At 42.4% G+C, this 62,807-nt stretch overlaps 1 protein-coding gene, 1 long non-coding RNA gene and 1 other non-coding gene across 3 annotated transcripts; 1 reads left to right on the top strand and 2 right to left on the bottom strand.

Annotated features, from left to right (window-relative positions):
* Window positions 1-7,089: 7,089 nt before the first annotated feature.
* Window positions 7,090-26,592, bottom strand: LOC112253403 (opsin-3). The gene is made up of 4 exons (XM_024425383.2): window positions 25,966-26,592; window positions 21,277-21,596; window positions 13,931-14,182; window positions 7,090-8,550 (listed from the first exon to the last, which is right to left on the bottom strand). The coding sequence occupies exons 1-4, from the start codon at window positions 26,282-26,284 to the stop codon at window positions 8,281-8,283; spliced, it is 1,161 nt and encodes a 386-aa protein (XP_024281151.1). The 5' UTR covers window positions 26,285-26,592; the 3' UTR covers window positions 7,090-8,280.
* LOC112253587 lies at window positions 19,244-19,296 on the top strand. Its single transcript, XR_002954028.1, has one exon. It is a non-coding gene; the product is annotated as a U7 small nuclear RNA (small nuclear RNA).
* An 11,455-nt stretch (window positions 26,593-38,047) lies between the features above and the next one.
* Window positions 38,048-39,979, bottom strand: LOC112253402. Its single transcript, XR_002954003.1, has 3 exons — window positions 39,682-39,979; window positions 39,493-39,587; window positions 38,048-39,412 (listed from the first exon to the last, which is right to left on the bottom strand). It is a non-coding gene; the product is annotated as an uncharacterized LOC112253402 (long non-coding RNA).
* Between the last annotated feature and the right edge of the window lie 22,828 nt (window positions 39,980-62,807).

The raw sequence follows: 62,807 nt of genomic DNA, 5'->3' as shown, positions 1-62,807 counted from the left end.
GAATTGAATGTTCATTTCTCTACCATAAGCTGCATCCAATGTCATTTTAGAGAATTTGGCAGTACATCCAACCGGCCTCACCTCAGACCACGTGTAACCAGGCAAGCCCAGGACCTCCACATCTGGCTTCTTCATTTTGGGGATAGTCTGAGACCAGCCACCTGGACAGCTGATGAAAATGTGGGTTTGCATAACCAAAGGATTTATGCACAAACTGTCAGAAACCGTCTCAGGGAAGCTCATCTGTGTGCTTATTGTCCTGACCGGGGTCGTAATCAACTTCAGTGGGCAAATGCTCACCTTCAATGGCCACTGGCACGCTGGAGAAATGTGCTCTTCACGGATTAATCCAGAATCCCAGTCGTGTGGGCGAGCGGTTCGCTGATGTCAACGTTGTGAACGCCCCACGATGGTGGTATGGTTATCGTATAGGTAGGCATAAGCTACGGAAAATGAGCACAATTGCATTATATCAATGGCAACTTGAATGCCATGACGAGATCCCGAGGCCATTTATCCGCTGCCGTCATCTCTTGTTTAAGCATGATAATGCAAGGCCCATGTCGCAAGGATCTGTACACAATTCATGGAAGCTGAAAATGTTCCAGTTATTCAATCACCTGCATACTCACCAGACATGTCAGCCATTGAGCATGTTTGGGATGCTCTGAGTCGACATGTACAACAGCATGTTCCAGTTCCCATCAATATGCAGCAACTTCGCACAGCCATTGAAGAGGAGTGGGACAACATTCCACAAGACACAATGAACAACTCTATGTCAAGGAGATGCATAGCGCTGCATGAGGCAAATGGTGGTTACACCAGATACTGACTGGTTTTCTGATCCATATCCCTACCTTTTTTTAAGGTATCTGTGACCAAAAGATGCATACAGTATCTGTATTCCTAGTCATGTGAAATCCATAAATTAGGGCCTAATGAATTCACATCAATAGACCGATTTCCTTATATGAACTGTAACTCGGTAAAATTGTTGAAATTGTTGCATGTTGCATTTATATTTTTGTTCAGTGTATATTATTGACTAACATCCAACTCATGTCAGTCATGGTACAGTAACTAATCTAGATAATCCAGATAATTTAGGGCATATTGTACCAGTTCTATGTCAGGTCAATGTGACATGCTTGCCAGAAAATAATATATGTTGGATTTGTGTAGACGTGTTATTAAATGAATCATATATAAATAAAGTTATTATCCTCATGATCAGTACGTTAAAACCACAGTAATGTTTTTTGATTGAAGTTGCAAATGCAAGGAAATGCATATAAGCAGACGGCAAAAAGAAGTCACTATGAGAAAGCGTCAATACAGGACTAAGATCGAGTCGTACTATACCGGCTCTGATGTGGCAGGGCTTGCAAACTATTACAGACTAGAAAGGGAAGCACAGCCACGAGCTGCCCAGTGACACAAACCTTCCAGACAAGCTAAATTACTTCAATGCTCGCTTCGAGGCAAGTAACACTGAGGCATGCATGAAAGCACCAGCTGTACCGGACGACTGTGATCACGCTCTCCGTAGCCGACGTGAAAACAGGTCAACATTCACAAGGCCAAAGGGCCAGACGGATTACCAGGACATGTACTCCGAGCATGCGCTGACCAACTGGCAAATGTCTTCACTGACATTTTTAACCAGTCCCTGACTGAGTCTGTAATACCAACATGTTTCAAGTAGACCACCATAGCCCCTGTGCCCAAGAACACTAAGGTAACCTGCCTAACTCAAATCAAATTTTATTTGTCACATACACATGGTTAGCAGATGTTAATGCGAGTGTAGCGAAATGCTTGTGCTTCTAGTTCCGACAATGCAGTAATAACCAACGAGTAATCTAACCTAACAATTCCACTACTACCTTATACACACAAGCGTAAAGGGATAAAGAATATGTACATAAAGATATGAATGAGTGATGGAACAGAACGGCATAGGCAAGATGCAGTAGATGGTATCGAGTACAGTATATACATATGAGATGAGTAATGTAGGGTATGTAACATAAAAGTGGCATAGTTTAAAGTGGCTAGTGATACATGTATTACATAAAGATGGCAAGATGCAGTAGATGATAAAGAGTACACTATATACATATGAGATGAGTAATGTAGGGTGTGTAAACATTGTATTAGGTGGCATTGTTTAAAGTGGCTAGTGATACATTTTTTACATCAATTTCCATTATTGAAGTGAGCTGGAGTTGAGTCAGTATGTTGACAGCAGCCACTCAATGTTAGTGGTGGCTGTTTAAAACCTCTTGAAGCTAGGGGGCACTATTTTTATGTTTGGAAAAATACCGTTCCCAAAGTAAACGGCCTATTTCTCAGGACCAGATGCTAGAATATGCATATAATTGACAGATTAGAATAGAAAACACTCTAAACTTTCCAAAACTGTCAAAATATTGTCTGTGAGTATAACAGAACTGATATTGCAGGCGAAACCCTGAGGAAAATTTAATCAGGAAGTGCCTCTTATTTTGAAACCCTTCTGTTCCTATGCATGCCTATCCTCCATTTAAAGGGATATCAACCAGATTCCTTTTTCTATGGCTTCCCTAAGATGTCAACAGTCCTTAGACATAGTTTCAGGCTTTTATTTTGAAAAATTAGCGTGAAAGATCACATTGTGTAAGTGGATAGGTGGGGGATCTCAGAGTGAGTTTTTGCTCAACTGAGTAAAGCCGCCATTGTTCCTCCCGCTGTTATTGAAAAACCTACACACTCGGTTGATATATTATCAAATAAATATTTTAAAAGCTGTGCCACCATAGACTCTGGGTTCGCGCCCAGGCTCTGTCGTAACCGGCCGCGACCGGGGAGGGCTTGGCCGGTAGGGATGTCCTTGTCTCATCACGCACCAGCGACTCCTGTGACGGGCCGGGCGCAGTGCACGCTGACCAAGGTTGCCAGGTGCACGGTGTTTCCTCCAACACATTGGTGCAGCTGGCTTCCGGGTTGGATGCGCGCTGTGTTAAGAAGCAGTGCGGCTTGGTTGGATTGTGTATCGGAGGACGCATGATCGTACTTTTTGGAGAGATGTCCTCTGGTCTGATGAAACAAAAATATAATTGTTTGGCCATAATGACCATTGTTATGTTTGGAGGAAAAAGCGGATGCTTGCAAGCCGAAGAACACCATCCCAACCGTGAAGCACAGGGATGGCAGCATCATGTTGTCGGGGTGCTTTGGTGCAGGAGGGAATAGTGCACTTCACAAAATAGATGGCATCATGAGGCAGGAAAATGATGTGGATATATTGAAGCAACATCTCAAGACATCAGTCAGGAAGTTAAAGCTTGGTCGCAAATGGGTCTTCCAAATGGACGCTGACCCCAACCACACTTCCACAGTTGTGGCAAAATTGCTTAAGGAAAACAAAGTCAAGGTATTGGAGTGGCCATCACAAAGCTCTGACCTCAATCCTATAGAAACTTTGTGGGCAGAACTAGAAAAAGCATGTGTGAGCAAGGAGGTCTACAAACCTGACTCAGTTACACCAGCTCTGTCAGGGGGAATGGGCCAAGATTCAGCCAACTTATTGTGGGAAGCTTGTGGAAAGCTACCCAAAACATTTGACCCAAGTTAAAACTATGTAAAGGCAATGCTACCAAATACTAATTGAGTGTATGTAAACTTCTGACCTACTGGGAATGTGATGAATTAAATAAAAGCTGAAATAAATCATTCTCTATACTATTATTCTGACATTTCACATTCTTAAAATAAAGTGGTGATCCTAACTGACCTAAGACAGGGAATTTTTACTAGGATTAAATGTCAGAAATTGTGAAAAACTGAGTTTAAATGTATTTGGCTAAGGCATATGCAAAATTCCATCTTCAACTGTACAGTATACGTATATATACACACACACACATATATATATATAATTACCGGTCAAAAGTTTTAGAACACCTACTCATTCAAGGGTTATTCTTTATTTTTTAAAATTATTTTCTACATTGTAGTGTCACGCCCTGATCTGTTTCACCTGTCTTTGTGATTGTCTCTACCCACCTTCAGGTGTCTCCTTTTTTCCCCATTAGTCCCGGGTGTATTTATCCCTGTGTTTCCTGTCTCTCTGTGCCAGTTCGTCTTGTTTTGCCAAGTCAACCAGCGTTTCTCCTAGCTCCTATTTTTCCTGTCTCAGTGTTTTCCTAGCCCTCCTGGTTTTGACCCTTGCCTCCCCTTATGCCGAATCCGCCTGCCTGACCACTCTGCCTGTTCTGACCTCGAGCTTGCCTATCCCCTCGTACTGTTTGGACTGGTTTATGAACTCCCGCCTGTCCCCGACCTTCCTTTTGCCTGACCCTTTTGGTACAATAAATATTGGAGCTCAACCATCTGCCTCATGGGTCTGCATTTGGGTCTCGCCTTGTGCCCTTATAGTACAAACTGACCATGACAGACCCAGCAGACTGGAACCAGCTCCGCCACGCTGTCTCCCTGCAGGGAGCCACCATTGGGAGACATGAAGAGCTGCTTCGGGACCTTTTGGAAGGGTTTGGTTCCCTGACGGAACGCCACAACCAGGGTTCAAGGTTATAATGGAGCAAATCAGTGAGTTAGCTCATAGGTAGCCCGCCACCTCTGAGACCTCTGAACCACCCAGGAACCGCTCAACTACTAGTGGATTTGTTCAACCTATCCCGGCTCCTCGAGAACCCCACTTACCACCTCCGTAGCATTATGTCGACGATCCTGGTACCTGCAGGGCGTTCCTTTCCCAGTGCTCCCTCATTTTCGAACTCCAGCCCTCTTCGTTCCTGTCGGACCGATCGAAGATAGCGTATTTAATCACGCTAATGTCCGGAAGGGCGCTCTCCTGTGCAACGGCTGTGTGGGAGCTGCAATCCGCTGTGTGCCATAGCCTGGAGGGATTCATCCGGGAAGTGAGGAAGGTTTTCGATTCTCTGATGTCCGGGAGGGAGGCGGCTCAAACTACTGCAGGTTCATCATAACTCCTGTAGTGTGGCAGACTACACAGTAGATTTTCGCAGTAGATTTTTCCAGTTCCTGGATTCCGAAGGCTCTGTTTGACACCTTTCTCCACGGACTGTCGGAGGGGATAAAGGATGAGCTCGCAGCTCAGGAAATACCACGTGACATCGATTCCCTCATCGCCCTCATTCTCTCTGTCCCAATGGATGCAAGGGCAATGGACGGCCGCTCTATTGGAAGAGTCACCCATAGCACTTAGTCCATTCAGATACAGGTATCAGGAAACCACAGTGAGACCATACAGTTGTCCCCCCCCCATGTTCCAATGTATATGTCATTTTCTTGGCTCCAGAAACACAATCCTGTTATTGACTGGACCAAGAGCTCCATCATGGGTTGGAGTCCATTTTGTTATTCTCATTTCCTAAAAGCGGCATAGCCATCCTTGAGACGTTCACATCGGGACGTAAGCAAAGCCACGGATGCCTCTGCCATCCCCACTGAGTACCATGACCTCCTGGAGGTCTTCAGTAAGGCACGGGCTACTTCTCTTCCCCCGCACCTTCCTTATGATTGTGCCATTGATCTCCTCCCAGGCACCACACCACCTCGTGGTCGGCTATATTCTCTATCCGGCCGGGAGACCAAGACCATAGAGAAGTACATTGAGAATTCTCTGGCTACTGGAGGCATCCGTCCATCTGCATCTCCTGCCGGCATGGGGTTTTTCTTTGTGGAGAAGAAGGACAAGACTCTGCGTCCGTGCATTGACTACCGGGGTCTGAATGATATAACGATCAAGAATCGTTACACCCCCTACCACTCCTCTTGGCTTTTAAACCTCTCCAGGGGGCCACCATTTTTTCCAAACTGGATCTTCAGAATGCCTACCACCTGGTTCGGATACGCAAAGGAGATGAGTGGAAGACACCCTTTAACACATTATGAGTACCAGGTCATGCCGTGTAAGAAGTGTAAGTTCCACCGCTCTACAATCTCCTTTCTGGGATATGTCATCGCTGATCCAAATTGATCCTGAAAAGTGAAAGCAGTGGTAGAGTGGCCTCAACCTAAGTCCAGGGTGCGGTTACAACGTTTCCAGGGGTTCTCTAACTTCTATTGCCGTTTCATTCGGGGCTACAGTACCCTGACGGCCCCTCTCTCTGCACTCACCTCTCCCAAAGTACCGTTCACATGGTCTCCAGCGGTCGACAGAGCCTTCGTGGACTTGAAGCATCGGTTCACCACAAAACCCATCCTCGTCCATCCAGATCCATCCCATCAATTTGTGGTAGAGGTTGATGATTCTGATGTTGGAGTGGGGGCCATCCTGTCCCCGCGATCTGCCCAGGACCAAAAGCTGTCTTCCTGTCCCATCGTCTCAATCCTGCAGAGATGACCTACAACGTAGGCAACCGAGAACTGCTGGCAGTCAAGATGGAGCTGTTTTGGCCACTAGATGGCATCAGTGTATGTGCAACGTTTTAGACTGATCCAATGAACCATTGTATTTATGTTCAAACTTTTGTATGACGACTGCCCAAATGTGCCTAATTTGTTTATTAATAACTTTTCGTGTTCAAAATTTTGCACTCTCCTCAAACAATAGCATGGTATTATTTCACTGTAATAGCTACTGTAAATTGGACAGTGCAGTTAGATTAACAAGAATTTAAGCTTTCTGCAAATATCAGATATGTCTCTGTCCTGGGAAACTGTCTTGTTACTTACAACCTCATGCTAATCGCATTAGCCTACATTAGCTCAACCGTCCCGTGGAAGGCACACTGATCCTGAAGAATTAACTGACTTGCTTAGTTAAATAAATAAACATTTGTGGACTCAACCAGTTTTTGCCCAGTGGGTGAGGTCCTGGACACTGACTGTAGGCCTCACGTAGCCTATTATAATTCTAACTAATATTAATGTTTCCCTCAGTAGAATTATAGACCAAATGTTGATTTTGCCACTGGAACAGCATCTTGAGAAAATGCGAATGCGCGCTTAGGGACAGTGTGTAGTCTAACGTGCAATTTATTTCAGGGACATACTGTAGAGGATGAAAGTATTTCATTTTCAACCACATAAAATATGCATGCAAAAATCGGTCAAACTGTCATTTGGAAATGTTGCATGGAATATCACTCTGGTCCCTTGCTCTATGAGAGAAGCAAAAATGATAGAGAAACTTTACAGACATCAACTATATTGTTGATGATGCATTGATCAGTTTAGGACATTATTCTGGTGAGCAAGGCTTTATTTAGTATTCTAGACGAGCGTCAAGTAATGACAGAAGACAACCTGCATATATCTAATTACAGACAAATTCCCTTAACAAATAGCCTAACAAATGTCGGAAGTTATAAACTATTTTTTACCGCACGTCAAAAGAAATGGTTCTGCCGTGTCCCTGGGTAACATGCACAGGAAGCCTACATTAACCTTTTGAAGTGATTGTTTGACAATCAGATGAAAACATCATGACTGGTTGTGTTTATGCCACATTAAAAGGTAGGCTAATACATTTGAAAAGTTAAACAACAAAATCGGAACTATTAGGCCCATAGAGATCCTATTAAATTAATAGGGATTATATATGCAATTCTATGAATAGGCCCATAGAGATCCTATTAAATTAATAGGGATTATATATGCAATTCTATAAATAGGCCCATAAAAAAAAAGAATGAAGTGCGTGCACACATACAGGAGGTCCTCGCACCGGGAAGAAATGAAATCCACTTTCACCCCAGAATATAGGATATATTTAATGTATCTGGACGTGACAAAGGTAGAGAGAGTGTTGTGCAGAATATGCTGCTGCAATATTGTAAGGCTTTTCCCTGTAAGTTCATTAAGCACAATAGTGCTGCCAACCAGGGAAATAGTAATAATCAACATAACTTTCTCCATTAACACTGCTGGCCTCCGTTATGACACAGGAGGTACTGTTTAAAAACACTCAGCTCAGCATGAGACTATGTCAAAGGCTGTTCAAGACAAGAGAAATAGGTTACAAACTCACAGCTACATCATTCGGTTACAGGGAAGGGATGGTTCCTTCTGATGCACAGTGAAAGAGGGTTGGGAATAAGTCTCTACAGTTTATAGTGATGGATCTTGAAAAGGCTAAAAAGAAAAACAATAGTCTTGTGTCAGAAGGGTGATTTGGAACTTCTGGGTTCTGTGTTTCATGAGAGGAAATTCTGAGGTTTACAGAGGAACATGTGATATGAAGTGACTAGTCAGTTCCCATAGTGACATGGGTGTAGCATGATGTACTACAGTACCCATAATGCTCTGTCACAGCGGCCGCACCTGGATGCCCTCTGACGACATACTGCCGCTCTTGGACATGTTGTCCAGGTGGTTCACGTCATTGCTGGCAATGATGAAGACAATGGAGGAGGAGCTGAAGGTCACCCTCTTCTTTGGTCGTTCCCCGCCTCTTCGGTGGGACATGACGATTGGGCGAATAGGCCGCTCGATGCTCCGGGCCAGGGGACGGTCCTTGATGCTGCTCTGAATCCACGAGAGCTGGGAGCACAGCAGCTGCAGCAAGCAGCGCCGGAACTGCCAGAGGGACAGGAGGAGGAGAAGAGAGAGAGAGAGGAACTCAGTCAGGGTCTCAATTTAATGTTGAGACTCAGAAAAGTAGAATATACAGGGTGTCATTTCGAAATGTGGTTGTGCACTAGCAGTTTTCCTCGTTACGTCAGTCACTGACAGTCACTCAATTAGCCTATGTTAGCTAAACATTTTTAGATTGCTAGGTACGTTAGTCTTGCGGCTGTACTTATCTGCTCATAATTCCATGGCATTATTTGATATTATTTTATAGTATGAAGAATACAGCTGAATAAAGCTGAATAAAATAGTCTCAACGATTTGAGGGAGTGCGCACATGCAGCTATTCTGTGCTGAGCTGTTAACAAAGAAATAGGTACACCTATGTGCTTAATTTAGAGTTTTAATGTAACTTTAGTTGCTCTACAAATGTTGGGATCTATGTTTTAGATTTGTAATACATTGTAAGGCTGCATGATGAGATTCTAATGATGATTTGAAAAACATTTACTTGAATTGCATGAGCTCTGCCTTGTTTTTTGAGCAGGCTGTACACACTCCAATAGTCTCTCATTCACAATTTGACAAGCACTTGATAATGCCTCGAATTTCACGGCAGCATCCCTTTGTGGCCGTAATGCACCCTTAAAAAATCAATGCCTTTTGCAGCCCGGAGTGCTGCGTTGTGCCCTTCAACCTGAGTGTTCTGTGCAATCGGAAGCCCTCTCACTCACATGGCTCTCGGTCACGTGATCGGATCTCTCTCACAGGCTACAAATGAAGACCGACACATCGGGGACACAACTGCGAGCGTCCTTCTTCATAAGGTTAGGCCCATTTTTTCTCCACTTCCTGTCTGAATAACGTACCCAAAGTAAACTGCCTGTTACTCAGGATCTGAAGCCAGGATATGCATATAATTGGTACCATTGGAAAGAAAACACTTTGAAGTTTGTAGAAATGTTAATATAATGTAGGAGAGTATAACACAATAGATATAGTAGGAGAAAATCCAACCGGAATTCTTTTTTTGAGAGCCTATGCCCTGACATTGGAAAGCACAGGGAAATAATTACATCCAGCTCCCAGTATGCAATTTCTATGGCTTCCACTGAGTGTCAGCACTCAATGTTCAAGATTTCAGGCTTGTTTCTTCTAAAACGAGTAAGAATAATGAGTTCTACTACTTGGAAATGTGTGTATGCGCACACGATGAAGAGGACATGCACCAGCTAATATTGTTTTCCTATTGAACATACTTCTTTCCGTATGAAATAGTATACACTGCTCAAAAAAATAAAGGGAACACTAAAATAACACATCCTAGATCTGAATTAAATAATCTTATTAAATACTTTTTTTCTTTACATAGTTGAATGTGCTGACAACAAAATCACACAAAAATTATAATGGAAATCAAATTTATCAACCCATGGAGGTCTGGATTTGGAGTCACACTCAAAATGAAAGTGCAAAACCACACTACAGGCTGATCCAACTTTGATGTAAAACAAGTCAAAATGAGGCTCAGTAGTGTGTGTGGCCTCCACGTGCCTGTATGACCTCCCTACAACGCCTGGGCATGCTCCTGATGAGGTAGCGGATGGTCTCCTGAGGGATCTCCTCCCAGACCTGGACTAAAGCATCCGCCAACTCCTGGACAGTCTATGGTGCAACGTGGCATTGGTGGATGGAGCAAGACATGATGTCCCAGATGTGCTCAATTGGATTCAGGTCCGGGGAACGGGCGGGCCAGTCCATAGCATCAATGCCTTCCTCTTGCAGGAACCGCTGACACACTCCAGCCACATGAGGTCTAGCACTGTCTTGCATTAGGAGGAACCCAGGGCCAACTGCACCAGCATATGGTCTCACAAGGGGTCTGAGGATCTCATCTCGGTACCTAACGGCAGTCAGGCTACCTCTGGCGAGCACATGGAGGGCTGTGCGGCCCCCCAAAGAAATGCCACCCCACACCATGACTGACCCACCGCCAAACCGGTCATGCTGGATGATGTTGCAGGCAGCAGAACGTTCTGTCACATGTGCTCAGTGTGAACCTGCTTTCATCTGTGAAGAGGACAGGGCGCCAGTGGCGAATTTGCCAATCTTGGTGTTCTCCGGCAAATGAAATGAGGGCCCGACGTCCCCACCTGTGGACGTCGGGCCCTCATACCACCCTCATGGAGTCTGTTTCTGACCGTTTGAGCAGACACATTTGTGGCCTGCTGGAGGTCATTTTGCAGGGCTCTGGCAGTGCTCCTCCTGCTCCTCCTTGCACAAAGGCAGAGGTAGCGGTCCTGCTGCTGGGTTGTTGCCCTCCTACGGCCTCCTCCAAGTCTCCTGATGTACTGGCCTGTCTCCTGGTAGCGCCTTCATGCTCTGGACACTACGCTGACAGACACAGCAAACCTTCTTGCCACAGCTCGCATTGATGTGCCATCCTGGATGAGCTGCACTACCTGAGCCACTTGTGTGGGTTGTAGACTCCGTCTCATGCTACCACTAGAGTGAAAGCACCGGCAGCATTCAAAAGTGACCAAAACATCATCCAGGAAGCATAGGAACTGAGAAGTGGTCTGTGGTCACCACCTGCAGAACCACTCCTTTATTGGGGGTGTCTTGCTAATTGCCTATAATTTCCACCACAGTTTGATTTCAGAGAAGTGTGATTGACTTGGAGTTACATTGTGTTGTTTAAGTGTTCCCTTTATTTTTTTGAGCCGTGTAGTCTAATTCCATATTAGGGTATCTGAGGATTCAATAGAAATGTATTTCGTCTTGTTGAAACGAAGTTCAGGGGTAGGTTTTTGGATTCCTATCTTGGCATGTTGAACGAGTGGATTACTCAAATCGATGGTGCCAACTAAACAGACTTTTTGGGATATAAAGAAGGATTTTATCTAACAAAACAACACTACATGTTATAGCTGGGACCCTTTGGATGACAAATCAGAGGACGATTTTCAAAAAGTGAATATTTAATCGCTATTTGTGAAGTTATGAAATCTGTGCCGGTGGAAAAATATTTTGATGTGTGGCGCTGTCCTCAAACTTCCACATGGCATGCTATCACTGTAAAGCCTACTGTAAATCGGACAGTAGAGTTAGATTAACAAGAATTTAAGCATTCCACCGATATAAGACACTTGTATGTACATAAAAGTTTAATATCCATAATTTTGCTGATTATTTATTTGAATTGCGCACCGTCCAGTTTCACCGGAAGTTTCCCACTAGCGGGACGCCTAGCCAAAAGAGGATTTATCCAATTTCAAGGTGCATATTGGAAGAACTGTCCACATTTACTTTTTGGTCAGCCAACAGGATGAGTAGGCCTAACAAACAGCAAAAGCACTAGCCTATGTCAATCTACAATCCCCCATAGAGCAAAAGTCGACCTATTCCATTCTGTACAATAAATAAATATTCCAAACATAGTCTGGGACAGATGTGGGATGCAATAGATCAAATGAATACAACCACTAGCATCCCAAAAAACGTTTTATGCAATGTGGCTGATACAACAGATCAAAACGTTTATCTTAAAATGTTGATACTATTTCTTCACATTATAAGTGCAGCAATGCGCTCATGGTAGTAGGCTATTCGCGGAAAACACCATGATCAAAAGTGACCACAAATGCAATTATGCATGTAACGCTTTAATTATAAAGCTGCATTTTTATGGTGAAAATTATCTTCCAAAGTTGAAACTCACGCACGTTAGGCTCTACACCCTTAGTAAAGCAGATTAATGTTCTTAATTTTAAGAAGTTATTTGGCCACTTATGTTGTGATAAACATTATTAACACATATAGGCCTATAGGCTAGGTGTTCGACTATGATTCGAACAAGTCTCAAATAAAAGGCATTGTTTCTTACGCTGGGCATCAATCACAAGTGGTAATATACAGTGGGGCAAAAAAAGTATTTAGTCAGCCACCAATTGTGCAAGTTCTTCCACTTAAGAAGATGAGAGAGGCCTGTAATATTTTATCATAGGTACACTTCAACTATGACAGATAAAATTAGAAAACAAATCCAGAAAATCACATTGTAGGATTTTTTATGAATTTATTTGCAAATTATGGTGGAAAATAAGTATTTGGTCAATAACAAAAGTGGATTTTTTCTCATTTTTCTGTCATAGTTGAAGTGTACCTATGATGAAAATTACAGGCCTCTCTCATCTTTTTAAGTGGGAGAACTTGCACAATTGGTGGCTGACTAAATACTTTTTTGCCCCACAGTATAAGTCACCCATCAGACTATTCTTGATTTAATCTTGTCTTTACATATACTAAATAATATATGTATGACATTTGCTTTGATTTAGAATGGACCATTATCATGCACCTGTATCGAAACATGGGCAGCGAGAAAAAATACATGGAGGACGCTTATCCCGCGGTTTATTTTCATGCCAGTCAGGTAGGCTATTCTCCTGTTGTAAATATAAGCAATGTGCTTAATATTAGGAAAGTTGAGAAATAAATATAGTAGGCCTAGCCTATAGAAAGCTAATAGAATCCTCCTCTTATTATTAGCGGCCATCACTCTTTTTATTAGCGGCCATCATGAGAGCTCATTGGCTCTCATGAAGTATTTGATTAGATTTTCAAACACATTTGCATTGATGTCAGAGTGATTTGATGGACAATAGAGTGCTGAGTACCAGGCAGTTAACAAGTTTGGTAGGCTACTAATGTCCAACAGCATCATCAGAGCTTGGAGAAGCCTAATTACCCTGACTAAACAGTCATATGGAATTTGACTGCCTTCATGACTCGTGACTGCCGGTGTGGTGGTAATACGGTCACAGCAAAAGCCTTAGTCTAGCCAACTATCTAAACCTTGAATGCCAAATTACTGACTGGCACGCAGGGTACGCGCCCCATTGATTTTGTTGGTCACTCTCGCCCAGATATCATATGAACATGGCATAAATCATGGCATGATTTATTAAAACTGCAAAGTTTTCTGACCCAAGGCAAAATGTATAGAATTGCAGGAAATTTGCTTTAAATCAGCTAAATGTTATCTCTGCCCATGTCAAAATGAGTAGAATTGCATGAAATGTGTTTTAAAACTGCAATGTCTCTCCACCCCATGGCATAATGTGTTTTATTTGTTTTAATTGGCTTTAAAACTGAAACAATTTCTGTACGCCTCATGGAAAAATGTGTAGAATTGCAGGAAAATTACTTTAAAACTGTAACATATCTCTCCACTGTCAAGAGGGGGGCAGCTTAAATGTTTTCCCACTAGGTGGGGGCGCGCTTAACCAAATCAATGAGGTCTGTGATTTTCCTTTAAATTTGGAAAAGGGCTCGTTTCCAAGCATTTCCTCTATCAGCATAGGTGTGTCAGGGGTCCCCTCACCTTTCTGCTCATGAACATGTAGATGAGAGGGTTATAGGCCGTGCTGGATTTGGCGAAGAAGGAGGGGATGATAGCGATGGCGGGGGTGACCATGCTCTTCCTGCCAAAAGCCTCCATCATGGACACCACGGCGTAGGGTGTCCAGCACACCAGGAAACAGGAGATCATCAGCAAGAACATGACAGCCACCTTCTTCTCATAGCGCAGGATCTTAATGATCTGCACTGTCTGAAGGTCCTGGATGGAGCGGAGCTGTTAGGGAATGACAATAAGAAAGAATATCATCACTTACCAACATGGTCTCTTTAAAATATGTCAACAAATTGGGACATCCTGTATAACCATTGCAGTTATATGTCCCTTCCACTGAACTAATAGTTATAAACGGAGTATACAAAACATTAAGAACACCTGCTCTTTCCATGACATAGACCAGTGATCAACAACCAGTGGTTAAGATCACTTTCACAGTCAAAAAGCAAGCCGAGATCTACCGCTCAGATTTTATTATGTAGGCCAGTTGAGAACAAGTTCTCATTTACAACTGCTGTCACGGTCGTGATAATGGATGGACCAAGCCGCAGCGTGTGTTGAGTTCCACATCGTTATTTGTAGTGACGCTTTCAAAAAATAAATAAACCAACAACAAAACGTGACAACAGTGGTGCAACATACACAAAACAATATCCCACAATGCAGGTGGGAACATGGACACCTTAAGTATGATCCCCAATTAGAGACAACGATAATCAGCTGCCTCTAATTGGGAACCACACCAAAACACCCACATAGAAATAAAACGACTAGAACACCCCGAGTCACGCCCTGACCTAAAATCCCATAGAGAACCCCTAGGGCTCTCTATGGTCAGGACGTGACAACTGCGACCTGGCCAAGATAAAGCAAAGCAGTGAGAGACAAACAACAACACAGAGTTACACATGGAATAAACAAACGTACAGTCAATAACACATTAGAAAAAAATCTACATACAGTGTGCGAATGAGGTAAGATTAGGGGTATGACTTAAAACATGACTTAAACATTGTAACATGAACCTAATAAAAACAGTTCTGTGGGAATGATGTACCACCCTGTATGATGTACCACCCTGTATCCCACTGCTGACTTGCCTCTGAAGCTAAGCAGGGTTGGATGGGAGACCAGGTGCTGCTGGAAGTGGTGTTGGAGGGCCAGTATGAGGCACTCTATCATCAGGTCTAAAAAAAATATCCCAATCCCCCAAGGCAGTGATTGGGGACATTGCCCTGTGTAGGGTGCTGTCTTTTGGATGGGATGTTAAATGGGTGACCAGGCTCTCTGTGGTCTCTAAAGATCCCATGGCACTTATCATAAAAGTAGGGGTGTAAACCCCAGTGTCCTGGCTAAATTCCAAATCTGGCCCTCATACCATCATGGCCACCTAATGATACCCAGGTTCCAATTGGCTCATTCATCCCCCTTCCTCTCCCCTGTAACTATCCCCCAGGTTGTTGCTGAGAATGTGTTCTCAGTCAACTTACCAGGTAAAATAAGGGTAAAAAGGTGTTTGGGTAGTAGGCCATTATCACAGGATATTGGCTATATCCCTCTCCTGCCAATATTGTTATTCTCAGACCATACTATATTAAAAACTTGAGCTTTGATAACAGAATAAATCCGTTGGTGTAGCACTTGCGAGGCACTGGGGACCATAAATTGAAATAATTAAAAATGTTATTTTTACTGGACTGATGGTATCTGCATCTGATGGTCATGGTGCTTTCAAGACAACTGGGAAATCAGAAAAGAACCGAAGTTAAATCATGACGTCAGTGATCTTGAGGTCGGAAAGTCTAGAAAGATGCTCGAGTTTCCAACTTGGAATTCTGAGTTGGATAAACGTTCAAAACTAATTTTTTTTAACAAGATCCCAGTTGTCTTGAAAGCACTTAAGTCGGAAGCTGGAGATTTTCGAGTTCCCAGTTATTTTGAAAAGGCATTAGTCTCAGCGGAGGGAGAGAGCAACAGAGGGTCCGCCTCTCACGGTCCCTGCTTTCCCCTTCCTTTCTAACAGTGAGACTGACCAGAGAGAGGGGACACCGTCTTCCAAACAGGGAGAGCAGAGATTACTGAGTCACCACTAACAGTCTGAATGGCTGTTAGTTGGGGCGGCAGGGTAGCCTAGTGGTTAGAGCGTTGCAAGTTCAAACCTCCGAGCTGACAAGGTACACGTGTCGTTCTGCCCCTGAACAGGCAGTTAACCCACTGTTCCTAGGCCATCATTGAAAATAAGAATTTGTTCTTAACTGACTTGCCTAGTTAAATAAAGGTTAAAAAAAATAAAAATGTTCAGAAAATGTCTAAGAATGTCTATAGAATGTTGTAATATACTATAGAATACTAAAGTAAATACACCAAGTATTAGCCGCAAAAAAAAGCACTTGTAGTAAATATTACAGGTATGTCTGCAAAAACACTAGTCTGCAAAAACACTATACTTATTTAACTACGGTATTTCATTTGCATATACCCTGCCCATTCCTCTCCCCCATGTCGCAATTCGTGCCACCAATAAGACCATATATTGTGCTCCCTACAGAGACCTGTGCGTAATCCTTTCTGCCCACTCCTGTAAGCAATGGAAACACAAACACAAACAACATCTTCAACCACCTACCTGCAATCACAAATCACCATGCCCTCCCAGTATCCTGAAGAGCAAGTTTCCAAAAAAATCCCCTATTTTGTTTTATTTCTAATTAAATCCCTAAAATTTCATTTGGAGGCTACTTCCTCATTTTGACATTGTTTGGTCGAGTTTGCTTTGTTTGTCACGCGTCCTTGTTGATTGTAAGAATCAACCTACCTTTAATCTATGCCTTTTATTTAAATGAATCATGCAGATGTATCTGTTGAGATAGGCTGTCATTGTTTATATTTTCCGGTCAGCTTTTTAGTTTGCCAATTGCTTTGAACTTGATGTAGGTATTGGAAGTCAGCCTTGTTGTTACTTGATAGCTTTTATTTTTGTCTTTGTTGTGTATACTGTATTGTCTTACCTGTATGTAGGCCTAGGCACACACAAAAACGTTTAATCTGAACTGAATATCTGAGTCTCAGGTGGGCATAACAGAACATTGACCTTTGGTTATGCATCAGCATGGGCATAGAGAATCTGTGCAGTAATAGACAGACCAGACAGGGAGAGCAGAGATTCCTGAGTCACCGCTAAATGGTCTGAATGGCAATGGTCAGAAAATGTCTAAACGGATTGAAACTGCTCTATCGAAAAAAGTATTTGGTCTTGGTAGACCAATTAAATGAGTCAGTCAGTCAGTCAGTCACTCCTTACTACCCAATATAATTGTTAATCAATTATGGACCACTAACTGACTTGGCCCCACTTCCTGACATTGATAGTCATGGAAACTTTGATTGGGGCATAATTTATGAAGAGTTCTCACATAACAGTCTTTTAAAGCTCGCCAAAGTTTTTCTCTTGAGAAGGATACAATACTCCAGAGAGTGCAAATTTAGAAACCTCTCTTTGATGGTCTTACGAAGCCCAGTAGTAATCAGCATTCTCTAAGACTGCAGTTCACTGAGGTTTCCCTATAATGTTGAGTCAGAGGTTCATGCTGAGTTTCTCAAGGGTTCTCAGAGCACCCTCAACAAACATGGGCAGGGGAAGGGCAGATCTTCAGTGGTTGAGGGAAGCTTTGATGTCTTCGAGACCTGGGGCTGTTTATTTGTTTTATTTCAGCTTTATTTAACCAGGTAAACTAGTTGAGAACAAGTTCTCATTTACAACTGTGACCTGGGCCAAGATAAAGCAAAGCAGTGCGACACAAACATGGAAAAAACAAGCATACATTCAATAACGCAATAGAAAAAAGGAAAGTCTATATACAGTGTGTGCAAATGGTGTGGGGAGGTAAGGCAATAAATATGCCATAGTAGCAAAGAAAATACAATTTATCAAATTAACACTGTAGTGATAAATGAGCAGATGATGATGTGCAAGTAGAGATACTGGTGTACAAAAGAACAGAAAAGTAAATAAAAACAATATGGGGATGAGGTAGGTAGATTGGGTGGGCTATTTACAGATGGACTACGTACAGCTGCAGCGATCGGTGCTGTGCAGAAAGTAATGGCTTACTTCCTTAAATGTTGTAAATACTTAAAGAAGCAAAGACAGGCACAGTGGAGGCAGCAGTGCCAAGCCGTTGCACAGATACCGTTAAACATCCGGGTGAATTGACTACACCCACATTCATTTATTTTACTTTAGAGTAAACTGTAGAAGACTGTAGAATACTATACTCCACACTGTAGTATCCCTCTATCATGTGTAGTACTAACTATAGAATGTTGTAATATACTGTAGAATACTGTTCTATATTAAATACCAGAGTATTATCTGCAAAAAAAGCACTGTAGTAAATACTACAGTAATGTCCACAAAAACACTACAGTCTGCAAAACACTACACTAAGTACAGTATTTAATTTGCATATACCCTGCCCATTCCCCTCCCCCATGTGGCAATTTGTGCCACCCATGAGTGAGAAATATGCATTCCAAGTACAGACCATATATTGTGTTCCCTACAGGGTTGAGAACTGTGTGTAATCCTCTCTGCCAACTCCTGTTGGAAGATGGAAACACGATCAACATCCTCAACCAACTACCCACAATCACAAAGCACCACACTCTCCAAGTGACCTGAAGAGCAAGTTTCCATCCCCTATTTTTCTTCTTTTTTTCTAATAAAGATATTAAATCCCACTCCCAACTCAAACCCTTATCCTAAACCGGGTCCGTATCTGATTCCCAACCCTACCCCCTAAACCTTACCCTATACCGGATTCTTATCCCCTACCCACCATCCCCCCTCCTCTTTTTATTTGTCTTCTTTATTTTTCTTCTTTACATTTAATTATCCAAGGAAGCTTGTTTTCATTAAAATCAAGTAGCAGAAGACAAAAAGACAACTCCAACATCCCTCCCCCTTACCAAACCTCGACTGGATAGACACACTGAGAAGAGCGGTAGAAAAGGGCAGAAGCCCTGAGGTCTCCCTACAAGTCTACAAGTCTCTTTACTTACTTTACTACAGGTTATAGAAAAGAGCAGAAGCCCTGAGGTCTCCCTACAAGTCTACAAGTCTCTTTACTTACTTTACTACAGGTTATAGAAAAGAGCAGAAGCCCTGAGGTCAACCTACAAGCCTACAAGTCTCTTTACTTACTTTACTACAGGTTATAGAAAAGAGCAGAAGCTCTGAGCTCTCCGTTCAGACCTCAGTCTTACCTACAGGTTATGGAAAAATGTGCTCTTTTAGTATTTCTCCAGTAGGTTTCCGGAAGCAGAAAGCCTCCACTTCTATGTCAAAGATAATAAAACTAAAACAATTGAATAAATACTACAGTAATGTCACAAAAACAATACAAAAATACTACATAATACTACAGTCCACAAAAAAACTACAGAAAATACTACAGTATACGACAATCTGCAAAAACACTACATGAATTACTATAGGATATACTATAGTTATGTTACTACAGTATTTATACTACAGTTAACTGTAAATACTACAGTATACTACAGTAAATACTATAGTAAGTACTAGTGTTTTTGCTAACTTTAGTCCGCAAAAACACTACAGTGAATAGTACAGTAAAGTCTGTAAAAACACAACAGTGTATACTATAGTATTTTATCAGATTAGTTTATGCACACACAAGCACGCACGCACGCACACACACACACACACACACACACACACACACAAGCATGTGCGCAAAAACGCACACAGCTCCCCACACCATACTGTACTCTCCATAGTAACCGTGCGGTCCACTGCTGAGTGAACCCACTTTAACCCCTATAATCCTCATAGGTAACCCTCTATGCAGGGTCGTAAAGTGGTACATCAGGATGATTTGAAGCACTTAAGAGTGAGGAAGGAGGAAGGAAGAATGGAGGAAATTTAGATATATTTAGAAAGGTAAGTGAAAGATAAAAGGAAAAAGATCAAGTGGTGGTCATTCCGTGTGATAATGGAACAAAAATGTCCATGAAAGTTTGTACTTCGCAGAGAAAATGCAGATGGGCATTTATTGTCATGAATCTTGCCCTGGAGGCAGCACTGCCACAAAGTAATAGCTGGCACTGCCACAAAGTAATAACATCTGATTTTAAACCTAACTCTAACCTTAACCCTAACCTTAACCACACTGCTATCTCTACTGCCTAAATCTAAACTTATATTAAGACCAAAAATGTCATTTTTGTTTTCAGGATTTTTTTTACGATATAGCAAATTTTGACTTTGCAGCTGGCCCATCTTGCGGAAATCACTAAGTTCTGCCTCCAGGGCAAGAGCCATGACAATAATTATCAACCTGCATAGAAAATGTCCTTAGGAGGAAAGGTTTTTCTTTATCCTGTATTAGGCATTCGCGTCTATGATTAGTTTGGTTCAGTTCAGTTCACTTTATCAGCCTTACTCTGGACTTGGTCTGATTTTTTCAATTTGATTTATTTATTTACTCTTGAGCTCTTTAAAGGCCCTGTGCAGTCAAAAACGTGATTTCCTGTGTTTTATATATATTTCCACACTATGAGGTTAATAATACTGTGAAATTGTGGAAATGATGATAATGCCCTTTTAGCGTAAGTGCTGTTTGAAAATACTTTTGGCCTGCGTGTTGACATCACCAGGTGGTAAATTAGTTAAAGGTCCATTGCAGCCATTTTGATCTCCTTATCAAATCATTTCTGGGTACCAATTAAGTACTTTACTGTGATTGTTTTCAATTAAAGTGGTCAAAAAATAGCAAAAAAACCATCTTAGCAAATAGCAATTTCTCGAGCAAAAATGTTGCTAAGACTATCTGGGAGTGGTCTGAGTGGGGAGGGGAAAACTGAAAACTAGCTGTTATTGGCAGAGGTTTGGAACTCTTTTTCAGTCAAAAACAAGTTTTCCCTTGTTATATCTATATGTATTTCCACACTATGAGGTAGTAATAATACTGTGAAATTGTGGAAATGATGATAATGCCCTTTTAGCATAAGTTTGAAAAGACCGCCTACAATTTCAGCCTGTTTTAGTGGGATGGAGTTTTGGCCTGCCTTGTGACATCACCAGGTGGTAAATTAGTTAATAGACCAAAAAAAACAATCACAAGGTACATAATTGTTACCCAGAAATGATTTGATATTGAGATAAAAATGGCTGCATTGGACCTTTACGTTAAAAGATGATCGACATAAAACCACACTGACGTAAACATGAAGCAACAGAAGAAAATGGGAGGGAGAGACGAGCGAGACTGTCTCGCCCTTCTTCTTACCATTCGCACCGTGTAGAGAATGTTCATGTAGCAGTAAATCATAATGCCCACAGGGACAAAGAAGCAGGCCAGGAGGAAGAGGAGAATGAAGGAGGCATCGATAGGGTCCTTGGATGTCCAGTCCAGGGAGCAGCCTAACTGGTGGATTTCCAGGGTGTAACGATTCCAACCCAGGAGAGGGGCCCCTGTCCAGGCCAGGGAGTAGAGCCAGATGTGGGTGATGCACCTCCAGGCCCAGGGGAAGTCCACCACCTGAGCATAGACCACCCGGATGTAGCGCTCGTAGGCCAGAGCTGAGAGACTCATGATGGACACGATGCCTGGAAGGGAGGGAGATGGGTGATGATGCTGAGTAATGACTACCGAATCTGGGTTATGCAATATCTATATGTAGGCCCTGATTAGTACAGCAATTGGTTATTACACTGTTATTACAGTTATTACTCAGTCCTCATCAATATCTTCCCAACATATAATAGATAATCTTAAATATCCTCTTAGCAATCAATCACGATAATAGAGAGGTGTCCTGTGGTTTGTGCATTTGATTCTGTCAACACACACACGGCCACATCATTTTTGATCAAATCACACATTCTACCTTCAACAATTTCCATAAAACACATTTGGTCACATTCAATTTCTCCATTGCACAGCAATGACTTTTGCCAGACATTTGGCCCAATCAACACCAAGTGTTGCGGCACAGACGTGTTGCAATATAAAGGGGAGCTGTTCAAGCACAGAGTGTCACCGCACACTATAACACAACCAATACATAACATGTCTGTACAGATCGAACTGACAGGACCACACTGCACGAGTACAATGGGTGTAACAGGTGCAGGATGTCCTGAGCTCGTCATCCAAATTTAGACTGTTGAAGAACGTGAGAGTTGTTTCACATGCTGTAGTAGATTAACGTGGTATCAATACTCTGTGCCATTCATCTCTTTCTGAGGGGCTTTTTTTAGTGCGTCTGTGTGCTAATCATCATTCATTGTTATATTTAACCAGCATCTTCTTCAGTGTCTCTTCAAACTTGTACTATAGTGAGCTGCAATGCGGCCATCGAAGTCAAATTACCACCCCCATCCATCCTACGAGAGTGACCCGTTTATTTTTGGAGGCAACAAATAACACGATTAAAAATATAAAAAAATGTAAATAGTTTACAATTTATGAAGACATTGGACAGCTGAGAAAAGTCCCCCATATAATTATATTGGACAATATTGCACTTAGCCTACAGTAGGTTACATGTGCCTGGGAGAGAGAGAGATACTGAGAAAGAGAGAGGGAGAGAGCGCAGAGGCCGTGAAGGTTGCACTAACCACCTCATTAGCAGACCTCTTCATTAATAAGTGATGATTCCTATAATAAATAGGGAAGAGACAGTTATGTGATTGCACAATTATTTATCTCGCTCGCCCTAAGCCCTCAACGACGATAATTATATAGCTGAAATGGGTCAGAAAAAAAGAACCTGAACTGTATGGGTAGCCATTTAAACATCTATTTATTGCATTTTTGATATCAAAAATAAAAATATATTTTTTATATCAACCTGTTTATTATCGATATCAATAATCCTCCATAGGATACAACGGAGAAACAACTCAAAAGTAGGAAAGCGTTCTTAATGTTTCGCACACTCAGCATAATAAGATCAGTAATGTGGTGGCAACATCATGTTATGGGTGTGCTTGTTACCACCAGGTCCTAAAGGATCAAAAGAAATATGAAAGGAGCAAATTACAGGCAAAAGTTTAGAAAGGAGCAAAAGGAGAGTGACAAACTGGCAAAATTTATTAAACAAAACGTTTTAAACGTAATGAAAAGACCCTGCCATAGTCTTCACCCACGACAAACTGAAAACTTAAGACAACGTAAGCACCTGCCTCTGATTGAGAACCACTTTTTGCTTCTGACAAACACACCACAATTACAAAACCCCATGAACAAAATTAAAGATAAACACAAAATACTTTGACCAGGTGGCTTTCTTCAAAACTTAACCGAGGTGTTGAGCATTCAAATTTACTAAGCTTGAATCATTTTGACAAAAAACATGGATATGTTGCCGCCAAACCCAAAATTCGTCTATCGGACGATGGCCAGATGGTGAGGCGTGATTTATCAGTCCAGAAAACATTTCATGAAGCTCCCGACGAACAGTTATTCTGCTGATGTTGCTTCCAGAGGCAGCTTGGAAGCAACATAGTGAGTGTTACAACTGAGGACAGACAATTTTTATGTGCAGCACCCGGCGGTCCGGTTCGGTGAGCTTGTGTGGCCTACCACTTTGCGGCTGAACCGTTGTTGCTCCTAGACGTTTCCACTTCACAATAACAGCAGTTACAGTTACTGCCAATTTTGTTTATGTAGATTACATGGCTGTGTCCTGGATTTTATACACCTATCAGCAATGGGTGTGGCTGAAACAGCCAAATCCACTAATTTCAAGGGGTGTCCACATACTTTTGTATATATAGTGTATTTAACATGCACTAAAGGCACAATCAGCAATTTAAATCAACTCCTGGAATTGATACAAACAGTCTACCCATGAAACGGATATACAGTTGAAGTCGTAAGTTTACATACAGTTAGGTTGGAGTCATTAAAACTCGTTTTTCAACTACTCCACAAATTTCTTGTTAACAAACTATAGTTTTGGCAAGTCGGTTAGGACTTCTACTTTCTGCATGACAAAAGTCATTTTTACCAACTATTGTTAACAGACAAATTATTTCACTGTATCACAATTCCAGTGGGTCAGAAGTGGGTCAGAAGTTTACCTACACTAAGTTGACTGTGCCTTTAAACAGCTTGGAAAATTACAGAAAACGATGTCATGGCTTTAGAAGCTTCTGATAGGCTATTTGGCATCATTTGAGTCAATTGGAGGTGTACCTGTGGATGTATTTCAAGGCCTACCTTCAAACTCTGTGTCTCTCTGCTTGACATCATGGGAAAATCAAAAGAAATCAACCAAGACCTCAGAAAATAAATTGTAGACCTCCACAAGTCTGGTTCATCTTTGGGAGCAATTTCCAAACGCCTGAAAGTACCACGTTCATCTGTACAAACAATAGTATGCAAGTATAAACACCATGGGACCACGCAGCCATCATACCGCTCAGGAAGGAGACGTGTTCTGTCTCCTAGAGATGAACGTACTTTGGTTCGAAAAGTGCGAATCAAACACAGAACAACAGCAAAGGACCTTGTGAAGATGCTGGAGGAAACAGGTACAAAAGTATCTATATCCACAGTAAAACGAGTCCTATAGCGTCATAACCCGAAAGGCCGCTCAGCAAGGAAGAAGTCACTGCTCAAAAACCGCCATAAAAAAGCCACTACAGTTGCAACAGCGCATGGGGACAAAGATTGTACTTTTTGGAGAAATGTCCTCTGGTCTGATGAAACAAAATAGAACTGTTTGGCCATAAGGACCATCGTTATGTTTGGAGGAAAAAGGGGGAGGCTTGCAAGCCGAAAAACACCATCCCATCCGTGACGCACGGAGGTGGCAGCATCATGTTATCGGGGTGCTTTGCTGCAGGACGGACTAGTACACTTCACAAAATAGATGGCATCATGAGGCAGGAAAATTACGTGGATATATTGAAGCAACATCTCTTGACATCAGTCAGGAAGTTAAAGCTTGGTTGCAAATAGGTCTTCCAAATGGACAATGACCCCAAGCATACTTCTAAAGTTGTGGCAAAATGGCTTAAGGACAACAAAGTCAAGGTATTGGAGTGGCCATCACAAAGCCCTGACCTCAATCCTATAGAAAATGTGTGGGCAGAACTGAAAAAGTGTGTATGAGCAAGGAGGCCTCAGTTACACCAGCTCTGTCAGGAGGAATGGGTCAAAATTCACCCAACTTATTGTGGGAAGCTTGTGGAAGGCTACCCAAAACCTTTGACCCAAGTTAAACAATTTAAAGGCAATGCTACCAAATACTAATTGAGTGTATGTAAACTTCTGACCCACTGGGAATGTGATGAAAAAAAAACCCTGAAATAAATCATTCTCTACTATTATTCTGACATTTCACATTCTTAAAATAAAGGGGTGATCCTAACTGACCTAAAACAGTGAATTTTTACTCGGATTAAATGTCAGGAATTGCGAGTTTAAATGTATTTGGCTAAGGTGTATGTAAACTTCCGACTTCAACTGTATGTACAATGATTACAGTGTAGAAAACTAGCCACTTGTCAAAATCATCCATATTTTCCAGTGTGTAAAAGGGGAGGCAGACACAGATCGGGATAGAATTACACGGGTATTTCCCGAGGTGTCCTTGACACGAACCAGCTTGATCCCCAGAGCGGCAATGGCATTCATAAACATCCACAACCATAGAAATACTGGTTTCATAAATAGGGAGAAAGTGGGCTAAACAGTTCTTCCTTAGAATAAGATGGGTAGTAAATGTCCCGTGCAACATACGAAATAGACTATATAAGGATCACAGAGTTCTGAAAATGTAATACACCAAAGACTAATCTGAAATACACAATCATGGAAACACAAATTAAATGAAAAGGCTGCCACAAAAAAAACATATTGGATTCGGCATATTTAAATAAGTTGAAATCTTTTAAAATTGTATTTTAGATTAATGTGTGAATCTAGGTGAGACACCCAAAGCACAGAAGCTCAGATACTGACCAAATAAGCTGTTGCTGAATCCGTCCCAGACGCATGTTGCCGCGTTCCAGTCCCATCCGCCTTTGATGCACGAAACAAACGTAAAGTTAATTCCAAGGACAGACACCAACAAGTCACTTATACTTATGTTTACTATTAACAAATTTGTGGGCGTCCGGAGTCTCTTGAATCTGTAGTACAGCATGATGACAATAATATTGTTGCAAAATCCGAAGACTCCAATTGTTCCGATAGCAAAGGCAAGGAGTTTGTAAGTACCAACCGCAAATATATATTCTTCTGTTTTCCTTCCAGTTCTAGTGAAATTCGCAGGATTCATTGCTTGGATAACATTGTGCTGCTTTCGTTCACCTGTCTAGTGTGGTGAGGAGGGAAGATCTGCGCCGCAGTTGGATTACTGACGCGGATCTAAACGAGTTAAACCTGCGACATCTCTTTGGAGAAATTAGGGCTATTCTCCTGAGGATGGTTGGCTATCTCAAATGTATTTCTCGCGCAGTTAGATCTCCCGCAGTCGTCATCCATCACGTTAATTAGTTGACAGCCACTGTAGACCTACTGTACTCCCTGACTGGTAAAGTTGGCTTACCCGTAATGACGCACACCGTACACACAGTGCATGCGACTACTGTGTGTTGCCATATTGTTTCATAAAACTTTGCCTTTTCGTTTCACAAACATGTTGATAAGTGCATGAGGTTTGCTTGAATAGTCTAGAGCTCCCTGATGGGAATTTCAGAAATGAAATTGAGCTTCATCATAACAGCAAACCACAAGATGCACATTCATTCTCTTCATTCAAGGGAAATTTAAGGGCTGTATAAATGCCACGGCCAGCGGATGTCCTACTGAATGCAAGTTCAGGAGATTATCAATAATAATATTTTTTTTCCAGATCTGTTGGATGGAAGCCAGTCCATTCATATTATTAGGCTAGAAGCTTGAAGGTGGCTTGCTTTTCAGTCTTGCTGTGCTTTCAGACACGTCGAAGAATTTCCTCTCACCCTTGTGACCCACAGCTTCTTAAAAAAAAAACTAGGCGTTCTAAAGATTGCTATGGTACCTGCTTTTAGGTACATGTTTAATTGGCCAGTTGAGAACAAGTTCTCATTTACAACTGCGACCTGGCCAAGATAAAGCAAGGCAGTTCGACAAAAACAACCACACAGTTACACATAAACAAACGTACAGTCAACAACAGAACATAGAAGAAAAATCGAAAAATCTATGTACAGTGTGTGCAAATGTGAAGAGTAGGGAGGTAGGCAATAAAAAGGCCCTAGAGGCAAAAAAATAATTACAATTTAGCATTAATACTGGAGTGATAGATGTGCAGATGATGATGTGCAAGTAGAGATACTGGGGTGCAAAATAGCAAGAGGGTAAGTAATAATATGGGGATGAGGTAGTTGGGTGTGATATTTACAGATTGGCTGTGTACAGGTACAGTGATCAGTAAGCTGCTCAGACAGCTGATGCTTAAAGTTAGAGAGGGAGATTTAAGACTCCACTTGTCCATTTCCTCTCTTTTCGACCTTAATCCTTTGCCGAGTACAGTACTCTCTTCCTCACACGCGCTCCCCCTCGCTCTAAAATGATTGACATCACAGAGTTTCAGTGCTTTCCCAAAAGGCTTGACTCCACACAAACATGTCTGTAGCCCCTCTTCCACACACATCAGCAGGCTCCTCTTTTGTAATTTCTTTCCCAGCAGAAGCATTGCCTTCGTGGGGTTATATAATGAGGGGTTGGGTTAAATGCGGAAGGCACATTTCAGTTGAAGGCATGCTTCAGTTGAAGGGATACCTAGTCGGTTGTACAACTGACTAGGTATCCTCCTTTCCCTTTAATGCAGCATTCTCGCCTGTGGACATCACACTCAACCTCGACTGTCCACCTCAACTGTCCACTCAACTGTCAACCTTAACTGTCCACTAGCCATCACTAGTATGCCCTCATGTCCCCTCACATCACCTCCTGATGATGCAACACAGTGCTGGCTTGCTGTTGGCTAAAGTGCTGTCTGTTATCTCTGTGCTTTCTGCTGGGCAGGGATGTTGGTGATGTTTACCTTTGTGTCACTCAGTCAAACCCTCTCCACATGAACCTTAATGTAACTATTGTCCGAACTGTGTCCGCTCACTTCTCTTCAGCGTTCACTGTCAGTTACTGAAGCATATTACTCTTGTTACACGAGTACAAACAAACATTTAGGAAGGAGAAATGTGCATGTTATTGATATAAGCTCGGAGTCAATTAAGAGAGCTTGCTTCCTTATTCTCCTCTTCCTGCTCCTGGTCCGTGCAGTGACTTTGGCTGTGTGACAGACAGGATTAGCCTGTCCTCCTTAGACGATGTGACTCATTTGTGACTGTTTATCTCCCACGACACAACATGCCATTTCACTCCAGGCTCCTCTGTCTTAAGGGGGGGATCTTATTAAGACTCTTCCTTGCCTGACTGATGTTGCATGCATCTTCCACAATCCTAAAGCCTCTGTTACTTTACACCCATTCCAACTTCCTCAATAATCAAATGACCTTTTACCATTGCAGACAGTTCTTGCTCTTTTGTGTTTAACTGTAAAAGAGCAACACGTGATTGCATGCCTTAACCATCTCAAAATGAACTTTTGAATAAAATAAAGCAATATGGCCTCATGAATAGGTCTGACAATATCTGTGTTCCCAGTCTGGAATTCAATGAATACACATTTTCTTTCACAAATGTCATATATGGGGTAGGTCTACATAGGCTCCTGTGCACTCTTAGAAAAAAAGGTGTGAAGTAGAACCATATAGGTTTCTTTGGCTTGTCTCCATAGAGGAACCCTTTTGGTGCTAGGTAGAACCCTTTCCAAAGGGTTCTACCTAGAACCATCTATGAATGGTTCTTCATAGAACCCTCTGTAAAGAGTTGATCCTAGAACCCTCTATAAATGGTTCTACCAATAACTATTTTATTATCTCAAGGTTCTTCCTAGAATTTTCTATGAAGGTTTCTATTTAGAACCTTTTATCTTTGAAGTGTTCTTCCTAGAACCCTCTATGAGTGGTTATACCAGGCTTATTAGCCTTTAAAAAAACTCTTTATAACAATAGATTACATATATTATATATTATATACAGCTCTGGAAAAAAAATTAAGAGACCACTGCAAAATTATCAGTTTATCTGGTTTTACTATTTATAGGTATGTTTGGGTAAAAAACATTTGTTGTTTTATTCTATAAACTGACAACATTTCTCCCAAATTGCAAAAAAAAAAGGTAATTTAGAGCATTTATTTGCAGAAAATGACAACTGGTCAGAATAACAAAAATATACAATGTTGTCAGACCTCGAATAATGCCAAGAAAATAAGTTCATATTCATTTTTAAACAACACAATTACTAATGTTTTAACTTGGGAAGAGTTCAGAAATTTATATTTGGTGGAATAACCATGATTTTCAATCACAGCTTTCATGCTCTCCACCAGTCTTTCACATTGATGTTGTGTGACTTTATGCCACTCCTGATGCAAAAATTCAAGCAGCTCGGCTTTGTTTGATGGCTTGTGACCATCCATCTTCCTCTTGATCACATTCCAGAGGTTTTCAATGGGATTCAAGGTCAGGAGATTGGGCTGGCCATGACAGGGTCTTGATCTGGTGTTCCTCCATTCACACCTTGATTGACCTGGCTGTGTGGCATGGAGCATTGTCCTGCTTGAAAAACCAATCTTTAGAGTTGGGGAACATTGTCAGAGCAGAAGGAAGCAAGTTTTCTTCCAGGAGTACCTTGTACGTGACTTGATTAATGAGTCCTTCACAAAGACAAATCTGCCCGATTCCAGCCTTGCTGAAGCACCTCCAGATCATCAACGATCCTCCACCAAGTTTCACAGTGGGTGCGAGACCTGGAGAGGCCTACAAGCCACAGTGTCTCGCACCCACTGTGAAATTTGGTGGAGGATCGGTGATGATCTGGGGGTGCTTCAGCAAGGCTGGAATCGGGCAGATTTTAATCCCACGTTGTAACACAACAAAATGTAGAAAAAAATCAAGGGGTGTGAATACTTGCTGAAGGCACTTTACATGCACACGTAGGTACAGTCTTTTTAAACTGATACAAATGGTCCGAATTCAATAAATATTTGTTGGTCTATAAAACAGATGGGTTTAATGAAGTTAGAACAGAGACCATGCTAAGAGGTTATTAAAACAACTTAAAGCCTTTCCTGCAGAGCACATAGCATGTCTACTCTACCTCTTCCAAACATTTCTTTCCCACTGTTCAAACAGACCACCTTTCAAAACACAAACAAATTAGGAGTGGGTGTGGCCAATTACTAGGCATGGTCAACACACCTGAAACACTCACATTTCCAAGACAAACTACTGACTGTTGAGGATGAAGTTCATGGTAAATGTATACATATATGGAATGGTTTGAATAATGACAGTTCTGGGTCCAATTAACACACAAGTAACACAATTAGACCTTTAAAAAAGTTCTAAGTGAAGATGCATTGAATGCAATAAAATGCCGCCATCACAGGTTTTTAGGATTAAAAAAATGTTCTAGGTAGAACCCTATACCTCTGCAAAGAACTCTTTTGGAACCCTTTTTTTCTAATAGTGTATCTGCATGTACAGATGTGTTATCTTAATTTGATAACTATTCTGTTGCTGAGAATTGTCCTGCACAGTAGGAAATTCAAACTTTTTGTACATTTTAGTTTTAAAAAGGCTTCTAATGTTTGTAATTTCAATTTAGAAATTTGATTTGCCCTAACTAAAAATAGATCAACCCCTAAAAAATGCCCATTAATTATGATCCACATAATCATTTACATTTCCTATTTTCAAGCTGTAGCAAAGTGGATCAAGTTAGAATCCTACATCTGTAGCATAGAGATTTGTATTCTGTAGTATGAAGCCAGATAATAACCCAAATTTCCCTACATTTGTTGCTTACACATCCAGGATGAATAATGCTTGATAAAAATGCTAAAAATCACATTTGGGCAACAAGTATTAGGCACGCTGTGGAAAACAGACTGTGTTTAATTACTAGGCAAACAGCCCGTGGACAAGGAAGGGGATGCTAGCTAAGGAATATTGATGTAAACAAGAAGAGAGAGTGTATTTTGGGTCTTCCTGCATCTGTCAGAAGACGCGGGTACACCGAAGGAAAAGCTTTCGGGGCAGTACTGTAACATTATGTGACAGAACAGATAGGACTCCTGCTTTGGAGATGATAGGGAACCAGACAGTGTGTGGTTGGATCTGTCCCAGATATGAACTGGATATCCAGACTTTTTTATAACACTAGACTTTGACTGGCGCAGGTAGAAACCAGCCAGCATCTATCCACTCTCACTCTGCAATCTGATACTACACTACAACCTCCAGGCCTAGAGTGATGACAAGAGCTGATGAAATGTATCTAGGCATTTGTGCTGTATTCTCATCACCCAGACCCCCCAGCAGACAGTGGGGTGAAATAAGAGAGGATTGTCAGAAGAGCTTGGGCTGTTTAGAGGCTATTCTATCCTCTCAGATTCTCCTGATTCTATCTGATGGCCCAGCCTGGTCTCATAGACTAGACGTAACATAGTAAATGTAAACGTTGGGCACTAAAAGTAGTATGACATGCTACGTTTGCAATGATTCCATACTGTAAGAAAGATGGTTACTTAAAGCAAAAAACAAAGTAGGGTGGTTAGTTGGGGTGGATAGGTGGGCGTGTAATGCGGTCGTCTCGCAACCCAAAAGTTCTCATCGTGGACAATTAAGCATTTTAGCTGCCGAGCAACTTTTCAACTACTTACTACTTTTTAGCTACTTTGCAACTAATTAGAATGTTAGCCAACCCTTCCCCTAACCCTTTAAACTAACTCCTAAATGTAACCCTAACCCCTAACCTCTAGTCTAGCTAACGTTAACAAGCTAGCTAATGTCAGCCATCTTTTTTGAATTTGTAACGTATACTTTTTTCAAATTTGAAACATAGTGTATGTTTTGTTCTAAGCTGGTATATGGAATTGTTTAAAGATGGTCATACCATGGATCATTTAGAACCCCCTAATATTGCATTGGCTTTTACTACTATAGCCCTTAGAAATGCATTGAATAACACATTCAGAAATGGCAAAAAAGACAGTCAAAAATAAATCATAAAGAATAAGGTTTTGAAGTGTCTGTCCTAGATCTAGGAGATACAGTGCATTCGGAAGGTATTTAGACACCTTGACTTTTTCCACATTTTTGTTACGTTAGAGCCTTATTCTAAAATGTATATATTTTGTAAATCCCCTCATCAATCTACACACAATACTGAGCTACTGACAGAGCTAAAACAGGTTTTTAGAAATGTTTGCAAATGTATAAAAAATAGAAGAAAAAAATATCACATTTACATAAGTATTCAGACCCTTCACTCAGTTTTGTTGAAGCACCTTTGGCAGAGATTACAGCCTTGAGTCTTCTTGGGTATGATGCTACAAGCTTGACACACCTGTATTTGGGGAGTTTCTCCCATTCCTCTCTGCAGATCCTCTCAAGTTCTGTCAAGTTGGATGGGGAGCGTCGCTGCACAGCTATTTTCAGTTCTCTCCAGAGATGTTTGATCGGGTTCAAGTCCGGGCTCTGGCTGGGCCACTCGAGGACATTGAGACTTGTCCCGAAGCCGGTCCTGCGTTGTCTTGGCTGTGTGCTTAGGGTTGTTGTCCTGTTGGAAGGTGAACCTTGACTCCAGTCTGAGGTCCTGAGCACTCTGGAGCAGGTTTTCATCAAGGATCTCTCTGTACTTTGCTCCGTTAATCTTTCCCTCGATCCTTACTATTCTCCCAGTGCCTGCCACTAAAAAACACCCCCACAGCATGATGCTGCCACCACCATGCTTCACTGTAGGGATGGTGCCAGGTTTCCTCCAGACATGACGCTTGGCATTCAGGCCACAGTGTTCAATCTTGGTTTCATCAGACAGGAGGATCTTGTTTCTCATGGTCTGAGAGTCTTTAGGTGCCTTTTGGCAAACTCCAAGCGGGCTGTCATGTGCTTTTTGAAGAGTGGCTTCCAACTGGCCACATTACCATAAAGGACTGATTGGTAGAGTGCTGCAGAGATGGTTGTCCTTCTGGAAGGTTTTCCCATCTCCACAGAGGAACTCTAGAGCTCTGTCAGAGTGACCATCAGGTTCTTGGTCACCTCCCTGACCAAGGCCTTTCTCCCCCCAATTGCTCAGTTTGGCCGGGCAGCCAGCTCTAGGAAGAGTCTTGATGGTTCCAAACTTCTTCCATATAAGAAGGATGGAGGCCACTGTGTTCTTGGGGACCTTCAATGCTGCAGACATTTTTTGGTAACCTTCCCAGATCTGTGCCTTGACACAATCCTATCTCAGAGCTCTATGGACAATTCCTTCGACCTCATGGCTTGGTGTTTGCTCTGACATGCACTGTCAACTGTGGAACCTTATATAGACAGGTGTGTGCCTTTCCAAATCATGTCCAATCTATTGAATTTACCACAGGTGGACTCCAATCAAGTTGTAGAAACCTCTCAAGGATGATCAATGGAAACAGGATGCACCTGAACTCAATTTCAAGTCTCATAGCAAAGGGTCTGAATACTTCTGTAAATAAGGTACTTAAGTTTATTTTTTATTTTTTTATAAATTAGCAAACATTTTGATAAACCTGTTTTTACTTTGTCATTACGGGGCATTGTGTGTAGATTGCTGAGGATTTGTTTTCATTTAATCCATTTTAGAATAAGGCTGTAACGTAACAAAATGTGGGAAAATTCAAGGGATCTGAATTCTTTTCGAATGCACTGTATATATACAGTACCAGTCATGAGTTTGGACACACCTACTCATTCCAGGGCTTTTATTTATTTCTTACTATTTTCTACATTGTAGAATAATAGTAAAAACATCAAAACTATGATATATGGAATCATTTAGTAACCAAACAAGTGTTTGGCTGATGGCTGATTGGGGGTTGTTGATGTGTCTGTGTGTGTGTGTGTGTGCCTGCTGTGGGAGTAGAAGAGTAGATTCTTCACTGGTTGATGCACACTTCAAAGGAACACAAACACCACAGCTCTTCCTTCTCCTTTCTTTCCTCCTCCTGCTCGATATGGCGAGGACGAGAAGTGCAGTACTCAAAGACCTTGTTCTCTATCATCGAACAGGTGCGTAATGAGGATACCAGACTTCAAATGAAGCTCTGAGCCAGACTACGACAAAGAATATATTTGAATGGGAACATGGTATATACCTGCCTCTGTCTGTCCTCATAACAAAGTGATTGTGTAAGCTGTATTGTTGGCTAGCTTCTCTGAACCACTGTGTCCTGTAGTTCCCCTCGAAGCTGTCTGGAGGATATATTGGCATGGTTTGCGAGAGGCGCAGTACTCAAAGACCTTGTTCTCCATCATCGAACAGGTGCGTAATGAGGATACCAGACATCAAATGAAGTTCTTAGCCAGACTGCAACAAAGAAGATGTATTAGTGGGAACATGGTGTACACGTACCTCTGTCTGTCCTCATAACAAAGTGATTGTGCTAGCTGTGTTGTTGGCTAGCTCCTCTGAACCACAGTGTCCTGTGGTTCCCCTCAAAGCTGGTGTTTGGAGGATACATTGGCACGGTTTGTGGCTCTGTAATAACACCCATGCCAATATATACTGCAAACACCAGCTTCTCGGGCATTATCACTTAAGCAAACACAGGTGGTGTCATGCATTGTTTCGAAGGTCCACATTCTCTCAATGCAAGCCATCTTGGTCATCATTCTATGTGTTCTCTCAGCTAGCACCATATTAGAAGGATTTGGAATTCTTTCTCACTTAAAGTCAAGGGATTTGTATCATGAATAATTTATTAAAGAAAACGCTGTCAATCATCTACCATGGCCATGTAGAGGGGAAACCTGAGTCACTCAGCAGGGATTAGGACAGAGCTCTGGGGTAATCACAAACACTTCTGAAAGAAATCAAAGAAGTGCACCATGGTGTGTGTTCTGCATACACATGTATAGTCAGAGAGTCCCAATTTAATGTCAGGAGTTAGACTGTGGCTGCTCTACAGTACTATGGCGTCCATATTAGGAAGTCAACAGATTTCAGGCCTGACATACAGGACACCAAAGTACATTCAATGCAACCAGATGATCACCAATCAATTGCTTAAAGGTATCTGGGTCACATCTCTGACACATGGGACTGCTTTCCAAGACACTTTCTAATGTCCCTTTTCCCTCTTTTTCCCCATCATAAGTTTACAAATGAATAATGAATGTGTGGAGGGAGTGTGGAAATTATAGTCTCCAGGGCCTGCGGTGTGGAGCTGCTGTCTGCCTGGGACACTCCTGAGTCAATTCCTGGAGGGAGACACCACAGATGAGTTCACTGACATGGGACTATTCCAATATTTCAACTCAGTTTTGAGTTTGATTCATACAGGCTCTGTGATATTGATTTATTCTCACTCAGAGACTGCTATGTCCACTACTATGTTTCATTCTATTTCAGCAAATGGCACTAAGGAGACATTTTTTACAGACATTGTAATGAAGGATCTACTGTAGGTATCACGGCTCAGGCTAGGACACGAGCACAAAGACAGGTGAAACAGATCAGGGTGTGACACTAAGCTATGTTGAAGGGAACGCTTCAGTGTTTGTTTATCCAAGGAGAAATAAATAAATAAAAGCAGCAGCTTTCATGTGCAACTTTCCTGCAGTCAAATGACCAAATCACCATCTAGGGGCCTCATGGGTGGAATGTTATTAATATCTTTCATAGTTTCATGATTAATAAACCGTTTGTTATATGTCAGTATTCTGTCATTGATATCAAGTGTAATATTGGGATGCAAACTCAAAATGTAATACATTTCAACTCTATATCTGACATGGTACAGGTGTCTTATTTTTTTAAATGATGTTTGTAAGGTTTATACTTTCGTTTCAAAGTAGATTTGTTTAAGACTACCAAGAAACACTCGGTGTGACCCTGATTTAGCCTACTGCAGTACATTTAAACACTGGACCCTGTAATTACAATATGCCACAGGTTTAATATTTTCACCAGTAATTAATAAAATACAAATTTACAGATGCTGCCAAGGTAGTGTGGCTTCTGTCATGTCTTAACGAGGCTGGCTCATTTATCACCAAAGCAACGCCTTAATTAATTTGTCAAGTTGAAGATAAGTTCGCCGGACTCCATGCATGAAACATTTAGTGGATTCTCTGCCATGCTGGAGTAATGATTTAATGATTCATGTTTTAAATGAGGGTTCAAATTAATATCTCATGCAAAAGTAGTATACTGTTGTACAGTATATTTTTTATTGTACCTACAGTTAATAAACTTGCTGGTTTTGTAGTTGTATGAGAACTTCCTGTGGGATACCAATCTGTGAGGTGCCTGCAATTATATGTGAGTGTATATTTTCCTTAGGGCACAGTGGTAATTTATCATTGCAATATTTGCTTGAAAATGATTGCCTCAATATTTAGCATGAGAAAGCCAATGTATTAGTCAAGTCTGTGTTCTGTTTGGAGAATTTCATATACACTTAGGTTGCCACAAAATAGATTGGATCATGAAAACCTGGCCCCTTCTCAATGCTGCATATTGAGGAAACTTGCATTCAATATTCTGCCTCAGTCGTGATGAAAGTTAAAGTTTTTAAAAAGTATATTAAACATGTGTGCGTGTGTATGTGTGGCTACGTGTGCATACAAGTGTGTGCTTCTGTTATTTGCAGCTCACAGCTTCCAGCCATACACTAACTGATGCAGACTGGCACTGACAGACAGCCACGTCATGCCCAGACTGGGCACCAGCCAGCTGGATCACACAGAGGTAAGGGATACCATTGTGTGGGGCCACACACACATCAACAGCCGCTAATCAGCCATGGTCCATCTTACACCTGTGGCCAGGATTGGACCTTAGTCTCAGTCAAGCAAACCAACACAATCTCACACTCAATTCGTGCAAATATGTACAAAAAGTATTTTAGCAGATTTGGACTGTTTTGATTTTATTTTGCACGGCTTAATTTATGAAAATACACACATTTTTGTGCTACTGAATTTGTAGAAAAATACTTTTTTTTGTGCGGCTTCATTCATAGGAGAATCATTTTTGAGGGAGGCAAACTAAGGATTTTTAAAATATTAAAAAAACACATTTGTTAACAACCCCATTTTGCTAATCAACCAGGTTGTGACAGAAATACTTATTATATAATAGTAGCCTTATGTTTCTAAATGTTTTATTATGGCCAATGCTGTTTTCTATGCTTGTTTTTGCTTGATACTTTGCGATAGGGGTGCTATGTCAGATTTTATGAGGGCTGCCAGATTCTACTCCCAACTCCACTGCTCCGGCTCTCGACATCTCCTGTTAAAACTAACACCGGTCCTAGCAACCCATCATTACCATCATTAGGCACACCTGGACTTAATCAATACCCTGATTACACCCCCTTTACTTAGCCCTCAGTTGTCGTCAGTCCTTAGGTGTTATTGGTTTTCCTTCATGTTCAGTACGTGGCCCATGTTTGTTATGTTGTATCTGTTTGTGATTAAACTCTCCTTCTGCACGTGCCGTCTGACACCCGGTGTACATGTTACAGAGTGGAGTAAAAACAGTTTTTGTCTGTTTTTTTCTGGCATCGATGAAGGTTTTTGACTGGGGAATGTCACGTTTGTCATATTGATGAGACCAAGGCGCAGCGTGATATGAATACATACTTCTTTTAATAAAGACCGAACACTAAACAACATTACCGCTATATAAACCCAGTGCTGACAGACAACTACACAGACAATAACCCACAAAACAAAAATGGAAAATGGCAACCTAAATAGGATCCCCAATCAGAGACAACGATAAACAGCTGCCTCTGATTGGGAACCAATTCAGGCCACCATAGACCTACATTTACCTAGACAAACCAAAACCCCATAGATGTACAAAACCCTAGACAAGTCAACACACATACCGCCCTCGTCACACCCTGACCTAACCAAAATAATAACGAAAACAAAGATAACTAAGGTCAGGGCGTGACAGGGAATGGGGATACATTTTCATGATGGGAAATTAATTCAGATATAAATGTGGGGAAACAGAAGAACTGCAAAAAACTGTTTGGTTTAAATTCCCCTGGTGCAACTGCATGGTACTTGCAACTATAATGAATCTGGACTATGATGAATTAAGCCATATCAATGCTGTTAAACAGGTTCATGTAAAATAATGAATTATGTTGGCTTACACTTATGGCACTTCCAAGGCAGTTTCCTGATGATTATTACGGTTGTGTCAATCATGTTATATACTTAGGCTATTGTAACAAGGCATATGCCAGCATTGTAGACCTACTGCCTCTGCCCAGAGGCGTACTAGGCTTTCTAGGCAACGGCCGTTAGAGCTCACTTTGCCACGTATTCTTACGCTACATTGGTGGCAGCGTTGGGATCAAGTCCAGCTCACATCTAGTTATGTGATCTATTAGTGGAAGCGTTCTGTTTTTCAACATTGTGTTGGGTGTAATTACATTGATATATCTAGTGAACAATTGATAAACCATTAGCGTCCTTTACTATATCAACGGCGCGATGACCTAATGATTCGAATTTTGGAGATCATTACAGACTAAATTACGTTCTTTTCATCATCGTTATGCAAAGAAGGTTGATTTCCACGACAATTTCGCTGTTTTAACAAGTTAAACATTGCTACGTTTTGGAAATGTCAAAGAAAAACGTGTGATCTGCTTGACAGTTTAAAGTTACCTACCTTACAGCTCACGAAGTCAGCAAATTTCCACTCCATTCATATGCAAATCCATTCGATTCATACACTGGCTTGTCTGGCTGTGATGTTGTTGTTTTTTAAACTGCCCTTTCCTCATCTACACTGAAATAATACAGGAATAATGTGGAACAAATAAATACCATCAAAGGAAACGTTACAACTTACAATAATGAACACATTGTGAAACAGCTATGAAAACCAACCTGGCAAGATTTAAGATTTTAATACAAACATTGATTGGTTTTGGTACAGTTGTGTCATTAATCTATTTTCACAGATTTCTTTTGGTACACTCACATGGCAATCATAGACTAAAATACTGAATTCTAGTGTGTGGAATTCTGCCTGTCACTTGTTCTCAAGTCCCCCAGTCTCAGAAGGGGGACTTGAAGAGGGAGACTGCAAAGTCCAGGCTTTGCTGCTCTCTTTGTTCTGAGTGTTTGCAGTACTAGTGTTTTTTTTAGTTCATCTGTGTATCTCACATATTATAAGATAGAGCAAGAAGACCTTCTTAACAGACAATGACAATAATGATGTGATGAAATGTTGGAGGGGGATTGGTAATGGAGAACATCAGGTGGATCCACGTCTGGGTGTTGGGCAGAACTCCCTAGGTCCTGGAGAACGGGAGCAGAGTTAAAGGGAACAGTGTAGGAGATAGAGATGTAAACAAGCAAACACACAGGTTACATTTTACCGTGAGAAAAGTTGATGGATTAGTGCGCATGGCAGTCTTGAGGGTCTGGTTGGTCCCATTCCCCAAACCTGGGGGAGGGGGTAGGAAAGCCATACCTATTGACAATGTAAAGATATTGAAATATGTCTGAAGTACCATGGAAAAACAAATTGTAAATAAATGAAAGAAGATAACCTATAACATCCATACCTTGTTCCAGCGTTCATGACCTCGGTCACTCAAGATGACCTCAGGAGAACCTTGGGTGTAGAAGATAGTCCACCATCGCCTTGGAGGTGGCCTCGCTAGTCTCGTCTGTGATGGGTATAATACAAAGCACACATCAATTTTTGGTTCCTAGCACCCTTTTTAATGGTTTACAGAACGGAATTTAGAGTTAAGCACGTACTCTTCCTTTACGGACCTTAGTGGGTATTGCCACTACCCACTTGTGATCGGTCGCAGGCAGACACCAGCTGTTGCCATTCCCGGATTTCGTGAAGGGTCCAATGAGGTCCACCCTGAACATTTAAGGTGTTAGAGAGAAGATGACTGTCACACCCTGACCATAGTTTGCTTTGTATGTTTCTATGTTTTGTTTGGTCAGGGTGTGATCTGAGTGGGCATTCTATGTTGTGTGTCTAGTTTGTCTGTTTCTGTGTTTGGCCTGATATGGTTCTCAATCAGAGTCTCCCGCCTGGGATTCGCTGGAGCAGTGCAAGGAAGGTTATAGGAGAATGGAGTTGGAGAGACGAGCACCGCGACGCGGATGGAAGCCCGAGAGTCAGCCCCAAAAATTTCTGGGAGGGGGCACACAGGGAGTATGGCGAAGCCAGGTAGGAGACCTGCGCCAACTTCCTGTGCTTACCGGTGGGCTAGAGAGACCGGGCAGGCACCGTGTTATGCTTTGGAGCGCATGGTGTCCCCAGTGCGGGTGCAGCCCGGTGCGGTACATTCCAGCTCCGTGTATCGGCCGGGCTAGAGTGGGCATCGAGCCATGTGCCATGAAGCTGGCTCTACGCATCTGGTCTCCAGTGCGTCTCCTTGGGTGGGCTTACATGGCACCTGCCTTGCGCCCGGTGTCCCCGGTTCGCCTGCATAGCCCAGTGCGGGCTATTCCACCTCGCCGCACTGGCAGGGCGACCGGGACCATTCAACCAGGTAAGGTTGGGCAGGCTCGGTGCTCATGAGCTCCAGTGCGCCTGCGCGGTCCGGTCTATCCGGTACCACCTCCACGCACCAGCCCTACGGTGGCAGTCCCCCGCACCAGGCTGTCTCTCCGTCTCATCCCTACAGCTCTTCCCGCCTGTCCAGTGCTGCCAGAGTCTCCCGCCTGTCCGGCGCTGCCGGAGTCTGAGGCGCCAGAGCTCCTCTGTCCCGAGCTTCCGCCCCTCTGTCCCGAGCTTCCGCCCCTCTGTCCCGAGCTTCTGCCCCTCTGTCCTGAGCTGCCCCTCTGCCCCGAGCTGCCCCTCTGTCCAGTGGGGTCATTTAGAAGGGTCGCTGTGGTTAGGAGGCCACGGAAGCGGATAATAAGTCGGACTAAGACTATGGTGAAGTGGGGGCCACGTCCAGCACCAGAGCCGCCACCGCCGACAGATGCCCACCCAGACCCTCCCCAATAGGTTCTGGTTTCGCGACCGGAGTCCGCACCTTGGGGGGACCATAGTTTGCTTTGTATGTTTCTATGTTTTGTTTGGTCAGGGTGTGATCTGAGTGGGCATTCTATGTTGTGTGTCTAGTTTGTCTGTTTCTGTGTTTGGCCTGATATGGTTCTCAATCAGAGGCAGGCGTTAGTCATTGTCTCTGATTGGGAACCATATTTAGGTAGCCTGTTTGGTGTTGGGTTTTGTGGGTGATTGTTCCTGCCTCTGTGTTTGCACCAGATAGGGCTGTTTTGGTTTTTCACATTTCTTGTTATGTTAGTCTATTCATGTATAGTTTCTTTATTAAAGAACCATGAATAATAACCACGCTGCTTTTTGGTCCGCCTCTCCTTCGACTCAAGAAAACCATTACAATGACTTTATTCTTACCCGTATGTATCTGTGTCATACAGTCTGCAGATTTTCGTATTTGTAAGGATACTGACACACACATTCTATAATATTAATAATATCTGCTGTGGTCAAATAAAGATACCATTACAAAACACCTTATTAGGGTAACATTTGAATTGGGACAGTCATCGATCATGTGCCATGGTGAAACAACTCTTTCAACTCCGGTGCCACAGTCTTCACCCTCTCAAACTAGACAGGGTACTGACTGACCTTTAAGCAAAAAGTGACAAATTTAAACATTGTGTGCTCTCTGATTTGACATGAATTGAAATCATAATCATTTCAGATATAATAGAGTGTGATTGATAACCAGAAGGTTATTTCAATTGCCCAGCTGTCCACCTCCTTGACAATTCCCCGTCAGAAAAAGCGTAGGTTGATTTTGGCATTCATGCGCTTCACTCCGAAATGTACAGCATGCATCTCTGTCAGCATGGCCTCCTTCTCCTCCTCAGTAAAAATCACCCTCCTGTGTCGCTGGCCCTCCTTCCCCCGTAGGGACAAGTGATTGCCTAACAAGTTGGAAGAGAAGTGTTGTTGAAATATTCAAGTCTAAGTGTATTTGCACTGCTGTCTTTTTCTCTGTTTCTCTCTCTCCATCTGTCTTCCAATCTCTTCCCATCTTTCGCTCCCTCACTCACTTTCATCCTTTCTCTCTCACTTTCTCACTTGTTCAATGAACCATAAACAATTAATGAACATGCACCTGTGGAACGGTCGTTAAGACACTAACAGCTTACAGACGGTAGGCAATTAAGGTCACAGTTGTGAAAACTTAGGACACTAAAGAGGCCTTTCTACTAAAACTCCAAAAGAAAGATGCCCAGGGTCCCTGCTCATCTGCGTGAATGTGCCTTGAGGACTGCAAATGTGCCCAGGGCAATAAATTCCAATGTCCGTACTGTGAGACGCCTAAGACAGAGCTACAGGGAGACAGGACGGACAGCTGATCGTCCTCTCAGTGGCAGACCACGTGTAACAACACCTTCACAGAATCGGTACATCCAAACATCACACCTGCGGGACAGGTACAGGATGGCACCAACTGCCCGAGTTACACCAGGAACGCACAATCCCTCCATCAGTGCTCAGACTGTCCGCAATAGGCTGAGAGAGGCTGGACTGAGGGCTTGTAGGCCTGTTGTAAGGCAGGTCCTCACCAGACATCACCGGCAACAACATCGCCTATGGGCACAAACCCACCGTCGCTGGACCAGACAGGACTAGAAAAAAGTGCTCTTCACTGACGAGTTGTGGTTTTGTCTCACCAGGGGTGATGGTCGGATTTGCGTTTCTGGTGCGGGATTGATTTGGAGGTGGAGGGTCTGTCATGGTCTGTGTGTCACAGCATCATCGGACCCACTGGTTGTTGTCATTGCAGACAATCTCAACGCTGTGCGTTACAGGGAAGACATCCTCCTCCCTCATGTGGTACCCTTCCTGCAGGCTCATCCTGACATGATCCTCCAGCATGACAATACCAACAGCCATACTGCTCGTTCTGTGCATGATTTCCTGCGATACAGGAATATCAGTGTTCTGCCATGGCCAGCAAAGAGCCCGGATCTCAATCCCATTGAGCACGTCTGGGACCTGTTGGATTAGAGGGTGAGAGCTAGGGCCATTCCCCCCAGAAATGTCCGGGAACATGCAGGTGCCTTGGTGGAAGAGTGGGGTAACATCTCACAGCAAGAACTGGCAAATCTGGTGCAGTTCCAGAGGAGGAGATGCACTGCAGTACTTTAATGCAGCTGGTGGCCACACTAGATACTGACTGTTGCTTTGGATTTTGACCCCCTCTTTGTTCAGATTATTCACATTATTCAATTTCTGTTAGTCACATGTCTTTGGAACATGTTCAATTTATGTCTCAGTTGTTGAATCTTGTTATGTTCATACAAATATTTACACATGTTAAGTTTGCTGAAAATAAACGCAGTTGACAGTGAGAGGACGTTTCTTTTTTTGCTGAGTTTATATCAGTAGAGGCTGCTGAGGGGAGGACGGCTCATAATAATGTCTGGAATGGAGTCAATTGAATGGTATCAACCATATCAAAACCACATGTTTGATTCCATTCCATTTACTCCATTCTAGATTATTATGAGCCATCTTCCCATCAGCAGCCTCCACTGAACTATATATATAGCTAGCAGTTTACTCGCTCGCCTCTGGATTCTCAGAAGGATCCTCGGTCTGCATCTTATGTTCACTCAAAAGGCGTGGATCTGGGCCTGTTCCAGTGAAATATCCTTCTCGTCAGATATCCTTCTCGTCGGACTCATTAAAGTCTGTGGTGAGCAATCGCTTTTCTGTTGTCCAGAAATTATTTTCGGTCGTAAGAGACGGTAGCAGCAACGTTATGTATACAATAAGTTAAAAAACGCTTAAAAAAACAACAAAAATAGCACAATTGGTTGGGAGAATGTAAAACGTCAGCCATGTTCTTCGTTGTCAGACAACAACTGTCAAAGCGGCTAGCCAGAGCTTTTCTGAGCGGTAGGCTGTGAATGCCCTCACCCGCTAGTACTTCATGCTGACGGTTAAGATTCTGACTCATCACCACACATTAGCACGCACACACACACACCTGGAAGAAGTAACCTTGTGGAATAGTAGTTGAACTGTTGTGATACTCTTAATGATTTGTGATCTTAATTGCGGATGCACACACAACACTTGGCTGAAGAGAAGGGCCTCTTTTTTTACAGCTGCCCTTGGATTTCTTATGGAAATTCACATATCTCTAAAGGCCTCAATGGGGGCCTCAGTCCTTTAAGCGCTCAATTCTATCTGGCAGGACAGGCAGTACAGTGGGGCAGAGCAGCAAGGGACCAGAAAGGATTGAGTCCAGTCCTACTGTGCGTCTGACCGAACTAGAAGGGCAGCTGATTACTACTGTCACTTTAGAGGACCATGGGGGCCAGTAGTGCCGGCTTCCGTGCACGTAAAAGGAGAAAGGGTCCACCCAGTGAAGGAGGTGCACGGAGATGCAGGGACAGTCCTGGAACACCCCATGGAATGCCACGGGTGTGGTGGCGGATCCCCTGACTTGCTCAGGGGCCCATCTTTGGACGCTGTGTATTGTGCCGGAGGCTGGCCACAGCTATGGTTGGCAGCTCACTGGCTGCTGCGGAGGGTGGTGACTTTTTCACCATGGCTCCTATTCTGGAGCAGGTGGGGACCCCTGGGCGAGCCTCATCGGGGATCGTTCCCTGACCTGGGAGGCATGCTGTCACCAGAAACGTTCCCCAGATGAGAGGGCCGGAGGGTCTTCCAGTGCAGGAGGTGGGTGGCCCCCCAGGACTGGAGAGAGCATGCCCCCCAGGTCAGGGAACTGTGGGTCCCCCAGGTCAGGGGGCTGAGGGACTAGCAGGACAGGAAACTCAGGGCCTGACAGGGCAGTGGACTTGGAACCTACTACTAACACTGAGGACTGCAAGCCAGGTATGGTGGAAGGCTGCAAACTTAGCTGAGTACAGAACATAGCCTAGACCAACTGAGGCCAGAGGCTGCAGAACTAGTGAGGCAGAATACCTATAGCCTAGCGAAGCAGTGGACTGAGGGTGGACTAGGGCTGGAGACAGCAAAACTAGAATAGCTAAAGGTTGGAAGTCTAGTGCTGATAACTTTGGGCCTGACAAGCAAAACTAATCTGGATCTGACAGGGAAACTGACTCTGTGTCTGGCAGGGAAACTGACTCTGGACCTTTATTTAAAAAATGTTTATTTCACCTTTATTTAACCAGGTAGGCTAGTTGAGAACAAGTTCTCATTTGCAACTGCGACCTGGCCAAGATAAAGCATAGCAGTGTGAACAGACAACACAGAGTTACACATGGAGTAAACAATTAACAAGTCAATAACACAGTAGGAAAAAAAAGGGGGAGTCTATATACATTGTGTGCAAAAGGCATGAGGAGGTAGGCGAATAATTACAATTTTGCAGATTAATAACACTGGAGTGATAAATGATCAGATGGTCATGTACAGGTAGAGATATTGGTGTGCAAAAGAGCAGAAAAGTAAATCAATAAAAACAGTATGGGGATGAGGTAGGTAAAAATGGGTGGGCTATTTACCGATAGACTATGTACAGCTGCAGCGATCGGTTAACTGCTCAGACAGCAGATGTTTGAAGTTGGTGAGGGAGATAAAAGTCTCCTAACAGGTATACTGATTCTGGACCTGACAGGGAAACTGACACTGGACCTGACAGCGAAATGGACTCTGGACCTGACAGGGAAACCTACTCTGGGCCTGCCTGGGAAAGTGAATCTGCGCCTGACATGGGCAACGACTGAGGGCTAGGAGAGCATTAGAGTTCTGGGCCTAATGGAGAAACTGATACCTTTGAGCCTTGTGGGGAAGGAGCCTGATGACCCACCTGGGCTATGGACTGAGGGCCGACTAATGCTGGAGACAGCAGACCTAATACAGCTGGAGACTGAGGACCCAGTGCTAGGGACTGAGGGCAGATGAAGGCTAAGGACTGAGAACCTATCGTAGATCATTTGTGGCCTAGCAGGGCATGAAGTTCTAAACCTGGCAGTCTAGGGAGCTGTGGACTGACTGACACAGCGAGCTTAGTGCAGCGAACTTGGGGCCTAGTAGGGCAGGAGGCTCTCATCTTTGTGGGATAGGAAACTGCCTACCAACTAAGGCAGTGAGCTGCAATCTGAGAAGGACAGGAGACTGCAGACCTACAGACAGGTCATCTAACTTAAAGCCTGGCAGGGCATGGGGCTCTAAACGTGTTGGGATAGGCAACTGTATACCTACGAAGGTAGGGGGCTGCAATCAAAACAGGGCAGGAGACTTCAGACCTGCAAACTGGCCAGCTAACTTAGGAACTATAATGGCAGGGGGCTCTAAGCCTGGTGGGCTACAACGCTGCGTACCAAATAAGGCAGGGGTCTGCGGACCGTGCAGGGCAGGATACAGCATACTGGACGACAAAGCGAATGTGGGGCATAGTTGTGTAGGATACCTAAGGCCTGACAGATGCTACTAGTGCAGGGGACTGTGGACTTAGAACAATAGAGGACTGTGGCCTTAATACTAACGCAGGGAACTCTGGAAGGTCTGGAGGTAGCGGGACCCTCGGGGCTGGAACTAACACAGTGCTGGCAGGCGGTCTGGAGAGACCCCAACTTCCTGGCTGGATTTGACATCTACAGTAGCTACAGGCTGGGGCTCCATCCTAGATGGATATCGGTCAGGAGAGCAGCTGGGCCGCCTCGGGGGGAAGTGATGCTCCGCCGCTCTGGTAGATACACCATAGGTTCCAGCCTGGGCGGCCTGGAGCGACCATGATCTGGTGAACAGCTCAGCCATACTCTGACCAGGGAGGCCTGGAGTGGTGTCTGTCAGGAGAGTAGCTGAGAGAATCGGCTCCCGTGACAGACCCCTTAGTTCCAGTGAATTGAAATCTTAACACTACAGCATACAATGTCATTCTAGATACTTCTGTGCTTCCAACTGAGAGGCAACAGTTTGGGGATGGCCCTTTCCTGTTTCAGCATGACAATGCCCCATTGCTCAAAGGAAGGTCCATACAGAAATGGCTTGTCGAGATCAGTGTGGGAGAACGTGACTGGCCTGCAAAGGCCTAATCAATCGCTCAACATCAGTGCCCGACCTCACTAGTGGCTGAATGGAAGCAAGTCCCTGCAGAAATGTTCCAACCATCTAGCAGTGGTTCCCAATCTTTTTATGGTCCCATACCCATTCAAACGTTCAACCTCCAGCTGCGTACCCTCTCTAGCACCAGGGTCAGCGCACTCTCAAATGTTTGTTTTTTTGCCATCATTGTAAGCCTGCCACACATAAGAATGAGTGTGAGTTTTTGTCACAACCCGGCTTGTGGGTAGTGACAAAGAGCTCTTATAGGACCAGGGCACAAATAATAATATAATAATCAATAATTTTGCTCTTTATTTAACCATCTTACATATAAAACCTTATTTGTTCATCAATAATGGTGAATAACTCACCACAGGTTAATGAGAAGGGTGTGCTTGAAAGGATGCACATAACTCTTCAATGTTGGGAGAGTATTGGAGAGAGTCTCAGTCTTAAATCATTTTCCACACACAGTCTGTGCCTGTATTTCATTTTCATGCTAGTGAGGGCCGAGAATTCACTCTCACATGGTTACAAAGGGAATCAGTGTCTTAACAGCGCGATTTGCCGAGGCAGGATACTCTGAGCGCAGCCCAATCCAGAAATCTGGCAGTGGCTTCTGATTAAATAACATTTTCACAGAACCGCTTGTTGCAATTTCGATGAGGCTCTCTTGTTCAGATATTGGTAAGTGGACTGGAGGCAGGGCATGAAAGGGATAACAAATCCAGTTGTTTGTGTCATCCGTTTCGGGAAAGTACCTGCGTAAATTGAGCACCCAACTCACTCACATTTGACATTGTCCGTAAGCTTGAGTTTATTTGCACACAAAAAAATCATACAATGATGGAAATACCTGTGTGTTGTCCTTGTTAATGCAGACAGAGAAGAGCTCCAACTTCTTAATCATAGCCTCAATTTTGTCTCGCACATTGAATATAGTTGCGGAGAGTCCCTGTAATCCTAGATTCAGGTCATTCAGGCGAGAAAACACATCACCCATATAGGCCAGTCGTGTGAGAAACTCATCATCATGCAAGCGGTCAGACAAGTGGAAATTATGGTCAGTAAAGAAAACTTTAAACTCGTCTCTCAATTCAAAAGGCCTGGTAACAGATGAAGTCTACATCACGCGGCGATGGCTCCCTCTGCTGGACATGCCAGGTCTCGACGGGCTTTGGGGCCAGGAATAATTGGGGCTGATTGTGGTTGGTGAGTAATCAAGCGGCTGATTGCTCACCAGCTGGACTAATGCCATAAAGTTTCCAGAAGGGCAGCACATAGGGTTGTGGACTGGGGAAGAGAGGTTATGTCTGTATAGTTGTGTGCAGTACAAGAGATAAAGGTGGGAGCTCAGTTTTCTTCCCCATAGGATACATCAAGACCCCGGAGTCCAGAAGACGGTATCACCAAGGGCTATTTTTTTTATAAACACCCTTGAAACTGAACTAATACAATTCTGTTCGTGTCTAATCTGTGTACACGTCTTGACCAAACCCCCTGATCTGCCACAACACACATGACTAAATTGCTTTTGGACAAAGCATTTGCTAAATGGCATATATTATACAAAATAAACATATCTGCCAGCTGAGGTTGTTCATCACACTTTGGTTAATACTGCTGTCCTTGATGGTGTAGATACTAATGAATAAAGCTGTTAACTGTCCAATAATCACAATTAGAATAAAGTAATTTTCTTTAGTAGGCTAAGTAAGCCCTAACTAAGACCTTCGGTAAACATTGCCTGCATAACTGCCTTTGGTGTAGGTAGTTTGATAAAATGTGGGCAAGGAAATTCATGTGAAGCAGTTTCAATCCAGGCTATTCATGGTGTATTTGTGAAGTAATGGTACAATTTATAGAGGCTTTGAACATCAGGCTGCCAGTCAAATTGCACCTTTAGCCGGATGCTGATTAAAGCTCCGCCTCCCTGTAAGCTGATTAAAGCTCCGCCTCCCTGTAAGCTGATTAAAGCTCTGACTCCCTGTAAGCTGATTAAAGCTCTGACTCCCTGTAAACTGATTAAAGCTCTGCCTCCCTGTAAGCTGATTAAAGCTCTGCCTCCCTGTAAACTGATTAAAGCTCTGCCTCCCTGTAAGCTGATTAAAGCTCTGCCTCCCTGTAAGCTGATTAAAGCTCTGCCTCCCTGTAAACTGATTAAAGCTCTGCCTCCCTGTAAATTAAAGCTGTAAACTGATTAAAGCTCTGCCTCCCTGTAAGCTGATTAAAGCTCTGCCTCCCTGTATGCTGATTAAAGCTCTCCTGTAAGCTGATTAAAGCTCTGCCTCCCTGTAAGCTGATTAAAGCTCTGACTCCCTGTAAGCTGATTAAAGCTCTGCCTCCCTGTAAACTGATTAAAGCTCTGACTCCCTGTAAGCTGATTAAAGCTCTGCCTCCCTGTAAGCTGATTAAAGCTCTGCCTCCCTGTAAACTGATTAAAGCTCTGACTACCTGTAAACTGATAAAGCTCTGACTCCCTGTAAGCTGATTAAAGCTCTGCCTCCCTGTAAACTGATTAAAGCTCTGACTCCCTGTAAACTGATAAAGCTCTGACTCCCTGTAAGCCGACAGAAGTTTAATTACCAAACCAATCAGACTCACTTGGTCCCTTTCAAAAGAAGGCATCCTACATATCTATAAATATATATTATGTTACATAGCCAGGGGAAGTAGGGGTGCTGAGGGTTGACACACCTACTCATTCAAGGGTTTTTCTTTATTTTTACTATTTTCTACATTGTAGAATAACAATGAAGACAAAACTATGAAATAACACATGGACTCATGTAACCTAAAGTGTTAAACAAAGTAAATATTTCAACGTATCCACCCTTTGCCTTGATGACAGATTTTAACACCCTTGCGTTCTCTCAACCAGCTTCACCTGGAATGCTTTTCCAACAGTCTTGAAGGAGTTCCCACATATGCTGAGTAATTCATTGTTGGCTGCTTTTCCTTCACTCTGCAGTCCAACTCATCCTGAACCGTCTCAATTGGGTTGTGGTTGGGTGATTATGGAGGCCAGGTCATCTGATGCAGGTCTCCATCATTCTCCTTCTTGGTCAAATAGCACTTACACATCCTGAAGGTGTGTTGGGTCATTGTCCTGTTGAAAAACAAATGATAGTCCCACTAAGCCCAAACCAGATGGGATCGCGTATCGCTGCAGAACGCTGTGATAGCCATGCCGGTTAAGTGCGCCTTGAATTCTAAATAAGTCACAGACAGCATCACCATCAAAGCACCATCACACCTCCTCCATGCTTCACTCTGGAAACCACACGTGCGGAGATCATCCATTCACCTACTCTGCGTCGCACAAAGATACGGCGGTTGGAACCAAAAACTGCAAATTTGGACTCATCAGACCAAAGGACAGATTTCCACCGGTCTAATGTCCATTGCTCGTGTTTCTTGTCCCAAGAAAGTCTCTTCTTATTATTGTTGTCCTTTAGTAGTGGTTTCTTTGCAGCAATTCGGCCATGAAGGCCTGATTCACTCTGTCTCCTCTGAAAAGTTGATGTTGAGATGTGTCTGTTGAACTCTGTCAAACATTTATTTGGGCTGCAATGTGAGGTGTAGTTAACTCTAATAAACGTACCCTCTGCAGCAGAGGTAATTCTGGGTCTTCCCTTCCTGGGAGGGTCCTCATGAGTGATAGTTTCATCATAGCGCTTGATGATTTTTGTGACCGCACTTGAAGAAACTTTCAGTACATTTTCAGTATTGACTGACTTTCATGTCTTAAAGTAATGGACTGTCGTTTCTCTTTGCTTATTTGAGCTGGTCTTCACATAATATGGATTTGTTAATTTACCAAATAGGGCTATCTTCTATATACCACCAACTACCTTGTCACAACACAACTGATTGGCTCAAAAACATTAAGAAGGAAAGAAATTCCACAAATTTTAACAAGGCACACCTGTTAATTTTAATGCATTTCAGGTGACAACCTCATGAAGCTGGTTGAGAGAATGCAAAGATTGTGCAAAGCTGTCATCAAGGCAAAGGTTGGTTATTTGAAGAATCTCAAATATAAAATATATTTTGATTTGTTTGACACTTTTTTAATACATGATTTCATATGTCAGTATAGAAAATAGTTTAAAAAATAAAGAAAAACCTTTGAATGAGTAGATGTGTCCAAACTTTTGACTGGTAATGTATATATTTTATATTACTATATTACTCCTGTAAGTCCCCAAAAGTCCCCATACTCCTGTAAGGAGTAATATGGTAGTAAAGTGCACCCCGGTAGGTGCAGGTTACTCATTTGAACACTAGATGGCAGGTGAAGTCAATAATCAACCAGTCCCCAAAAGTCCCCATTGTTTTTCTATGTAGTAAATTCAAACAAAGAGCTCATTAAAAAGTTATTTATGAAACAGTTTGCACTCAAAAACACTATTATTCTGCATTGTTTTTGAAAATTTGGTCACCCTCGATGCTGGGCCTCTTAAATGGACTTTAATCAAATGTATGCTAGCAATTACTAGCATTATGCTTGGAAGTGTCTCAATGAAACAGCTAAGTAGTGTAAGAACACGTTTCCGTGAGCTCTCGTGATGTCCGATGTTTAAGGACCACTTACATGCATTTCCCTCGCAGGCAGACAGTGAAGGCAGAACAGCTTCTTTTTTTTAATCAAACAGGTATAGCTAATACAAAAACATCCTAAGTAACAAGGCTGCAGCTGTCAAGAGCATCTGTGTTTCTGCAAATCTCAAACACACATTTTACATTGACATTTTAGTTGTTTAGCAGGCGCTCTTATTCAGAGCGACTTACAGTCATAGGGGGGGGGGGCACACCATTTGTTTTGTTGGACTCCGTGATTGGATTTGAGTCATATGGGGACTGTATTGTGACTGTTATTCTTTGCAAGTCGTTAAACTCTTCTAATAAATCTTATGTAATTTAGAAAAGCTGCTTGGATGAGATCATTTTTGGGGCTTTAGGGGATCAGTTAGCATGCAAGGAGTAAGCTGTTGAATTTTTTTATATTTTTTTTATCAAGCACTTGTTTTCCAATAGGTCATATGGTTTTCCTGTGAACAGATTATTATTGCAGATTAGTGCAGTAACGTACAGTGCCTTCGTAAAGTATTCAGACCCCTTGACTTTCTCCACATTTTGTACGTTATAGCCTTATTCTAAAATGGATTACATTTAAAAAATATACATTTAAAAAAGCTCAGCAAATCTACACACAATACCGCGTAATGACAAAGCAAAAACAGGTTTTTAGATTGTTTTTCTAATTGATTAAAAATGAAAAGCTGAAATAACTTAACTATTCAGACCGTTTGCTATGAGACTCGAAATTGAGCTCAGGTGCATCCGGTATCCATTTATCATCCTCGAGATTTCTACAACTTGAATGGAGTCCACCTGTGGTGCATTCTATTGATTGGACATGATTTGGAAAGGCACATACCTGTCTATATAAATTCCCACAGTTGACAGTGCATGTCAGAGCAAAAACCAAGCCATGAGGTTGAAAGAATTGTTTGTAGAGCTCCCAGACAGGATTGTGTCAAGGCCCAGATCTGGGGAAAGGTACAAAAAATGGCTCCAGCATTGAAGTGGCCGCCATCATTCTTAAATGGAAGAAGTTTGGAACTACCAAGACTCTTCCTAGAGCTGGCCGCCCGACCAAACTGAGCAGTCGGGGAAGAAGGGCCTTGATCAGGGAGGTGATGAAACCAAGGTTGAACTCTTTGGCCTGAATGCCAAGCATCACCTATGGAAACCTGACACCACCCCTACGATGAAGCATGGTGGTGGGCAGCATCATGCTGCGGGATGCTTTTCAGCCGCAGGGACTGGGAGAGAGGTACAGAGACATCCTTGATGAAAACCTGCTCCAGAGCGCTCAGCATCTCAGAATGCGGCGAAGGTTCACCTTCCAACAGGACAACGACCATAAGCACACAGCCAAGACAATACGGGAGTTGCTTCAGGACAAGTCTGAATGTCCTTGAGTGGCCCAGCCATAGCTCGGACTTGAACCCGATCGAACATCTCTGGAGAGACCTGAAAATAGCTGTGCAGCGATGTTCCCCATCCAACCTGACAGAGCTTGAGAGGATCTGCAGAGAAAAATGGGAGAATCTCCCCAAATACAGGTGTGCCAAGCTTCTAGCGTCATACCCAAGAAGACAAGGCTGTAATCGCTGCCAAAGGGTCTACAACAAAGTACTGAGTAAAGGGTCTGAATACTTATTTAAATGTAACATTTCAGTTTTTTTATTTATTTTTTATAAATTAGCAAACATTTCTGAAAACCTGTTTTTGCTTTGTCATTATGGTGTATTGTCTGTAGATTGGTGAGGGGGAAAAAAATATTTAATACATTTTAGAATAAGGTAATAAGGTAACAAAATGTGGAAAAAGTCAAAGGATCTGAATACTTTCCGAAGGGACTGTATAGTGTAAAGTGAGCTAGCCTTAAGGCCTGGATAACCTTCTTTGAGGTTGGTTCAAATGTATCTTGGATCACGAGATACTTTACCTTCCTTGGCCCATCAGGGGGACATGTCTCAGATCATTTTCTTAGACAAGTGCATTGGTTATTTTGGAGATCCAGAACAGTAATCCCAGTATCCCAGTATGTGCATCTCCACCCTTCAACTCACTGGACAACTGAAGGTGAAGAAGAAGAGCTACAGTGCCAAATATGAAAAATAATAACTGGACCAAATATGAAAGGAAATGAAACACAGGAAAGGTGCTCCTTTCTCCAGTCTCAACAACCATTCCAAGGGACCTGAATGTTTCTTGGCTTACTTGCAATTCATTTCGTCCTGCATGTGCATGTGTATCAATAGGAGGCTTTTCACATTTCGTTTTTCTTGGAGAGACTCCCAAAATTAGAATAAATGTGTTTCTAATTCTACCACAAGTCCCCCTAATCAGCTTAACGTCAGAGAGACCTTCGTGTTCACACAGCTGGCAAGGCAAGCACCAAACCGCCTTCTTTCCCTGCCTGTCTCCCTTTGTACAGCAGCCCCATGGACCAGTAATCTCATACAGTAGCACTTGTTTCTGTATCCACCCACAGCTCCTTGTCGTGGCCCGTTGCCTACCCCAACTCATGTCATGAGCAGCTACGCACGCCGCCTTCTGAATTAGGATGACCTGGGCATGTGACATATTTGGTGACCGGTTCGTTTCTATCGGTGCAATGGAACTCTTCTAATGATCAGCTGGCACGCAAACGGGTTGTTAGCCAGCCAGACGAATTAGCAGGTTGCATGCGAAGGACTTGGGTTCAAGCCAAATCTCAGAATGGTTGGGTCATTTTCTCTCTCTCTCTCTCTCTCTCTCTCTGGCTGTTTGTGATGGAGGCGAAAGCGCAGATAATCTCATTAGTAAAAACCTAACTTTTGTATGAGCTTTAGTCTAAACTCTGACTGAAAATTTACCCAGTGGCTTAAATTGACACAGAGGCCCTTTGCAAAATTGGATCAGTGGGGATAAAAAAAAATCCTCATTAAAATGATTCTACTTTTAGGACTTCCGTTAATATTGCACCTGTTATATCATCAATGGCCATCAGTTGTGACATATTTACCGTTTAAGAAAATGGCGTGTGCGTGCTTACTAACACAAGAAATGGACCTACCTTGTCTTGGTATAACTCTGTTCTGGAAATCCCATTTAGGGGATTTATTAAGGGGGCAATCCCAGGAAATCCTGAGGTTCCAATTCCAGGTAATTCTCTCCCAGAGTTGGTATAACAAGAGGCTTACCTCAGCTCACGCTACGTTGATATGGCACAATGTGTTTAAAATGATTCTTACACAACACTGAATCACCAGTACCAGAATCACATATACGAATAAGAGAAAGATCACTTCATAACACATTTGATTCGCAGTGCTGCCCTTCCCAATCGACCTGCTGGATCTTCCCATCCCAGTATTGTGGGATTGAGCAGCTTTTAGGGCCTAATTGTATTTGACATTCATAAGTATGGAATGTTCCGGTTAAGTGCTGAGACAAATCTGTGTGGTCTGGGGAGCATTGGGGTGCTGGGGGTGAAAACGGCCCATAATCCTCTTATTCTGATCTAATTGTTAGGGGCATGGATATTTGATGACTGGAGTTATTATTTTGTTAATGCCTAGGGATTTCTGTGTTTGTTAGTTTGGCTAATACTTTCAGCCAGTATACTGAGAGTTTCCATTTCAATGCAGCAGAGGGTGCTGGCTGCTAACGAGTTACAAGATCTGTTCAGCACATAGATAGATAGATAGATAGATAGATAGATAGATAGATAGATAGATAGATAGATAGATAGATAGATAGATAGATAGATAGATAGATAGATAGATAGATAGATAGATAGATAGATAGATAGATAGATAGATAGATAGATAGATAGATAGATAGATAGATAGATAGATAGATAGATAGATAGATAGATAGATAGATAGATAGATAGATAGATAGATAGATAGATACGAGGACTCATCTTTGTGTCTTGTGCCATTATAGTGTCTGTGACAGCGTGGGCAGCGCCACAATCTCCATTTTGAAGTAGTCAATTTGGTCTTCACGATTTACGTACATGTATGTAAATATATGTCAATTGGAAAGCATTTTGTCTGCAATGTCTTTTTCGAGTATGTATCGGACCCCAGTAAGACTAGCTGTTGCTCATGGAGATCCTAATAAATAAATTGAATCCCTCCTGATGACCTGGTTGAACATAACTTCAACAGGGTCACCAAGATTGATCAGCCAAGAAGACCCACCCAGTTGACTATGTTAAAAGGGTGGGACTTCCAACTTCAATGGCGCTGCCCATGTTCATATAGTATTTTGGCCACTAGAGGCCTTTATCATTCTCTTAAGTGTCCATTATGAGATAAGTGGTGATATGTATTTCACATCACTTCAACATTCACATTTTGATTTGTTTACATCCACCACAGAACTCTGACCCTTATTTTACATTTTGAGTTCTTTAGCAGACGTTCTCATCCAGAGCGACTTACAGTTCGTGCATTCATCTTAGTTTAAGAGGCAACCGCATATCACAGTCGTAGTAAGTACATTTTTTTCCTCAATACAGAAGTTATCAGCAAAGTCAGTGCCATTTTTTTTTGTTGTAGATTTTTTTATTCAAAATTCAAATTTGATGTGTACACGTGTCAATACTGTTGTTTGTACACATTTGTTCCTACACGGTGTTATTGCACCTCAGCTAAACAATAGTATTTTAATATTTCCTGAGTATCTTGTCGTGGGTTTTTATGCATTATTAAAACTATGCAAATAGGTGTCAATAATGTTTTTGAACATTGGATTTGAAATCCAGCGTTTTCGAATAACACCGTGCATGAACAACAGTGAATCCATCTACTCTAACTACCACAGACGAAGAAGCAGAGGTCCTACTTTGTTGATCTGTACTTACTATTACTATTACTAAATCCTTACTATTTACTTCCTGTGGTCGTATTGTGTGAGATACATTCCCGCATCACTGCCATTTGTAAACCTGTTTCCATAATGACATCGTCATGAGTCGTCAAGTTGAGCTATATACTCAAAGAGAACATATAAACTGAGGCCTTTCTATGACTCCTTCTTTGGAGAGTGAGCTGAACTGTGGATGACATTCAGGAGGTCATGACCTTAGATTGGAGGAGGTCAAAAATGCACATCAGTGAGGTATTCGCAAGATCATTAAACTTGACACTAGTGATCTACTATCCTTGGATGAGGTCATGTTCCTCAACAACAACACCAAAAATGATTGGATCTGGGAAACTATGTTCCATCTTGACAGAAAACCTTTTGACTTTTGATATTTTGGAAAGATAGTTGATCTGTTTTATTGATGTCAGGGGTAAGATGTTGATAAAAGAGTCACGTCGCTGCTAAAAATACATTTACAGATACAATGTTTTGAGACAAATCAGCCTAACGTGTTTTTTTATACACACAGCATGGCTTACATCTCACCCGATCAGATTTGTTGTGCTTTTTGAATGAAAGAGTCCTCTGGACAGTCAGATAACCCACCAGGATAGAACATATTCTGGATGTCCATTGAGGGAACAGTTGTTCTACTTGGCAGATGAACAACACACAGCACAGTTTCAAACCTATGCTGATGAATTCTGCAAATATAAATCCTATACCCATAACTTGTTGAATTGGTGTAGGTGTCTCCTTCTGACTACCACTCATACAGATCAATCTAAGCCAGTGTCAGGAAGTTTATCCTATTTAACGTTCAAACAGACAGTTTCTGAGGTCTGAGCAGTAGAGTGTCGTGGATCCTAGCTCAGGGCATACTGGAAGTCTGACACAGATTTACCCCCATGTGGACTGGCCTTATGAGGAGGACATGCATCTCTCCTAGCTGTGATTGACAATCCACATGGAAAAGGCTCCAACAGAGGCTGGTGTGCCGATAAGTGCTGTCTGACACGTCAGAATACATCCCATACGGTGTCATATGGGAACGAGGGAAGATGTTGAAGAAGGTAGCGTGTTGTGTTTGGGTGGAAGGCAGCACAATGCTTCTCTCCGGAAGAGGTCAAAGTCCACTGTGAGGTCGTCATCATTTCCTGCAACTTGCTCTCACACACACATACTGCACGTACTGTACTGCACACACACTCATTCTGTTGTTTGATGATATTTTTTCTGAAATGTTGTTCCATATCTTCGATACTATGGCAGATCTACATGGTTTCCCCTACCACCTGGCCATAACTGTCCGGTGCTGAAACCAAAGTGTACAAAGTTCACTCCAAACAAAACGTAAAGTCAATAGCTGGCTGCTCCATTCAAGGGTTTAGACCAGAGGAGCCTGTTGGAAATGTCCTGCAGATGTGCTCCCTTGACAGCTCCAGTGACAACTTATTAAATAAAGTGTCTGGGTCACCCAATAGAGCCCCCGGGTAACCGAGGGTTCAAGAGGAGGAGAGGGAGCGAGGCAAACAGAGAGCGGGGTCTTACCTTAAAAGGCAGAATCCGAGGGCGGCTGGCCCATAACGGTAGGAATGTAGATCGTTGACCTGTGAACGCTGCTCCGTTTGAAAATGCGTGTGCGTGTGTGTGTGCGTGTGTGTGTGTCGCAATAGGTTCAACTTAGGGTGCACTATTGGTTAATACAGGAAGAATATGTAATGAAGTAGATAAAAGCGATAGTGCTCAAGGTATATTCTTAGAGTTAGTCACTGGGCAGAATGTCCAGTTCTGTTTCATGCATTTGTAGTACTTTTCAAATACGGTTGTTTTCCACTGAACAAACTCAAAGTAGATCTATATTGTAGGCCTACTGTACTTCTGACGGCAGCCATGCATGCTCATTGAGTACAGGAAGTACACTAAGTGCAATGCCCCACTTTCGGGATTCAGAAAGGTGACACTGTGGACTACAGTAGTGCCATGAGACTGACAGAAGTGTTGTACAGTTGTATGACTGGGACAGAGAGTGGGAGGGGGGAGAGGTAAAGAGGGCAAGTGATGTCACCCCGGCTGAATTTCCCACATATCTATAAGGGGAAATGTCCTCCCAGTCTACAACCCTTCCCCCGTGACATTGACAGGAATTTTCAGTGTGGTTTTGAGAAAACACTGCAAAGAGCAAACATAAATATCACGTGTAAATTCCACGTATGTGTGAATATAGACAGTTGAGTGGGGCTCTCTATTGGAGAGACTCTAAATGGGCACTGATTGCCGTGGAGATGATCGGGGCGGTTCAAAATACAGCCGAACATAGCAGAGAAGACGCAACTGAAATAAATATTCTTTGTTCTCGTCCTCTCCTCCTTACACTGCCTTTTGAGGACCGCTCAGCGTCTAATGAAGCGTCTCAATAAGAGTACAGATATAGGATCAGGTCCCCCCTCTTATTCATTTTGATTTTTAAAGGGAAACCTTGGGATGTTGGCAGTAAAGCTCTTTATTTAGTCAGATGAACTCGTGAATACCATTTTTATGTCTCTGCGTGCAGTTTGAAGGGAGCTGCTAACTAGCGTTAGCGCAATGACTGGTCATTACACTAACGCTAGTTAAAATCCCGAAGTATCCATTTAAAGGCATAACTAATCCACGGTCAGAGCTCATGCTGTGAGACGCTTCATGAATACGAGCCCAGACATAGTCACGTGCATCACAGGAGGTTGGTGGCACCTTAATCGGGGAGGGCTTGGGGCTTGGGGTAATGGATGGAGTGGAATCAGTGGAAGGGTATCAAATACACCAAACACATGGTTTCCAGGCGTTTGATGCCATTCCATTGGCTCCGCTCTGGCCATTATTATGAGCCGTCCTCCCCTCAGCAGCCTCCACTCAAGTGCATACATTTCACATCGCAAGATTCTGTCACAGTTGCGCGCACTCTGTCAGGATGTGAGGTGACTGAATAATTCATGGTGTTTCCTGTGTGAGGGATGCCATAAATGAAAGAGATTGACTGGCAAGCGCCGCAAGCTTTTGGGCTTTTCACGGAGGCTTTTCTGTATCAATCACTAAGCTGACAGTACAGTAAGTACTATGTCTGTCTGTCTGTCTCTGACTGCAGGCTGAACTCTGGGGGATAGCAACATGTATCTGAAGCCAATTAAGTACAAGTCAGTCCTCTTTTAAGGTACATTAACCTCATCGGGCCTGTGTTTTTGTCCAGCCCTTATATTTAGCATCACAATTAAGTATTTGATCATTTTATTTTCAGGGCAACTAGGGTTACAATAAAACAGCTGCATTCACGAGTTTTAGTGGCAAAATGTCATTAAAAAAAAGGTCCTCAAAGCAAAAACCTCATAATTTTTTTTATTTATACGAATACTGGAAATACAGAAATGGTTTGTTTAGTGGGAAATGAATATCCAACTAGTCAGTGACAACTGTGTGGCGTTTGGAATTTGTGACAGCACCTATGTTAGCATATAACAGTATTATATAACAGTATTATATATATGTCCTGGGATTTCCTATAATCTTCAATGTCGAAGAACTCCTTACCTTTGAATTACTCTTGTGTTGCTTGTGAGCACCATAGAGCAAAACATTCGGACTCTACAGACGTAGAGCCCTTGTCTCATAAAAAGTCCTTGAGAAAGACAAATCCAAATTGTAAGACCCAGAAGTCTTTAGCTGAAACACACAATGTTGAAAAGGGGTTAGAGGTCCAAAATGAACCGACAATACGGTGGGACACAAGGTGTATTACTTTACAGTGAGAAAAGTATTTTTTGTTGTTTTAGCTCTGTACTCCAGCACTATGAATATAATGACTATGAGGTTAAAGTGCAGACTGTTAGCAGTCAGCTTTAATTTGAGGGTATTTTCATCCATATCGGGTGAACTGTTTAGAAATCACAGCACTTTTTGTACATGGTTCCCCCATTTTAGGGGACCAAAAGTATTGGGACAAATTCATATTGTATATGTGTATTAAAGTAATCAAAAGTTTACTATTTGGTCCCATATTCCTGGCACGCAATGATTACATCAAGCTTGTGACTCTACAAACTTGTCGGATGCATTTGTTGTTTGTTTTGGTTGTGTTTCAAATAATTTTGTGCCCATTCGAAACGAATGGTAAATAATGTATCGTGTCATTTTGGAGTCACTTTTATTGTAAATAAGAATAGAATATGTTTATAAAGACGCCTACATTAATATGTGGATGGAACCATGATTACAGATAATCCTGAATGAATTGTGAATAATGATGAGTGAGAAAGTTAGAGGCATATATATAAATATCAAAATGATGACAATCTCACAGTGAACTTTGACCTCTCTCTGATCTGTATGAGTGGTAGTCAGAAGGAGACACCTACACCAATTCAACAAGTTATGGGTATAGGATTTATATTTGCAGAATTCATCAGCATAGGTTTGAAACTGTGCTGTGTGTTGTTCATCTGCCAAGTAGAACAACTGTTCCCTCAATGGACATCCAGAATATGTTCTATCCTGGTGGGTTATCTGACTGTCCAGAGGATTCTTTCATTCAAAAAGCACAACAAATCTCATCGTGTGAGATGTAAGCCATGCTGTGTGTATAAAAAAGGCTGATTTGTCTCAAAACGGTATATGAATGGTAAAAAATGTATTGTAAAATTTTGGAGTCAATTTTATTGTAAATAAGAATAGAATATGTTTCTAACACTACAGATGTTTTTGTTAAAAGTGACTCATTATTTACATTATTTATCATTATTTTCTATTGGGCACAACTTAATCTGAAACACAGCCAAAACGAACAGAAAATGCATGCAACAAATGTGTAGAGTCACAAGCTTGATGTAGTCATTGTGTGCTAGGAATATTGGACCAAATACTGAACTTTTTACTACTTTAATGCACATAAGTGAATTTTTATTCCCTAAAATGTGGGGACTATGTACAAAAGGTGCTGTAATTTCTAAACGGTTTGTATTTGTATTTATTATGGATCCCCATTAACTGCTGCCAAGGCAGAAGCTACTCTTCCTGGTGTCCAGCTAAATACAAATAAATAAAAACCATTACAATACATTCACAACACATTGTGTGCCCTCAGGCCCCTACTCTACAACCATGTACTGTGTCTACAACACAAAATCCATGTGTGTGTATAGTGCGTATGTTATCGTGTGTCTGTGCCTATGTTTGTGTTCCTTCACAGTCCCCGATATTCCATAAGGTGTATTTTTATCTGTTTTTTTAAATCAAATTTTACTGCTTGCATGAGTTACTAGATGTGGAATAGAGTTCCATGTAGTAATGACTCTATGTAGTGCTGTGCGCCTCCCATAGTCTGTTCTGGACTTGGGGACTGTGAAGAGACCTCTGGTGGCATGTCTTGTGGGGTATGCATGTGTGTCCAAGCTATGTGCCAGTAGTTCAAACCGACAGCTCTGTGTATTCAGCATGTCAATAACTATCACAAATACAAGTTGTGATGTAGTCAATCTCTCCTCCACTTTCAGCCAGGAGAGATTGACCTGCATGTTATTAATGTCAGCTCTCTGTGTACATCCAAGGGCCAGCCGTGCTGCCCTGTTCTGAGACAATTGCAATTTTCCTAAGTCCCTCTTTGTGGCACCTAGAACTAGGACCTGCCTTGGTGATAGCGCTGTTAAGAATGCAGAGCAACACTTTATTATGGACAGACTTCTCCCCATCCTAGCAAACGTTGTATCAATATCTTTGGACCATGACAGTTTCTAGTCCAGGGTTACTCCAAGCAGTTTAGTCAATTTCCACGTTATTCATTACAAGATTTTGTTGAGGTTTAGGGTTTAGTCAAGGATTTCTCCCAAACGTAATGCTATTAGTTTAAATAAAATATTTAGCACTAACTTATTCCTTGCCACCCATTCTGAAACTAACTGCAGCTCTTTAAGTGTTGCAGTAATTTCAGTCACTGTAGTAGCTAACATTTATAGTGTTGAGTCATCCGCATACATAGACACACTAGCTTCATTCAAAGCCAGTGGCATGTCGTTCACCTGATAGGGATGAAAATACCCTCAAATTAAAGCTGCACTTTAACCTCATAGCCATTGTATCATTTCAAATCCAATGTGCTGGAGTACAGAGCCAAAACAACAACAACATTGTCACGGTCCCAATGCTCTAGGAGCTCACTGTACGTTGTCTACTAAAGTTCAAACTTCA

The sequence above is a fragment of the Oncorhynchus tshawytscha genome, linkage group LG06 (genome assembly GCF_018296145.1).
Source record: "Oncorhynchus tshawytscha isolate Ot180627B linkage group LG06, Otsh_v2.0, whole genome shotgun sequence".
Lineage (NCBI taxonomy): Eukaryota > Metazoa > Chordata > Actinopteri > Salmoniformes > Salmonidae > Oncorhynchus > Oncorhynchus tshawytscha.
The sequence above is the reverse complement of the archived record's forward strand: the minus strand, read 5'-3'. Positions and strand labels throughout refer to the sequence as shown.

Bases quoted from the DNA above. Each gene is read 5' to 3' on its own strand.
- LOC112253403 (XM_024425383.2), bottom strand. From the start codon at position 26,284: ATGAATCCTGCGAATTTCACTAGAACTGGAAGGAAAACAGAAGAATAT. The intron at 21,597-25,965 runs GTCAGTATCTGA...CCTCCCTTCCAG, and splicing joins ATTCAGCAACAGCTTATTTG to GCATCGTGTCCATCATGAGT. The intron at 14,183-21,276 runs GTAAGAAGAAGG...ATTCCCTAACAG, and splicing joins TTCTCTACACGGTGCGAATG to CTCCGCTCCATCCAGGACCT.